This window comes from Ornithodoros turicata, unplaced genomic scaffold, assembly GCF_037126465.1.
Source record: "Ornithodoros turicata isolate Travis unplaced genomic scaffold, ASM3712646v1 ctg00000838.1, whole genome shotgun sequence".
Taxonomy (NCBI): Eukaryota; Metazoa; Arthropoda; class Arachnida; order Ixodida; family Argasidae; genus Ornithodoros; species Ornithodoros turicata.
This window is the reverse complement of record NW_026999403.1, coordinates 953,331-1,025,419: the sequence shown is the minus strand read 5'-3', so window position 1 is coordinate 1,025,419 and position 72,089 is coordinate 953,331. Positions and strand designations below refer to the sequence as shown.

Below are 72,089 nucleotides of genomic sequence, written 5' to 3'. Positions count from 1 at the left end.
GGAGCGAAATCGAAATAGTTATGAGCATCAACAAAAGGCATCCCTGTGAGATTCTTGTTCATTTCACTCTGAAGGGAGGAGGCATCAGTGCAGAAGTGATGAGAAAAGAGAACAGTGGGAGGATAAGGAGAGAAAATTTTGCCGTGCGTGCATAACATGTTCCAAAGGGAAATATGTATGTATATATACGCAGGGTGGTCTTGCTGTTAATAGAAACATGATTTTATGAGGAAGGGGTTCACTGATACACGGATGGCGTCTTCAGCTCGGCGTACATTCCAGGGGCGTGCGGCTGTTGAGGACTAGTGTAATTAGCTAAGATCTGTTAATTGGCATTTTAATTAGAGGTTTTCGGGGTAATGTGAGATCGCAGAATTCAAGCCAGTCATTATTCAAAGTCAGCCCATTTAAAAAAAAAAAAATTCCCGAAACGGGCACGTACTTTGTTATATTCATCGCCAAATTTTTCTCTGCATATGAACCGAAACCGAAATCATGTGCAGCAGATTAGCGTCTACTCCAATGAACTCCATCGGTGCAAAGCACGTGGTCATCCGACTCGTAAAGACAAACTTCCATGGAGCGAATTTCTTGTAACGAAGTTCGCGCGGCACACTGCCACGTTCCGCCACCAGTTGTTCGCCAGCACCAGCTTCATGGGACGAAAAACCAGCGGATGACGTCGGAAAGTCATTCTCTGGTGTCACTGTTGCCAGAGTACAAGGTGAAAGCTGAGTGGAATGGGTTGCTCGACAAAATGCTCTTAATGTCACAAATATTGCAACCAAATCCAGCAACTGTGTGTGCAGTATACCGAAATGCATATTCAATACTGCGAAAGGAAAACATGTTTCTTGGCAGAGAACGCCTGGCGCTCTAGCCGTGCAGTAGGCGAGCAGACGACACTTGCAGACGACAAGACAGCGCAGCTGGAGCAGATTCGTAACGGAAGAGTGCTTTGATTGGTCATCGTCGTGTTCTTCCGCAGTTGACGCTTCCGGAGTCGCGGACGCTGGACGAAAATATCTGCATGGCCGCGAACTTCAACTTTCGCATAGCTATCGCTATCGTTATATTTGTAGTTCGCGCTTGCCAAAGCCGCTGTGTTAGGCTCGTGCAAGAGCTCGTGGCGAATCATGTGCCGAAGAAGGTGCGTTATGGAATAACGACACGTTGAAGATGGGTCCCCGGCAGATCGCCGGCGGATGCTCACATTTTTGACGACTCGCGTAGGGCATCCGACGCTGAGCGAAATTCGCAGCTTTTTCGCTGAACTTTCGCTCCATGGAGGTTCCACTTAGTGCGCGCCGTCCACCCAGCGCTTGCTTCGTTTTTCAGTTCATTTCCATAGCAGATTCAAACGATTCCTGAACCACGGACAAGGACGACAAAAGCAGGGCTCCTAAACGCAGCCGTTCTCATTCTTGTCGTCGACGTTCTTCTCGTCCTCGTGTATATGCTTCGAGAATCGTATCAAAATGAGTGATCACCAGCGTGCCATGCCGGTCATGTCACATCGAGACTGGGAGGTACTCGGGTTCGAATCCCGGTGCCGTCTGTATTGTCTGGGGTTTTGTCTGGGTCTTCCTGAGACGCTTTCGGACACATATGTCGGCAGAGTTCCCTTAGAAGTCGGCCCAGGGTGCACATTCACCCAGAGCGTCAGTCGTGACGTTGCTCTGTGAGGCCGGCAACAGCGGGCCGTTTCACCACCACTACCACCACCACCACCACCACACCACCACCGAATTGCCATCTTAGTTGCATGGCAAAGCTTGCTGATGGACGTTTCAACGTATTTGACCGTTTCAGGACTTCTACAAAATAAATAAATAAAGAAAAGAAAAGAAAGCGGGCTTTGAATGATGACTGACTCAGATTCTGCTATCGCACATTACCTCGAAAACCTCTAATTACATAGTTTCGTAACGGAGTACAGTACAGATGTTGAACACCTCCTTGCCCCTGTAAGGTCCGCCGCGCGAAGACGCCGTCAGGGTAGCAGCGAGCCACTTTTTGTAAAATTATTTTTGTACTTTTTTTTAAAGAAAGCACCCTGTATATTGGCTGCATTGCACGACGGTGTGTATCTACATGCATAGTAGTCGGGAGTAGGTTCACATGTAAATTTAGCATAGTAGTATCAGCATTTAGCATGCATCTACTATGCATCTAGCATTTAGCATAGTAGGTACGCAGCATCCGTAAGGTGCTGCGTATTTAATATGCGTATTTCCACTGATGTAATGTGTTCAGGCGGAACCCCGAGGGAACGAAAATTTTGCTACTTACTGATGACTGTATGCTGGCGTCGGAGGCACACAGTACAACATCAGAGAAATCTCGATTACCTTTTTCATATTGTTAAATGATGACATGATGAATTCAGTACGAGGTACTGAACGGAAAGCAGGCAAGTGCACTGAAGTACACTGCTCACAGTCCCATGCTGTGTGATCACTCACAACCTACGCAACGACATAGCTACAGGAAAGGATAACGTGGGCACGCTAAATTCGTCGATTGCAGACTAACTTACGAACAGCCTACGCAGAGCTTGTTGCCTCACTGAGTCTGCACGGGTCCACGTCTCTAATATAAATGCGACATTGTCATTATAAGCTTCAAGGGAACACCAACACTATTTGGCTTCATGCTCAACCGCTTTTTCGCTTGGCATTTTTATTTTATGCCCATAATTTCTAATTTTAATTAATAACTATATTTATATTATTAATATTAATAATTAATTAATAATAATAATATTTAATAATATTATTAATAACTATATTATATTTATAACTATAATTTATAATTTACGCGTATAACGTAGTAGTACTAGGCAAGCACGAACCCCAGTTCCTTCCGTAGAACTACATTAAGAACGACGGAACCGGAAACAAGGAGAAAACAAACACGGCACAAACAGACACTTAACGATGAACTAGCTCGCTCTTGCCCTTTTTGCAGTGTGCGACAAAAAAAGTCTATGTACCATGAAAAGTGGCGCGAGACGGGTACGGACATTGGGAAGTACAAGAGACCCTCGTTAGAACACCATAGGATGTGAGGTGCGAACAAGGGAATACTAACGACGAACCCTCGGACACCTGGGACTTTGGTCACGTGACTTTGGATGCACCGATATAAGACAACCTCACAGCAGCGGGATAGAAGTAGACCAGTCCTGGAGTTCAAGGAAATGGCAGCTCGAGTCACGACTCTACTTTCCGGTGAGTACACTTATGTTCGGGGCTTGGTGCAAAATAAGTATAAGGTATAAAGTTCGCGGTGAAAGTAGATGGAACAGGAAACATGTTTTTATGAAAAGTGCTACAAATATCTGTGCGACACCATTGAGGTTAAAATGAACAACAACAACAACAACAAATAGGTCATGACCATGGCCTGGGGTGATTCACCGCTGGAGAACAGTCCACTACCCCATTACACGAGAAACGTGAGATGTGTGAGATATGAAAATGAAGTTATGTGCAAGTACAACACTTGCGCTCTCCTCCACTGGCTGCACTGCTCTATGTCACAAAAAAGGAAGGTGAAGAAGAAAAAAAAAACATGAAAGAAGCGCCAATGGTCATTGAGATGCAGGGGAGGACTCTACAGCGTCTGGAGCAAACCGGTAGACAAGAGGCACTCCAAGAACGTCAGAAGACCTCGACGGTGTTGCACATGACTGGGACATGCTGGGACATGCTGGGACATGCATGGGCCAAGAATTGCAGCCAGGTTGAACGTCTCTCGGCTAGCACCAGTGAGCTGAGCACAGGGTTGCCGCCTCTCCGTTTCGTAGAGCTTACATTCTATTAGGACGCGCTCAATGTTCGCGATACGACGCCATATTTGGCGCATAGGCTGCTGTCACAGTATCCGATCCGGTAATTGAACTGGGGAGTGAAGGCTACATTGAGACAAAGCCTGTTAAAACTAAAATGAAGCCAACAGAATAGCTGAGGATTTTGCGATACTTTTGTATAAGTACAAAGTAATATTTCCTCGGAACATTGAGCCGATGATGTAAATATACTGATTGTGAAGTTGCTGCAAATTAGTAGGCAGGGTACAAAAGTGTCAAGGTGTTTACGACACACTAAGCCCAACCGGTATTTTCCCCAGAAGTTGCCCTCTGGGGAGGTGCCGAGCTTCGAAGGGGGGCTTTATGTTTATTCGTACGTGTTTATGGCTTATATGCATTGGTAGCCGAGCTGTATTGGGCAATCTCAGAAATTGCAGGGGGTGCAAAAAAACCGGGGGGGGGGGACCTGGTGCAGGGTGTAGGGTGGCGAGCCCATCTAAGAGAGCGGTTCTTTCGTGGTGGACCAGGCTGGAAAATATGCTTAATGTTTGATGTTTAATGGCGCAACAACACCTAAGGTCGTAATGTCTCACAGCCCTGATAAAATCTCAGTAACATAGTCAGTTATATTTCGTTTAATATGTACATCAGTTTGCAATACGCCTCATCACATGTGTCGGTAAAAGCTGTAGTTGGGAGCAGGAACACAGTGAGTAATGCACTCACAAGAGACACCAGAAAGCTAGACACACAAGACACACTAGCACGTAGGTGCTAGTAGGGTAAAGCGAAACTTCGAGGCAACTCCAGGAGAAGGAATCCCAGGCTGGAAAAAAGTTCTTGGATTTTACCTAAGCCTGTGGAAGGTACCCTACGCAGTGTACTTTACGTAGTTAAGGCAGATATTTTGCATGCAAGAGTGGAAACGAAAAGAGTAACTGGCAGGCTCCGACGGTCGTGTTACCAAAATTTGCGCCCAGAGGTCCTAATAGTTGGAGCGCCCGCTCAGCGTGTTGAGCGGACATCCCCCAACTTATACGGGAACCACTGGGTTTCCTTTCAAGAAGGTCGTACTGGAGCGGTCATTGGATAAAAGGGGTGCTTGGGGCGCGGTCCACAGTGTGGACACACTTTTCACAACCACAATAGCTTGAAGTATACATATAATCGCACAATGCGTGCACGACCTTTCAGGGTAGATTGGATTTCCATTCATGCCCTCTACTCATTGTAAGGAGCTTTGCATCGCCGTCTCCAAAACTGTCGGGGATTAATCACTCACACGTCTAACGAATTATAGAGAGGCAGGGCGCTCGTCGAGACGAGTAACTGACACGATGCACGTGACTTATACGACACACTCTTCGCGTACATATCCGTATTCGTATCAGTCCTTCCTGAGGAGTGTCCCGTCCCTCGGTATAGTTCGTATAAGCGATTGATCCCCATGATATAGGATATACAGTCAAACTCCTTTATAGCGAACACCTTTTTAACGAAAATACCACTACAGCAAATTCTTTTGCGGTCCCGCTGGAGCCCTATAGGTCCAATAATGGACATCCTTTTTAACGAAAATACCTTTTTTCTGCGAATTTGTTTTGCTGTCCCCTGGGTTTCGTTGTAAACGAGTTTGACTGTAATAAGCTTCAGCTTGAATAAAATCGGACTCGGTGGTGGCGTCTTCTCCTTCCTGACATGTCCTGTACGTATAATGGTTCATTTACCAGCGGCGAGGCCTAGAGTCACTAAATAGGGAGCAGAGTAGCGACAATGAGCCACGCCGGCGGGCGAGTCCGCCATCTTGGGTCCGGCGTGGCTGCGTCGCCTAGCAACGGGACGCCCATCTCCCCCTTCTCCGCAAGAGAACAGCGCGCAGACGAGCCAGCTCGCAACCGAGGAAGCCGGTCTTGGATGGAGGGGACTCAACGTGGATGGCGCGTTTTTGGAAGGAGAAACCACGTGACACGATCGGCCCAATCGCGGACACCGAACGGCGGCTCCGGCGCAGAAAACGAATGCGATACTCTGCTCCCCTATTTAGTGACTCTAGTAAGGCCGACCCCAGAAGGTGGTCCTCTCGTCGGAGGTTGCCAAGGAAGTGCTGAAGAGTGGGAGGTCGTGGGTTCGAATCCTACCACCGCCTGTAGTGTTCCCTGTTTCTTTTTTTCTTTTTCGGCAGACTTTCTATAGACGAATGTCGGCACAATTCCCCCTGAAGTCGGCCCAGGACGCATAATAACCCACCTATCCCCAACTCCTTCGCCTGCTGCCCTGTTTCCATCTGTTGTCTGTGCGCCGTTCTCTGTCTGTACGTCGTTCATAGCCACTGTTGCTTCGCGGTGCTAACACGGAATTTTAAAAAAAAGTTCATTTCCGAACGCATATACCTTCTTCCCGTAAGATTCCTCAGGGACGAGCTCAAGGGTACATCCGCTTTGCTTATGCCGTTTCACTACTTGAAACAAAACGACCGTATCTCGCACAGGGGCTCTGCAATCGTGAGAAAGGAATGCGGAGAAAGTGGTGCTATAGAGACCGTTGTTAGAAGCTATATAGCATAAGCGATTGCCGGTGGCAAAATCACCGCCTCGTCCTGGTCACAGGCAACATCATTTTCGTGTCATATAACTTTGTTGCTGTCGAGCTTTGACGCTTTCCGACATTTCTCTGCAAGCACGAAACGATTAGACGAAGGTATTTCGCTGGCGTAAATTATACGATGCTTCGAACTCGACTTCCCGAGCTTATTTCTCCCGAGTCAGAGTCCATCGCGAGGGCTGAATGAGTTTTAGTCGAGGTGTCGTCATCGCATCATTGGGAGTGACCAGCGACACGACGCCGCATTTTCAAACTTACTCGCTTTACTACAAAAAATACAAAAAAAAGAAAGGACAAAACTAATTACTGGAGTCTGACGACGTCACAAAACGATGCACAGAAGCAGCAGTCGCGTCGTCTACAAACGATTAAACCTCCGATCATGGGTTCAGAATTCTTGCAGAATATAATCGACAGAAACCACATCCTACAGATTAAGACATCACCCGAAGCTACACGCGCATATAAGAACCTGTCATCTCCAGCACCGTCCGTATGGTGATGCTCATTTGTGACTGATCACGTGATGAGTTGTGTGTTTCTTAGCGATGATCTCTTGTCTGTTGCCGATTTCTCTCAGGAGAACACGCTCATAGCACTATTTGACCTAATGAACACTTTCCTCTACAGCGTGCGCAGTGATATGCTCTCTCCTCTCCGCCGAAGCGTCCCGGGCCTGCAACGCGTGCGGCCCCGAGTGTGTGAATGCCTGCGGGACAGCCATGTTCCGAGCCTGCTGCTTCAACTACAACCGCAAGAGGAGTGGTCATGGCTCAGCCGGACCCCGTTCGGCTGACTTCGACAGCAACGACGCCGAAGAATCCCACGTTGATCCCGAGATGGCGCTGCGAGACGACTCGTGGCCCGCCGCGCTACTCTGGGGCGCCTCCCTGCGGAGAACCAGCAAAAACCTCTATTAACGAGAAAAACGAGACGCAGCGAAGACCGCTTTTCTTGCTCACGCGAGACAGCGACCCGAAACCACCTGTTTTACTGCTGCAGTGCAGCAGAGACTGAACAGGGGGCGATTTGTTTTGCTAACAATAAAAGAGAGCTACGGAAAATGTGCTTCATGAGCTGCGACTCGGGGCCACACAAAAAAGGGGGCACTAGTGTTCCCGGGGGAGCAAAGCGTGCGACCCATTATTCTCCTCTTTTGCTCGAAAAACTCGGTGTAGACTGGTGCGGACGTTCACAAGTTCAGATTAGTAGCGAGTTTCAATGCCTCGTACGCTATCGCTTTTGCGTGCGTAAAGGATAGCGTTGGTGGTTCTGCGCATTCGCTAAACGTACAAAGAACTTTGCGCAGTGTCTCAGGACCACCACGTTATACCTGACGTATGCAATGACGATAGGGTACCATGCACTAAAACTCACTATTTTGACGACATCTGGACTGTGTCCAGTGGAGTTGACTGGAGACTTAATACATAACATCGAGGACTGAGTGGTAGTATATACACATGGCACCGCTACAACGACCGGAACTACAAGTGCTTCGTCATACCTGCATGTGACGTTGCAAGCGGAGTGCGTTTGTGTCATGCGACATCAGCTGAACTGTACGCTCTGCTCATGGATATGGAATATATAGCGTCGGTTCACTCGTGGACCAAGTGGGTGATTTTCTCGGATTCCCAGGCTGCTCTGCAGTCCCTTATGCCTGCAGGGACTAGCAGCGCTGTCAACCCTGCAGTTGCTTTGTATTGTCATCAAGCAGGAGAGCTACCTATGGAGGTAGTCCCCTGCAAAAAAGTGTATTGGCATCAAATGGAATGGCCCCTGCAGTTGTAACTACACGCAGAGGCAGTAGCTGCTGGACACGACAGCGTCCGTGGTAACAATATGGTACTTGTTGGTGTGGCGTACAGGATCATGGGTGCGCCTGGGGGACGTGTACGAGCATGTTCCGGACGCTAGTGCAGCAGTAAAAAGGATCAAGCAGTTTTACAACTTGTAATAACATCAGGAAGTTTCATGTCTCTTCATGGTGGATTCGCTAACTCACATTCGCGAACCAAGCACATGTTCTGAAACCCCCAGGACGTTCTGATTTTACTTACCACACATTTTATTTAAAATAGCTGAACATCTGCGTAATAGCAGCTACAGAAAGGCAGAAATGTTCAAGATGCAGCCGCATATAATGTTCCTATCGAAGTCACACAGTAGGCCTAAAAGCAATGCGTTCCTGCACCACGTATTTAAGCGATTTACAAGAAAAGGTTAGGTAAATTTCTGGAATATTTTATGAGCAATGTGGTTTGAATCAAAGTGCTCCGATATTGCAGATGTGGCGTTTCAAATATGCTAATACAATTCTGGATGCTCTTTGCTCTCGCTTTTTTTTTTTGTTACCTGTACGTGTACTTCAATGGATAGCAAATTTCGACGGCTGTAAGACAATTTGAAAGTAAAATTATGCCTCGTCCTTCGGCGTTCGAGGTTCAATTGATTCGCAGGGAAGCTAAATTTCCGCAGCGCTATATTGCTTGTTTGATTGAAGGCATGAATGAGCTTCCAGTCTCGTTTGATAAAACAGTTTTCATTCACAGTAATTCGTAGGAGTCGAAGATCTTACGGTGCTTCGTCGTCAACAGATGGTGATCATTTTGTGTACTTATTAGTGCGCAACAGCAAGTGGGATTCTACCAGTGTTGTGCCCGGTACTCAATTTAGGTAGCGAAATACCGCTACCCGCTACCCTATTCAAAAAGTAGCGCGATACTAGTGGCGCTACAAATTTACGAATGTAGCGCGATACCGCAACCGCTACCCCCCCCCCCCCCCCCCAAAAAAAAAAATGCCGCGCAATTACCCTTCCGCTACTTTTTGGCCGATGGCCTATGAATATGTGCCACGCCAACCAGATTCAGGGCTGAGCGACAGCCGCGGCTCGACTTCTTTGAGTCAGGCTTACATGATCTGAGAGCGAGTTCAGCGGACGTACTCTATAGCGTCTAATTTATTTTATTTTCTCCCTCAAAAGTAGCGGTGGCGGAGGCGGTTCCGCTACTCAAAATGGTAGCGGAAATTACTTTCCCGCTGCAAATAACAAATACAGTGCAGTCACACCTCGGCTACTGAGAAAATGTAGCGATTACAGATGGGAAACGTCAACTTTCAACATTTTATCGTGTTGTTAATAAAGGATAAGGATGATCATGAATAAGGATAAGGATCATACCTGGGTAGTAATGTCATTACTGTAATGAAATTAAAGTAATAAAATACTGTTTCTGGTAATTTGTAATTTAATGTATTACTTTTGATATTATGTGATTTGTAATATAATTTCATTACATTTTGGCAGTAATTTTTGACAATACTCTTTACTTTTTACAAACGAATCGACTCTGTGTTCTGTGTTGGCACTTGGCAAAAACAGAGTTGCCCACTGGCGAGTTAAGAGAATTCCAACGTCCACTATGAACGGTGCCGTACTCAACTGGCACAGAATAAAATATGTCTTGTTTTTGCAACGTAGTGTTGTCTGACAATGAATTTCCGCATCCTCAATATCATTACGATTAAACTCGCAGTAATGACTTTGTAATGTCATTACTCTTTTTGTAGTAATCCTAATGTAATTTCGTTACATTCCAATTGCAGTAACGAGTGATGTAATATAATTACATTTTAGAAGTAATTTACCCAGGTATGATAAAGATAAACATAAGGATGATCATGATTGAAGGTTGAAAGACATTCATTAAATGTCTTTGCGTCAGCTTTGTTGTCGTCGTTGTTGGCACGTGCCAACTCATCCCGTTCGTCTCTTAGAGAATAATCGGCTGTTACAGGTCAGTGGCAACAGCTTTCTATCACTAATTAAAGTAAGATAAACTGCACGAGTACAGAGCCCAGCGATAATCGCCACAACCGTTCGTGAAGCTTGGGACGAATTTTTTTTTTTTTTCCTGAGCGGTTACGCGGGCCGCCACTTCGGCACCCGGGCTATGCCTTTTAGTGCACAAATGTAGGAATGCAATCCTACACTCTTAAAAATGAACTTCACCGCATAGCACGTTCTTAGCCAACCATCATCTCGAATGATATCATTATCTGCCCTGATTTGATGGAAACGGGAGGCGTACGCCTTTTTTGTGACACTTATGCTGGCCATAATTGTCACAGAAAAGGCGTACGCCTCCCGTTTTCAACAAATCAGGTCAGATAACGACATCATTCGAGATGATGGTTGGCTAAGAACGTGCTATGCGGTGAAGTTCGTTTTTAAGAGTGTATGGACCATGAAAATGGTGAAACGTGTTTGTATTGTGAGATGGGTATTGTGCATTTGTAGCTCATAAGTAGTGCTCCGCTTTTTCGGTTTTAATCGAAAAACACCGAATACAGAGGAACATTCCAGGACACGACAGAGATAAATTGTTGCACGTACCTATAGCAAGTCGGCGATGCAGATCAAGAAACCGTACAGAAATACGATGGTTGTGAAGAATGTTATAAATGCGTAAATTTACTGCCAATCTGAACTTTTTTTGCGCGTGGAAAATGTCCGCCTAGTTTTTCGTTAGCCGTAAAACGTCAGCCGATAACTGTCGGGTAAACCATGTACACGCCAGGAAAGACACCGAAAAACGTGAAATTTCGTGAAAATCAATAAACACCGAAAAACATTCGCCGAATCCGCCCAAAAATAAAACTGAAAACGCGGAACCCTACTCATAAGTGAACTTCGAAATGACTGTGGTGTTGGTCTGAGCCTTCATATTAACCTGATTGACTCCTCGTTGATGTGTAGTCAGTTTCGTGACGTTCGACGTAGGTTCGTCCTTTCGCACTGCTGTGCACAACAGCCTTCGCTGTGGTTGTGTGCGGAGACTCTTCGCTACCGAATTTTGTCGTATAAATGTCGCCTCGTCACTATAGCATTCGATATTTTGTTCTACCCACACGAGATGTAGTTGGTATGGTTTTCGCGCAGTATGGACGTGGAAGTAATTGTCTTGAATGTAAAGCAGGTTACAACAACAACAACAGCAATAAATGAAGGCGAAGTGATGATGACACGGTATGTTTCACCGTGGTAGCCACAGGACCCTACACCACTTCACAGCGGTTAATATGAGAGGATGAATTATGGTGAACGCAATGGTGGTCACGGGTTATATACAGTGCTTACCAGAAAACATGCGAACGTGTTAGCTAATGCTCTGGTACAACATATGCCTCACGTAGGTTTGGTCGAGCACGTTATTACCTGCTGATATAGTAACATAAATGAACTGAATTGTGTCCTGAGAGTGCAGTTCATTCGGTACCGATCCACCGGCACTCCAAACCACTGGCAACCACAAGCGTATTCAGGTCTTCAGAAACAATGGAAATTGATTCTCTGAGGCTGCAACACAGAAGAATGGACAACACACAAAGCCTCCTTCTAAGAGTGCTTTCAAAGTCCTTTTTCTGTGTTCCAGGCTCAGAACATCAATTTCCATCATGTTCAGCAGATGGCGCTTGCGTCGCCCCGTCGTATGAATATGTGGGTGAGTGAGAAGACATGTAAGAGGGAAAGTGGAATGAGTGAGTGAGTGGTTGTGGTTTGTGCCTTCAGTTGACGCAGCCTTGGAAGTCGTTGGGGCACGTGCTCAATTGGTAGAACCCTGGACCGGTAAAATCAGAAGATGTGCTTTCGAATACTGCAGCTGGCTAACCTTTTCAGTGATTTCCTTCTTGCATTTTTCAGAAACAAATCACAGAACTACCAGACACAACCCTTCAGAATTGCGCAATTTAAGCCGTCATCGCTGTTACTCGCTGCCCTGTTAACCTTAAACGACGTTGAACGAAAACAATATCAACCAACCTCCTGATTGGCTCGCGAGACCGGCTGCCGAGGCTGCAGATCAACAGAGCCGGTTTCGTCACCCCCCCCCCCCCCCCTCCCACCACCACCACCACCAGATCAACAGAGCAGCAGAGCAACCAAAAGTTCGGATATACGGGAACAGCACGGAATTTCTGCTGCTCTAGCCCAATGCTATGGGATCACTCATGTCGCTGCAGCACTGCTGCTGCTTCTCAAATCGATACTGTGGCCTTACTGAACAAAATTAGAGTTATGCAAGACATCCCGTAGTACTTTAACGCGAAAAGAAAGCGTATAGCATTGCTGGCACATCAAGCATGAAATGCTCTGCAACAACATTCGAAGCAGACGACAAGATGGCCTCAAATAAATCACGCCCGACGCCTGCTAAACCCTCTCCCAAGCGTTCATATACCGTCACTCTACAGGGTGTTCAAAATTAAGCTTTCACAAGCGCTATACGCAAACACAGCGATGACAGGAAAACAGATAGTAACTTTACGCTACTTGTGTAAGAAACAGGCGCTGCTAATTATGTAGCACCTGTTCCTTACTCAAGGAACAAAAAAAGTAGCACCAATTTTCTTTTGTTCGCCGATTTATAAAGTGCTAGTGAAAGCTTAATTTCGAACACCCTGTATATGCTACACTGTCCATGCAGCGATTGTATGTTCAAACACTCTTGTATATATGTATTTGCTGCTACTCTGTACATTGTCACATAGACAACGAGAGAAGGCCGGAATTGCAAGCATGGATTGAACCCTACAGGGAATACGCTTTGCCGGCGGCCAGAAGCGACCGGTGTTTCTGCACAGATCGTTCCTCTGAATAATTCCGCGCGTTCTCTCTAATTGAGCGGCGTTTCATACCGGCAGTGAGGCAACGCGTGGAAGCTTAGCGAATCAAGCGGCTTATTTCTGGGCTCTAAATTATTCTCGCTTCATCGCACCTGCGTGTTGCCATGATGCATGTTCAACATAAACATACAGGATACACACACACCTCAAGTTGTGGCCGTCGTTCAGAACTCTCGACTTCTATCCTTTATATGATTTATATCACGTTTTCTAAAAAAAAGCGGAGCATATATGCAGCCTGACACAATAAGGCTGCAATCACGAGAGTAATATATCCGTGGCTTCTGTGCAATCTCAGAATTCACAGTAGCAGAAAGCAAGCGATGGCGGCGGCATTGTGGCGCTACCTGTTAGCCACTGAACCAACTGTGCGGCGAAAACTGTCAGAGGCTACACACTGTCGGGAAGCGCTGGGGTTTTTGCTGTACAAGACGCAGTTAATTTCGGACTGCACCACTCGTTCTTCCCGTGACGTCTGCGGTCCAAAAAAAAAAGAACGTGGTTGTGTCGTTGACAGCCTTCAAACCCTCCGTTTCGGACATCACGCAGCCGGAGAACGCATGGCGTCCCCCAACCGGTAGCAGACGCTCCGGCCTGCGCGCTGTTGCTCACCTCGATCATGTGATCCCAGGTCCAATGAGGAGCATCCCTAGCAGTCGCGTCACATAGTGACGCGCGTAGCGGCGCTCATCACGTGTCTATCGTGAAGGCGAAGGAGGGTCTTTCGTGCACGGGAGGTTCAGGGAGCTATTGCAGGCGTCCCAATTTAGCTACGGTTGCACTAATTGTGGGGAAACTGTTTTCGGACGCCTAACATTCCATACCGACCAAAAACAGAAACAAAGTTGTGGGCCTGTAGACAGCTCCTTTAAAGGTACTGTAAAGCAGCACCGATCAAACGTCATTTAGTGTGGCTATTCGATAGTCCAAGTCACCAGGACAAAAACTGCGCAAGTTTCATTCCAATCGACGGTGCAATTAATTAGAAAATTACAATTAAAGATTACGGGCAACACTGTACGAGGTATTCGAAATGAATCCGTACTCCTGACACATGCGGCGGCAACCACATTGCATGCATATAACACTGGGACCGACATAACAATCCACCATAAAATCCGCCCCTGCAGTCCACACAACGATCCACACCTGAGGATAAACGGATAAGCGAACTGAAATGAAATGCTGAGCCTTTGAAAAAAATGTGTCAGATGTTCAAGAAGCCAGACAGCGTCGGGACTTGTTTGTTCACAGAGGTTCACAGAGAGAGTTTGTTCGTTCGAAAGAGACCGCGAACAGAAGGAGCGCGCAAGCGCAGCAGAGAAGTAGGGAGAGCCTCCATCGAACAGCGGCCAGCGCTGGGTTACTTCGCAAAATACACTCTTAACAGGGGTTTCAGAATGCATAGGTAAACAGGAAAACTAATAATATGGTTACTAAAATAACGAAGTTGCGGTGTGATAATGTGTAATACCAATTTTCAGTGTTGCCCGCTGTACAGGGGGTTGTGTTATGCTACTCCCTTGAGGGAGTGAGGAGACACCCTTTTGAGCGTAATTGTACCCTCCAAAAGGGTGCCATATATGTGGCAAGGACAGGAGTTAAACTACACTCTTTTTTTTAAGAGTGTGGGTGACGTCACAGTATCTTCCTCCGGGCGAAAAGTTGTGCGCTTTGAATTTTGGTTTCGGTTTGGTATTGCCATCATTTACGAATTAATTACTCGCACAAAATGATATGCGAATGTTGTATTCGCTATCAAGGGAACGGTCCGTGTTCGGTATGATGCTCACCTAATTTTTTTACGAATCATTGCGAAGTCTTCCTTTAGGCGCTCGACATGACATTGCCAAGCTTCGATCTGATAACTTCCTTTATCGTACCGTTTTCGTACAGTGTTCCTTCGATTTATTAAAAGTTGCTATTCTCAAGGAATGTTACCGCGTCCACTTTATTCCACCTCTTTTTTTAATGATTCACTAGAACCAGTCTGGAAGCTAGAAATTCGCTACATTACTGTTACACACTTCGTATATCGGCTATGAAAGTTCCGGCATATGCCATTCCTGCGGTTTGAAGGAGCGCAACAAGTACTGTACTTCATCATCGGAATCCTTGTACTTAAAGGGAAACTCCGCTTCGAAAACGTGATGAGGTAACGGTGCGACGGCAATCCGTATACCGTATGACATTTCAGTGAATACAATTTCTCATCCGCAAAGTGGCGCAGTGGAACGCAGTCCAGCAACACTGGGCTTCACATCACCGGTACGGCTTTCTGTATAGGCTTTGCTCTTACCCTTGGCGAATATTTTAGAACAAAATTGAGGAAACAGATGCCTGGTCATCCATGTGGCACGGAGAAGTTACAAAGCGCGCGCCCGAAGACCAGCCGGCGGCCCACACGAGACAGCAGGTGACGTCACACATGGAACAGGAGGTAGGAAAGGAAACCTTCAGAAGTTTCGGTTTCATTTTGAGCTTCCCAACTCTTTTGGCGACTAATGAGTCTCCGAAGGCCAAACCAACTTTATTTCTCATTTCGGAGTCTGCCTTTAAAACGTTGCTTTTAAAGCTCAGCTCCGCCGATTTTCGACTGCGACAGAATGGAGCCATGCTTGGGCTGTGCGTTCGTTTCCGCACAGGGAGCATACATGTGAAAAATTTTCACCCATTTGTATTTAAATTTAAATTAAATTTCCCTGGCACGGCGGTCCTGTGGTCGGCAAACCCTGACCAATCCCGGCTTCGTCCTGGCTTAGCCGCGCTCGTGGCTTGGCTAACGCCAAATCGTCGATGCGATGGCGGAGATCTATGGGCGAAGGTGAATGTTTTGGGTGTGTTCCGTGATAATGCTGTCGTTAACAGCCTCAAAGATAGTTTTGCCGGTCTTCTTTAACAAGCCTTACAGAATGGCCTCGTTGTGCAACGACGGCCGTCGTGAGCGGACATTCTGTGCCCGCACTGTGCTTCATGCTACCAACAAGACCTAACACCTAACGTGTGACGTACTCGTCCGCATTCTCAATAGCTTTGGCAGCGCACTATGCGCGGACTTGCTGCGCGTGCAGAAAGCACCACCAAAGCTATTGAGAACGAGAACGAGTACGTGCTCGAAGAAGAAGTATTTCTTATAAGAAACATGATAAAACGGTGCGGTGGTCCCCGATAGCTCGTGACAGCTATTTCAGCACGATACAGCGGCCATGACGGAGTGTAAACACAAACTGGTTGCCAGGCAGAGCTGGCTAGGTGTGGCTATCCAATCCGCGCAGTTCCAAGTATGACGCCACAAGTGGAACCGCCGCGCGGTAGTTTTTCTCAAATTTCTCACGAAGGAGTATGGAAATTTGGAAAGCAATGTGCGTTTATGAATGAAGTTGGGACCACGGTTCTGAATATCACAACGTCATCATACTTTCGGAACAGCAGCGGAGCTGCACTTTAACACTCCCACACTATAGAGGCAATCAATGATGTATATACGTCACACACTAAGAAATAGGTTGGATGAAGAGGTACGAGTTGGATATAAGTGAGACGTATATGTTCCTTCCGATGTCCATGCCCTACGTGTCATACATAAAATGAAAGCCGTTTCTTTGATTCCCTCGTTTTGTTATATCACCGGCACATGCATACTGAAGAAACAACTCACAACAACTATATATATATATTATAACTTATCCACCTATCCTTGACGGCGACATACCACTCTGTAGAAAACGTTGTCAACTAAGTTGGACACCAAGCAGACTGCTGTCCTAGGAGCTATAAATCGTCACGATTTTGTTCTCTTAGAACTCCATCGAAATCGGTCCTCTGTAAAATACTCTGGTAAAGTGCTAAGGTACAAAATAAAAAGCAGCAAAAAGTGGGCCAAACAATGGCGCGACTTGCTATGCGATATATCATTCACACGACCGAAGTCTTCTCAAAAGTAGCGCTTACCCTATCCATTTATCAAATGCACTTCCTTTTGGTGATGGTGATGTATCGCACTACGCGCTACGAATAATTCGCAAGACACTACTCGATACAAATGGTTCATTCAAGTCTTCTTGTTGAGCTGCCTTTGCTTTCTGTTCATGACTATAGCGAACTATGACTATAGTTCGCTATACGGGAGGTTACATGCATAGCTGGGTGGCCTTATGGGTGCCCCTCACCTCATGCAGCTGAGGTGAGGGGCAGTAGCCTATGAGGCCTGTCGTAAAGGTACTCACTGATGAGGCTGTTATGAGGACAACCACCGACGCCTGTAATGAAAAACCAACGAATCGCAATCACCACTGGGACCCTGTCGCATGTGATGCCTCGCGCTGAGGCCCTGACTGATGGTGTCTTGCCTGTGTGAGAGACCTGTACTCAGTGCCGGATTTACAGTGGTGGGGACCCAAGGGGCACTGTGCTGTGGGGGCTCCCTCGTGCATTCTATGTATTATTCTATGTATTCGTGTATTACATGTTTATAAATGACATCGTTTTGTATCTAAAAGACGGCGGCCGTGTGGCACACTAGTCCGAGATTTTTTAGCAGTCAGGTTTTGTAATATTTTGAACATTTCGTAGACAAGTGAAATAAATATTCTATTCATGCGTCGATACGCGTGCACGGAGGACAGATTTTTACCAAGTTTCCGTTTCAGGGATGCGTTTCAGGCATGCAAAACAGATTTCCCTTGGACAAGACCTTTACTGGTGGGGGCCCATTCGTGGTAGGGGCCCCAGGGCAACTGCCTCGTCTGCCCTCCCCTAAATCCGGGACTGCCTGTACTATATCGTTACGGCACTCCCTGATGGGGCCTGTGCTGCCTGACAGTTTAAGTCATGTGAGGGTGAGGGACCATAAGGCCCTGAATGGTCTTCAAGGCGTCAGTTGAGGGCTGGTTAGGGCGACAGCTTGAGACAGATAGGGGGTTATGGCATGTCCAGGTGAGGACAGCGCGATTAGGGTGTTTGAAAGCAGATGTACATGAGCTCAGGTGAGGTGAATTTTAGCTGATAAGGTCAATCGAGGTGGGGGTGAGTGAAGACGAATTAAGTCGCACCGAAATGCCCAATTATGGTGACATATCGGTCATTTCTTTCGACTGGTTACACTTCGATATATTCTGCGGTGCGAAAATCTGCGGAAATAACCGGCGTATACAATAAGGTCAACTGCACATTTCTCTTTCTTTTTATGATTATCATCATCATAATAGACGATTTCAGAAATTGCATGGATGGCCCACCAGGGAGCGCAGTGTTGCGAAAGCCCCGCTGCACCTTGGGATTTAGTTTTCATGAGTCAGAGAGAAGAAGAAGAAGAGCGCAAACGGTTTCGGTTTTCTCTCTCCTTCACCTCCCGCACCTTCGAGCAACAGGCAGACGAGCACGAGTGTAAGCCATTTCCCACGACGCATTGCGCGATGCGCGTGACTTGGGCGACGGAGGGCCCCCATGCGGGGCACAAGGGAAATATCTGAAATCGCCTATTCGCCATGTCAGAACCGGTTGGGTAGAAGACCAGTCACGCTCGAATCATGGAATCAGAAACTCAGTTAATGACTCGATCAGCCCTATAAAAGTCAGTCCATATTTCGTAAAAACTAAGAGGAAAAGTTACACAGTGACCACACTATGCACTGCTGTGAGGATTGTACAGTTTAAGAAACTCGGTAAACCGGGGCTGGCGTAATTTTAAAACAAGGTATGTAGAGTTCAAATACATTGGAAGAACATATAGTCAAGGAATGTCTGCAGGAATAATGAACATAATATGGAACAGATTTAGACTAAGGGGAAAGAGCCAATGTAATATTACCACATCTGCCCTGGTGCAAAACTGCGGATCATTTCGACCGCCGGGAGTCTCTGACATGCTGCCTTAAACAATGCTCTGCTTTGAAGAATGCTTGCCTCGCCCACATTTCTACCCTGCATGCTCTACAAAAGAACTGCATGCTCTGAGACTCTCAATTTGGATTCAGAGAACAACGCCCGACTGTACTCGCCCTTCTAACCCCCCACCCCCACCAAAAAAAAATAATAATAAGGAGAAGAAAATACATTATTTTAGGATTTGAAAGCGAGCTACGTACTTATGGCGTCTTCATTGATTTCTCTAAAGCATTTGACCTAATAAATCACGCGGTTCTTCTTCAAAAACTTGGAACACTACGGTATTCGGGAAGGGAGTTGCCTCAGGAGAGAAGCCGCCGATATTTCGAACAGAGACTGTTCTTATTCTGGAACTGTTCTTCAGAGACTGTTCTTCTTCTACCAGAAGAAGAACAGTCTCTGTTCGAAATATCGGCGGCTTCTGTCCTGAGGCAGCTCCTTTCCTACATCTCTACCGGTTCGCTGGATTTCTACCCATCTACGGTATTCGGGGTATTTCGTTAATACTAATCTGCATTTATCTTCAGTATCACAAACAGTTTGTTGGCATACACAATGAGCGTTCCAGCACAATTTGTATCACAGCTGATGTGCCACAAGGTACCGTTTTTGTACCATTACTTTTTATTATATATATTAATTGCATGTTCGCGCTCTGTCAAACAACATTAAATTTATTGCTTACGCTGGTGACACAAGTCTATTTCTACAGGCCTCACGTGTATGACTAAACAAATGAATGAGTTTCTATCTCTTTTACACGGTTGGCCTACCAGAAACTACCTAAAAATCGATACCACAAAACCTACGGCAGTTGTTTTTCACTCAATAGGCAAAATGTTAACTTACTCAGAACACGCCGTTCTTCGTACCATCAGAATTGCTATTGTAGATGAGGTAAATGAAATAGGTGTTCGGGTCACCCAAACCGTGTTATGAGACAAGCATATTTACTACATCGCTAACAAAACATACCCGGTGCAATCGCCATTTTATAAAGCAATAGAAACACTTAGCCACGCAAAGCAAAACTGATGATTTATAACAGTCTTGTTTACCCACACCTCACGTACTGCCATCTCGTAAGTGGTACTATACAACATCAACAACCTTCAACAGATTGCGCCATTGGCAGAAAAAGAGTGGCTCGACACACAGAAAATGTTTCTATTCTACACTTTACGCAGTCACTCTTTCCCAAACTTAATATAATCAGGGTAGGTAATTTCTACAGCTACCGGTTAACGGCATTGCATAACACGTCTATTAAACGAAATAGCTACACCTCCCTAAAATTAGCCAAATCTAACACCCAAAACCAGTGTTCTACTCTCTACAGCATTAAAAATTTTCTATAAAATTATACTCTGAAAAATTCCACACACGATGACTAACTACTGGCTACAGTTACTGGCGTACAAGAAGAAGAAGTCAACTATACGGCGGACGTGTTCTCTGGCATCTCTTGCAATCTAATTCACATTTTATTACAACTTCTCCCATATCTCGTAAGGAGCTAGCTTTTGGGAAGACCTCTAAGGCTTCGGGTGGGTCTGTATCAGCGGGTTTCGCTGCTGAAGTCCCCCCAGGTAGGGAAGCGCTCTGTCCATGGATACTCCAGTTCCATGCTCCGACATGGACCCGAACACACCAGACGTCGCCAACATGGTCGACTTTTCCGACACCGACTCAGAAACGGCCATTGACGGGACAGGAAGGCCTCCAACACCATTCGGGACTGCCTCTGAAGACGGCGTTCAAGTGACCTGATGGCGAGGGCGATTTTATCACTCCTCGTTATCATCGACGACCAAAGAGGCCTCGCCAGAGAAGCGACGAAGGGCTCACTGCAAGCGGTGTTTACCGAACAGTACTAGTACAGCCTACAAAAGGTTTTACCATCGCGCCGCTGACGCACCTTAAGGTAACCCGCCGCACTTTCAAAGATAGCCCCTCATGACATCACTCAGGTCAGGACGAATTGGCGCAAGAATGCCGTCGCCGTGGACCTCAAAAGTGCCTCAAGTGTGCAGAAACTGATCAACATATGCTTTCTTTGCGACATGCCTGTGAAGGCCTTCTTACCTGTAGCCAAGGAAGCCGTCCACGGCATCATCCGGGATATAGACATCGACCTTAGCGATGACGTTATACTGAAGCACCTGAGTGCTCCTACCACTATCACGGGTGCCAGAAGGATGGGAAAGAACAGCAAACTCGTGAAGGTCACATTTGCTCGAGGGCCTCGTCCAGATACGCTAAATTTTGGGCTTGTCAGCATACCTGTCTATGAATTCCGAGAGAGACCTGTCCAGTGCTTAAAGTGTGGTGGCTTTGGGCATATTGCACCGGCCTGTAACAATGAACAAAAATGCGGCAAGTGCTCTGGTCCACACAGAGCTGAAGACTGCATCGGGGTTTCCATCAAGTGTGTGAATTGTGGACAGGAGCATGAAACGAAAGACAAGAACTGTCCCGTACGCCGGCGGGAAGTAAAAATTTTGAAATACCAAAATGAACATCAAGTAACTGCGAAGACGGCTAGAGTAGCGATCAGACAAGAGGGGCAAAGGGCACCAGACAGGGCGCGACCCTCAGTTGAAATATCAACCTACAGCGACTTTCCCCGCTTAAAGGACGCCGACCGACTAGACCACGCGGAGCATGCACATCGTCCGCAGCTCACCTCCAGTACAGTCGATGCTTGTCAGACCCACAGAACATACAAAGATGCGGTTGGTGTTACGGTCGGTGCCAGTCACCACGATCCCATAGGACATAGCCCAGTCCCCAAGTCCATTCCTGGGCACACAGCCTCGAAGAACCCTCAAGACGAACTTTCGGGAGATGACATGCCTAGCAGTCAATCGCCGACTACTAGACGACATGTCACAGAAGTGACGTCCCCAGACCACGCTGACGCTTCCACCGCGCTGTACGAAATGGTGCGACCTCTCTTCATTGCCCTAAAGAACTACCTCAATTCTCCAAACGTCCACCCACAGAATCGAATTGCCATTGAAATTGACCTCTCCATGGAGGAGGTACTAGAAAGGCTTCTGTAATGCACTAATACAGCTCCCTGCATGTATCAGAAGTCCGTCATGACCATGAACCCATTAAGAGATGTTCATCCGCATGCGGCTACAACTGCAAAAACTGCAACAATCTTGCAGTGGAACTGTAACAGCCTGCGTCAGAAAATAGGGGATTTCCGTAACTTCGTCTTTTGCCATAAGTTCCCTATCTTAGCTCTGAGTGAACCAAGAGTGGACCCAACATTCAGGCTGTCAGGTTATGAGGTGTACTCCTCCCAACAAGCCCACGGTCCGAGTAGGGCCCTGTTGTGTGTACGGAAGGAAATACCCTGTGCTTGCTTGGGCGCTTCCACGGATGACCATTTCGAATACGTGACGTGCCGGGTTCGACTGCGGAGCAGTTTCATTACAGTGAGCAGTGTGTATATAGCCTCGAATGTAAAAGTTACCATGGACCAACTCAGAGCTCTCCTCAGTGCTGTACCTTCACCCATAATCGTCTGTGGAGACGCGAACGCACACAGTGTAATATGGGGCAGTGAGCCCACCGATGCTCGCGGCCGACTCTTTGAAGCTGTTATGGACGAGTTCCACCTTGTTGCCCTCAACGACGGGTCACCAACGTTTTCCCGTGGCACGCGTTACCATAGCTCAAAAGACGTCACAATATGTTCCCGTGAAGTTGCCCGTGAGCTCGAGTGGTGCACCTATGCTGACTCAATGTGGAGTGATCATGTCCCAGTGCTCATCACACATCATGCATCCAGCCGTCTTAAGAAACACCGACAGGTGCGTGTCACAGATTGGAGGAAGTATAGGTCCCAATCTGCTCAACATATAGCCGGCGCAACAACCGCTGAAGAATATATTACTGCCTTGAAAAGCACAGCGGAGGGTGTTTGTAAGGTAGTCCCAGTGCCCGAAACGTATGCTCGGGCTGACGTGGAGTATGAACGGTTGCGAGCAATCCCACGACGAGCAGAAAGAAGATTCCGCCGATCTGGGAACCTATGCGACTATCGTGAAGCGTGCCGTCTCCAGCGTCTCATCCGGCGTCACTTACAAAAGTTATCCCGGCAAGAGTGGCAGTCGTTCTGCTCCACACCATTTATCCCAGCTACACGTGTGTGGCATATGATAAAGGCTCTTGGATCAACAAACAGACAACTGTATTCGTTCAGGGCACTTGCCCTGCATCGAAACTCCGATGAGAGATCCATCGCAAACGAATTCTGCAGCCTGCTTACTAGGCCATCCGAGGCGCAGTGGCGTATCTAGAGATACCTGCGCCCATGGCAACCTGTGAGTCTGCGCCCCTGTTCAGGCACATATCGATGACACAGTTGGTCATGTTTTGTAAATACTTTAATGAAATCCACAGAACTACTACACATGCAGATGGCCCACTAACGTCACATGATAGCCTTTCTGGCTTTTGCTGCTGCAAATTTGTCGATAATGTCACTGAAATCAATTTTTTCTGTTTCTTCTAGTTCAACACTTAGGACAGCAAGGTCGGAAAGCCTGTCCTGGCCCATTGATGCTTTTAAATCCGAAAGTATCAGCTTCGCTTGCTAAATGACCGCTCACAGCTGGCAATTGAAACCGCGATCGTAAGCATTATCTGGACCGCAACCCGAAGGTTCGGGAAGACATTCTCATCTCCATAGTGAACAATAAATTCAAGAAGCTCTTCGGGTATCGGTATTTTGCTTTCTGTGCGCCTCGCGAGCAACATTCTGCAGTCCAAAATTTCTTCGTACAGCTCGTTGCCGTCAAAATCGGAAGTGTAAAATTTGCCGAAATCGCCCCTACACCTTTACACCTGCCCTAGCCCGACACACGGGTTCAGGTGAACCCTCTTGTTGGTTCGCCCGATACGAACTCCTCTTTTCGTCGGGTCGATTTTCTGGCTCAGATATCTCTCTCAAAGTCCCACTGCTGCGATCGGCTTGCTACCTAAACATCTTCAAATGCGATTGTCGCGTCTCGAGTAACCTTACAGGGTACTGGGATCTCCCTTTTGTTTAGGCTGCTTTGGTCTCGGCCGTGCCAGTCGCTCACTGAGCTGGTTCGGTTTGCTCAGTGCCCCGTTCTCGTCAAATACGTCACGCGCCCAGTTTAGCTACCTCAATGGTTAACATGATGTCCTTGGGGATGCGTTTTCGTTTGGTTCGCACTAGGTTTCACACTACAACCTCTCTAATGGCGGGTGCTATAGATCATTTATGAATGTGCCAGGTTGAGTGCCCGACATTCACACAGGACCACATAATGGCGCCCCTGTTCACCTGTCGCCCATGGCACCTGTCCACACCTGCCACACCCTAGATACGCCACTGCCGAGGCGTCAAAGACTCAATCATATCGCCTGTCGGAAGAGATCGCCAAGAACACTACAATACTGACCGAAGATGCCTCTCCACGTGCATTGGGCCTGAGCTTCACTCTCGCCGAGCTTAACGCAGCGACACAATCACGAAGCAGCAAATCATCACTGTGTCCCGACGGTGTGACGTACAAACATATCCGCTGGCTGGATGTCGCAGCACAGAAGACTTTACTAGATATCTTTAACAAAAGCTGGTACGACGCTGAACTTCTGACATCGTGGAAAATAGACAGGATCATCCCGGTCTTAAAGCCAGGGAAATCACCCCGAGGCTTATCATCCTTCAGGCCAATAAGTCTATCGAGCTGTGTATGTAAAGTGCTAGAAAAGATGGTTTTAAGCCGAGTGGAGTGGTTTTTAGAGACGGAGAAGCAATTCCCAGACCGCATGTTCGGCTTTCGCAAAGGCAGGTGCACCATGGACGGGATCCTGGACCTAATTACCTTTGTAGAACACGAGCGCGCCGAGGGTCGGATTACGGTCGCAGTGTTCCTCGATATCCGAAGAGCGTATGACACGGTAAGCCACAGCCATGTTGTCCATGAACTGTGTGCTCGCCGGATCAAGGGTCGGACAATACGTTGGGTTGCGGATTTTCTTCGAGGGCGGTCTGTATACATGAAGACAGAAGATGGAGACAGCGACAGATACGACCTCCCGAGTGGAGTACCACAAGGCAGCGTTCTCAGTCCGTTGCTTTTCAATGTGGTTATGGTGGACCTTCCACAGCACCTGCACAAAAATATACACACCAGTATGTACGCCGATGACATCTGCCTATGGACATCAGGCGTACAGTTACCAGCGCTGCAAAGGCGGCTTCAAGATGCCCTCGACTGTACGCTAGCATTCTTGACATAGAGGGGAATGGACATATCTCCCGAAAAGACGGTCTTCCTACCCTTCACGCGGAAAAAGATGAACAACTTCCAATTGCAGCTCTCGACACAGCCAGTCCAGCGGGTTTCACATCATCGCTTTCTGGGAGTTGTGATCGACGCACAATTAACATGGGCCGCCCATACCAAGTATCTGAAAGGGACTATGAAACGATTTTTTCTTCGTTTCGTTCGAAAGAAGACATTTTTCTGAGTCTAGAACCGAAATTTTACTTTCGTCGCGCGAGCGGATTTCTCGGGAGCGAATTTAAACGGAGCGGCGAATGGAGGACAGCTGGCGCCGCGCCGTGACGAGCTGCCGAGCGGAGACACAACGGGTAACTTGACGCGACCACGGCCGGCTCAGCAACACGTCATCGTGACGTGTTGCCGAGCCGAGGAATCCCGCCAGGAGCATGCGCCGTAGGATCCCGCGTATGCGTTCATCGGGAGTGGAAATCTCCATGACAGCAGCTTTCGCGCGATCGGCAGATTTCGGCAGTGGCGGCGGCATTACTTGCCATTGTGCAACACCGGTGACGTAACGGGGAACCGAAGAGCGGTCCGTACAGTTACACCATCGGCAGGGAAATATGCGCGGGAGAGGAGGAACGCGGAAGAGACATTTCCAGCGCGCGCTCCTCGCAGAGTGAAGCGATTTCGTCCGGAAAAATTTGTGGCATATTAGTTTCTCTGCGGGAAGAACAGTTTACATCGAAAAAAAGTATGGGGGTTCGGGAAATTTCATAGTCCCTTGAAGGGCAGAGCCGACGCTCGGATGAACATACTACGGCATCTCAAGGGGGCCCCGGTGGGGAATGTCAACGTCGTCACTGCTCACTGTGCACAGAGCCCTCATCCAGCAAATGGCAGCGTATCACCTTCCAGTTCTGAACAACATTTTCGCTACGTCGGAGAATAAATATGCTGCAAGGCGTCTTAGCAAGGAGTTTGAAGGTCTGCCTCGGGGTACCAAGTGCCACCTCTAACACACTGACCGTAGCAGAGGCCAAAGAACCTCCATTCGAGGCACTAAGGGTGCGTGAAACGGCTCGGCATTACCTTCGCCTGTGTACTCAGCATGATCACTAGCCCCTGGTGCGGAAGCTGCTTCGCCGAAACTCTTCTTTCTTAAAAGCACTCTCTCGATATCGACGTACATTGCCAACAGCACGGCCGCAACAAGCGCACCCACACCCTCCATGGACGCTACAGACACCTCCTATCTGTACCACCGTGCCCGGGATCAACCAGGGAAAGTCAAGCCTCCCGCCTTTGGCCATGAGACAGCACTGCCTCGAATTGATGGAAAGGCACAAAGGTCGTGTAGCCATCTTCACCGACGGGTCCACGACTCTATCCGCGTCTGCTTCCGCTTTTGTAATACCAGAGCACAAGAGGGAAGGCATAGCACGATTGTCTCACAGGACCTCATCGACGACAGAGGAGCTGGTAGCAGTACAGCTAGCCATGACTTACCTTGCCAAAGCCGGCCTTGAAGCTATCTCATCGTTCTTGGAAAAAGGCCGTACGGCGTCAACAGTACGAGACCTCCTGTTAGGGTATCGCAAGTGCACAGACATCGGTCACGACGTCATTCTTCAGTGGATACCCGGCCATATTGGCATAAGTGGTAACGAGACGGCGGACGAAATGGCGAACATCGCACACCTCAATTTCTTAGCGTCAATAAATAGGGACACTCGGTTAGAACAGAATAGGAAAGACGAGGTCGCACTGTTCGCTATTCTGTTCTAACCGAGTGTCCCTATTTATTGTCGCTAAGAAATGGAGTTCTACCAACCGGCCCTACTTTTTCTGTTGATGATCGCACACCTGTCATCGACTGAATATCTTGTCACGTTTTCTAAGCAGGACATCAAATCTCTCCTAAAATCTATGACTGATGACATCCGCAGGACAAAATGGCACCAAGCCGACAGTGGTCCGTCACTGCTGCGCACGCTAGACCCGGAGCTGAATTTTACAATACCTTCAAAAACGCCCAGACACATAGAAACTCTCCTGCATCGTTTACGCCTGAATGTGCCCTATGGTCGCCAGTTTCTTCATAGAGTGTGCAAGGTGGACTCACCCCAACTGTCTACTGTGCGGGACAGCGGAAAACGCTGAACATATCATCATGCATTGTCCAAAACATGCTGCACAAAGAGGCATCTTGAGGCAGACCCTTGGTCATCTCGACAGCAGGGACTTCAGCATAGAGAAAGTCTTAGGCGTATGGGACGCTAACCACAGGGACACGGCCTTGAATGCTCTTGTCAATTTCATTGTGAAATTTGGACTAGAAACCCTATACTAGACGGAGCGTGGACATTACTGTGATCCTTGATGTGAACGGCGAGCTCGGTCCTGCGTTGTCGCGGTCGAGACGGTCACCCAGGTGAACTTTTGCGGTGCGCTCGCACCTTCTGTGGTGCAATCGTACCATTTCCTCTCTTTTTTCTTTTCTGCTTTGGGTTCTACCGTCTTTCTTTTTTGGAGGTAGCAGAATTCGCTTTCGCGAATTCAACCTCCCCTTGTTATATTTTTTTTTTACCAACCAACCAACCATCTCATTCCTCATTAACACACTTCTATACAGAACAATATTATCGCCGAATCGCTCTCGCGTCATTGATGTACGTCATTGTATGTCGAATATAGTCATATTCTAGATTACCATTCCTTGATGTTATGATCCGCCCCTGTTTGTTATTTGTCTGTTACGTTTTTCAAGCTTATTTCAAGTTTCTCCGAACAACATTCGAATCACCGCGGATAAGGTTAATGTAATAATTTCTCTTAGTATCCTGTAACTTTTTTTTGCGACCCGATTCCTAAATTGTTTGTATTCTTTTAAGACTTCACTATCATTTGTTTTATAAATCTCCGGCACAACTTATTTTTATGTCGAATACTTTTCAGCAGTTCTGTTGTCATCCGAAAGTTTCTAATTAAACGCTCCGTAGCAACGAGAATGCGCGATGTATGCAGACACAAAACTTGCTAAAGTATCCATTATTGGCTCGATTAGGATCCTTTCAAGAAAATATGAAACTCCAGTCCACCTTTCGAATATCATCTTGGAAAGCTTGCATCCTATCGCATGTTAAAAGCTGGAACGTTCTTCCTTCGTGATTCTTCTCTTTCGGAGAAGAATATTACGACTAATCGGATGAAACGCCTTGAAGAAACAAAAAAAAGATTCCCATGGATACTAGCTTAGCTTCTGTATGTAATCTCCGTCGCCAGAAAAAGCGCAAGACTTACCCTTGCGAAAGCAGAACGGATATTTTGGAGAAAGTTGCGCAGTCTCAAGAAGCCCGTCTAGACGTACCAACTGTATTTTCTCCAATACTTTGCTGGCCGACGATAACGAGGAAACAGGTCGGAAATTGGAGACATCTGACGCGGCACCTCACTTATGGACGGTTATGTCAATCCATGGTTACGTCCACGATTACGTCCATGGTCACGTCCATGGTCACGTCCATGGTCACGTCCATGGTCACGTCCATCCATGGTTACATCCATCCATGGTTACATCCATGGTTACGTCCATGGTTACGTCCACGGTTACATCCACGGTTACGTCCACGGTTACGTTCAAAATGTCGATCAGTGCACATTTCGTCAACGACGCGTTTTTTATTTGTGCGGCGAATCAACATTGTGAAACGGTATGCTCCGAAAAATGTCGCACGCGAACCGGTATCTAAAATCCACCCACAGATTCTCCCAGGGTCACGACGACCTTGTCGAGATTAAATAAATACCGGCAATGTCGCACAACAGAGGTATATCAATTAAGGCAACGTAGCAACGACTGGAGAACGGGCGTGAAAGAGGTACGACGGTCGGATTTCGATTACCTCAACTAACTCTACCACTAAGGATATTTTTTACCCACCACTGAAACCACTTACCCACTTAAACCACTCACCGAAACTTCTATGCGAAGCTCGAAGACGTAGACACACGCACCACAGAACACAACACAAAAATGTATCCCCATTTTCTGGGTTCACTTGCACCAGATGTCTTAAAGCTATAGAAGTCTTGGATCCGTCCGCGGGATCCAACGTCCAGACTCATCCAGTCACACGTCTGAAAAGGACACAAAATTCCTTAAAATCAAATACAATCCTACAAAACTAGCATATAATACACGCTAATGTTATATAATACATCACGACAATCATGAAACACGTATCACAGTTACAGTCGTTCCTGAATTTACCAATACTTGACCAGTAAACCTCATGTCCAAAAATATCAATCTATCGATCATGCGTCGATGAAGGACACCAGCACGCCATCGTCATAGCTATAAGTCTCGTTCAAGTTAATAAACAAATATTCGAAATAAACAGCAAATGATACGTATAATTAGCAATCAATAGGCAAATACACCAACGCAGAGCGATAGAAATGAGACCATCAAAACCTGAACGATCATCGTCATTCCTGGTAAACGAGGACTCGTCGACGAAAGACGAAACACCACCCTCCCATGCCCCCGAAAAATTTTAACTGACGGCATCACGACAATGAGATTTCATTTATTTTTACTGCCGAAAAGGAAATTTTGTATCTGCAATTACAAATCATAGTGGTGCAGTGGGAGCTACATACAGGCTCCTAACCACAGTACAAAGTACTCATGTTTGCAACTGAGGATCTTGGCAATCACGGCCGACATGCGACAACATTCCGCCGTGTAAATGGGACGGCAATAACTGAATGTGTAATTCTCCTCCCAAAAAAAAGAAAAAGAGAGAAAACTAAAAAAAGGAAAGAAGAAGAGTTACCACTCCCTTTAACTACATGGAGGGTTCACCTGTTTTTCCTCTGCCTTTAGATATATAATAATTGGGGGTTTACATCGCGAGACAACTGAGATCATGTGCGACGCCACAGCCCTCGGTCTGTGGATTGCGTTTTGCCCACCTGAGGGTTCCTTAACGTGCGATGAAAGCTCATCACACGGCACCCCGTATTTAATGTCCCTCGCGGAAGCCGCCAAGTTGTACCCTGCCCACCCTGCCTACGCAAGTACCCTGCCACCAAGTGCTGCTGGCGTCCTCGGCCGGGTTCGAACCCGCGATCTCGGGATCAGAAGGCGAACAAGCTACCGACTGAGCCACCGAGGCCGTTCTCTGCCTTTGGAGCCTTTGCCTTTGGGAGCATTGGATCGGGATGTACGCTAGACACGTTTGGTGCCAACTTGAGCGACTAAAGGCCTAAACGCACGGAGCGTTTTTCTGAGATTTTCAGGACGCGCGAGTGCTCGGAGTTCGAGTGATCTCGGGAAAACGTGTTTTTCCTAACGCGCGGAGGGTGTACGCCGGAATCTAACGACTACAGATATTCGCGCGCGTCTGGGCGCGTTTTCCGAGAAGTAGACAGAACGATGGCCGTCGTGCGGGAGACAAGGTTGCGTACCAGTAGCTCGCATAATTTTTTGGGACATTATCGACCACACTAAATTTACTTGTACATTTTAACGATATCTGGAATGAATGAATGAATGAATGCAGGAACCACAGGGGGGAAAGAAGAGCATCCCATAATGCCTTTCGTGTGGTCGCCTCGCGGGCGTTTCTTCGCCGCGTGTGCAAGGCCATGGTGTGTGCGCGCGGCGTTTCGACGCTGGGAAAACGCTCCCATGCGTTTCGGGCTTCACGCTTGTCGGCATCTGAGAGCTCCATAGGTTGCTTGCTTCCCTCTGTGACCGTGCCACCAGGGCAAGAAGAGGTACCCACCGTGTTACACGTGTTAAATCAAGAGTGTCGAAAGCTGCACCTTTCATCAATATTTGTGCTCCGAGCGAACATTATGATATAATGTGTTCCGAACAATGTCGCCACGGACCGTTGTCTAAAATCCACCTGCAGATGCACACACGTACGGTCACGTCCATACCTGGGTAGTAATGTCATTACTGTAATGAAATTACAGACATTCATCTACATGGAGGGTTCACCCGTTTTTCCGAAACGACATTTTTTTTAAATCTCCGTAAATCTCTTTTGTTGTTATTGGTATGTATGAGTATGTATGTATCTATGTAATATGTATCTATGTAATCCCTAGAAGGCGCAACATCATGTATTTGATTTTATTGATGTATTTGATTCCCCCCCAAAAAAATAAATATATATGGGTAATTGTGAATCATGAAATTACAGTAATGAATTACTTTTTACTGGTAATTTGTAATGTAATGCAGTACTTTTGACATTACGTAATTTGTAATGTAATTTAATTACATTTGGGCAGTAATTTCAATGACATTACTCGGTACTTTTTACAAAGGAATCGAGTCTGTATTGGCAACTGGCGAGTTAAAAGAATTCCAACGCCAACAATGAATTTCCACATCCTCAACATGGTTACGATTAAGCTCGCAGTAATGACTTCGTAATGTCATTCCTTTTTCGTAGTAAATGTAATGTAATTTCATTGCATTTCAATATTGCAGTAATGAGAAACGTAATTGAATTAAATTCTAGCTGGAGTAATAAGTAATGTAATGTGATTACATTTTATAAGTAATTTACCCAGGTATGGTCACGTCCTTCTAGGGATTAAATAGATACCAGCAATGTCGCACAACAGAGGCGTCATTTAACTTGACGTAACGACTGCAGAGAGGCTGAGGGAAAGAGGTACCACGGTCTGATTTCAAGTATCTCCACTAACGGCTATTTTTTGCACCACTTACCCAGAGTTCTATGGGCAGCTCGAAGACGTAGACACACGCACAACACAACACACAATACAAAATATCTTCCCATTTCCTAAGTGCACTCGCACCACATGTATTAAAGCTATAGAAGTCTTGCATTCGTCCGCGGGATCCAGTAGTCCACACTCAGTCAGTCACACGTCTGAAAAAGACACAAAAGATTCATTGAAATCAAATACAATCATGAAAACCTAGTAGTAACTATGTTACGTAATGCACCACGACAACCATGAAGCACGTGTTAAAGTTACTGCGGTTGTGCGGGAGCACATAAAGCAAATAAATTAAAGCAGGGCACCATGCACTCGCCATGTTCCCGAATTATCCTGTACTTGACACGTCCACAGTAAGCATTTAGTCCAAAAACATCGATCTATCGATCATGCATCCATGAAGGACACCAGCACGCCATTGTCACAGCTGTAAGTCTCGTTCCAGTTAATTAACAGATAATCAAAATATACCCCACGTGATAACGTTATAATTAGCAATCAACACACAAAAAGATAAATGCAGAACAACAGAATTGAGGACGTCAAATCCTAAACAATCATCGTCATTCCTGCCAAACGATGACTCATCGATGTAACTAGACTACGCAAGTAAAATATTTCAATTATAAGCCTGCTTTCGGTCTATTCGATAAAACATAATGAATAAAGTAAACAATTAACAAATGACAATCACTATTGCTCACCTGACGTGCCGCACAGACGGGGGATGGGCAGGAGCCATGCACAGCGTGCAAGAACAAAGAAAAAAAATAATTTTGGCGCCAATTTGTCCTCCTGGCGGTCAAGTTTGTTACGACAAACAAGAATACATTTTAATTCGCAATTATTCGTTAACATATCGTGTTTAATTTCCATACTTTAAACGAAGAGGAAAAAATTCAACATTTAGCTCAAGAATTATTTCGTATTTGAAAAGGCCAACTGCCAAAAAAAGAGAGAGAAAAAAAAAAGATAAGAAAGGGTGCCTGAATAGTAGCTCCCTCTATTTTGGAGGAGCTACTGTGCAGACACCCTATGTTTTTCTTTTTTCGTTCTTTTCGTTTTCTTCTTTTTTTTTTTTTTTTTTTTTGCGGTTGATTCTTTCAAATACGGAAATAATTCTTGACCTAAATGTAATATTTTTCCCTCTTTGTTTAAAGTATGGAAATAAAAAAAACGATGTGTTAATGAATAATAGGTAATTAAAATTATTTTTCTTTGTCGTTTGACAAACTTTACCGCCAGAGAGGGTGGTGAGGTGGACAAATTGGCGCCAAAATTCTTTTGTTTATTTTGTGGACGGTGTGACGGCTCCGTCGATCCTCCGCCTGTGCGGCATTTCAGGTGAGCCATAGTGATTGTTACCGGTTTATTGATTGATTGATTGATTATTTAAAAGAAAACCGATTTATTGTTTACGTTACGCAGTACTTTCCGTCGAAAAGGCTGAAAGAACAACTTATAATATAAATACATTATTTCAACCGGCAACCAATCAACAAGTGTATTGTTGGACACCAAGTGATAAATTCCACAGTCAGTGGCCTCTGCTTTTTCCACATACACATTTTGACCACTTTGACCACATGCACATATCATGTTAGACCAGAAAGCGGTCAGCCTCATTGCTACGTAAAAACACAATTTTCTGCACCAATGTTGCTTGAAGGGTGTAACAAGGTAAGAGATAGGTGTAAACGCGTAGAAACGCCGTTTTTGATACAGGACTTGGTGTAATAAAGAGTGCATTTTCTCATACACGTTTTTTAGCACCCTTTTTGCGGCCTTTGGTTAACTTTGTGGAATTAAAAAAATGTGCATTTGCTTAAAAACACCCTTTTTTTTACCCAGAAAGGGTGCCTTCGAATTTATTGTGCAAGCTCCGGGTTACAAACATCAGTACTTGCGCCGTGGATAGAATCCTGTCTGTGGCTCCACTGCGCCACTATGATTTGTATGATGGTGTCGGTCGATGATTTGCAGGTGTCGTTCGTCGATGCGTGATCGATATTTTTCGATAGGAGGTTTATCGGACGTGTCAAGTATGGGTTACTTCGGTAATGTGACGAGTGCCCTGGCGAGCCCTACCTCTGGTACTCACCGCTCCCGCATTAATTCCTATTATTAATTTTTATTAATTAATTAATTCCTGTTAATTCCTGCTTTATGTCCTCTCGCACAACCAGGGTAATACTAATGCGTGCTTCATGGCTGTCGTGGTCATTACATAACGTATAGTTACTGCTATTTTTTTCATGATTGTATTTGATTTTAATAATATATTTGTTTGTTTTTTTGCAGACACGTGACTGGATGAGTCATGACAACGGATATCGTGGACGAGTCCAACGCTTCTATAGCTTTCATACATGTGGTGCAAGTGCACTTAGGAAATAGGAAGCTATTTTTTGTTCTGTGTTGTGTTGTGCGCGTGTCTGCGACCTCGTGTTTCGCCTATACAAGTTCAGGTAAGTGGTCCAAGAAATATCCTAAGCCGTTGGAGATAATCGATATCAGACCGTCCCCAAGCAGCACAATGTACTGAAAGTAGAGCGCAATGGGGGTGGACGGTATGTATCTTATCAATGTTCTTTAGTTTCACGGGTCTGTTCAAGGCCTTCAACCTACCCGGCCACCCCATTGCACTCGACTTTCAGTACATTGTGCTGCTTGAGTCGTATTACCTCTTTCACGCACCCTCTCCAGTCGTTACGTCAGCTTAAGCAATGTCTCTCTCGTGCGACATTGATAGTATTTATTTAATTCCTAGAAGGACGTGACCCCGGGAGCATCTGCGTGTGGGTTCAATCGCCGCACAAATAACAAACACGTTGTTGTTTAAATGCGCAGCCATCGACACTTTGGATGCAACCGATGTATGGTGGGCCAGAAATACGGGTGTGCCAATCGGCAAGTTTTTCAGGTACCCGAAAGTGAAGAATGCTCCAGGGACGCTGAAGTCCGCGATAGGACCGCGCTCTGGCGTCACGTTCCACTACAGCTTGCCCAAGAGCGCTGCTGTGCGAATGTCAGTGCTCGGGATGCGATACGGACAAACAAGGACACGAGTCACTCGTTATCAGTTGTTTTGTTGCAGGTATCACCGCGGCTGGCACTCACTGCTTTTTTACTCGTTTGCTTTTGAACTGAGGCACCCCGACGAAACAAGAAACTCTATACAGCAATCTATTCTATCAAGCATTAACACAGTACCATATGACGACAATGGCATGTCTTGCAATGTATGACTTACGGCACGACGGACAGGTTTCATACGAAACGCCGCAAAACTGTGACAAAGATTCCCAGCAGGTGAAGAGAGGGGAATCGACGATACTTTCGAGTCGCTCGTATAGTATCACAAACTGACGAACAAAATCTGTTGTGGCCCTTAGTACACTGCGAAACCACAACAGGAACCATTCTACTGTCTACTGATCTCACTCTAATGACAATAAATGTCCGACAAACTGTCCACACATCTGTCGTGCGACAGAAACATGAAACTATATCGTCGTTCTTCCCAATAATGAAATTCCCCCATGAACCAGCCAAGTGCTGAGCATACTTATTTTCGAGCACAGGGAGCAGGTAGCTATAGAAATTCGAAATAGGAAACCATTCTGAAAACCATGCTGCAAATAACTGTGTGTCCCGGGGGACACGAAATAACGAAAGCTGGTTACTGTCTTTACGAGCAGTATTGCAGTTTGACAAGAAACATTTACATGTTATCCTCTTGTATACTTTTTTTTCCCATTGCTCAATCAACTATCTAGACATGGATAAAACCGATGGCGCATAAGCTCTCGAAGAAAGCAGAAGGAGCAATGTTAGCAATATTTTCACCAGTGGAATATTATTCCACGAGAACCTTTCATTTTACGTCTGTCGAAGCAAGAAGTAGACGAGGTAGCGTTTTTTTTTTTCCTTATTTATTTTCTTGTTCACCGAACTTGGGAATCAAAGCATGTACACGCCCACGCGCTTTACTGATAACGTGACGAACGAACATCCACAGCATGGCATGTGTTATCACATCGAGACGTTCAGGTGTGTGCCATTAGGCACACTCGTCTGTCGTTGTCACGTGACGACTTCGACGTACTGTCCCCTAATTGACAACCAAAAATGCAAGCAGAAGGAACAGTTGCTGCTGAAGAAAGTTTCGGCGTCAAAAATGTTTTATTGCTTACACGGAGACACAGGCGGAGACATCGTTTTCCTTTGTAGTTCGTGGCGAATCCGCATGGTTCGCTGCGAGAGTCGACTCGATCTATCCTTCATTTGAGGGACCCCCCCCCCCCCCCCCCTTCCTTATGCATTGGATAGGCCGATTGGCACACCCGTATTTCTAGCCCACCATAACCGATGTGTGCTCATGTCACGAACTGTTACTGTGGGTACTGTATTCGTCACACCCCTTTTGTCTTACTATGAAACACATGCTCATATGACATATGCTCTGGTCTCCCTTCAAATCCGCGTATTGATCTTTCGATCTATCGCGGTGGAGGGAGGCGAAAGGGAGCCGGTCCTTCATATTTCGAGAAGGGCCCCTTGATAACGCGGTCAGCCCCCGGGTGGGCCGTGTCTTGGAATGCGCGGCCCGTAAAACGGTCGTCGGGGCAACATCGCTTGCGGTGTTGTTTCCGGGAAGATTTTTTCTAAAGATGAAACACCCACAGCGCGTCTCTTGCACCTGCAACATATGCTACTATCATTACAACTCATGATAAATTTGTAGCTGACAATCGTACAGTTTATTTATTTATTGTTTATTGTTAATACGTTTAGGGCTCGAAGACATTGTATAACGGAGTTAGGACACATGAGTATAGATAAAGTTCATAAAAAAAGAGATACCTACAACAGCACAGCTATACAGAACGCGCTGATAAAAATAAGAATGAATACAGTGTGCGAAAATTATCAAAATATGCAGTGAAACAGGAGCAAAACAAATACGCTAACAAAAGAAATACAGTGAACCCTCGTTAATATGACCACCAGCGTTCCCGCAGATTTTGGTCATAAAGCGAATTGTCATACTAACGAGAAACGCACAGCCCGCTGCCCTCAGAGACCGCTTCGTTCCGGTCATTCTTAGGTGCACAACAGCAGCAGCAGCACAGTGTGACCTGGTCTCGTGGTCACTGCTGTTTTAAGCACTACAGTGCTCTGGCAGTCCGAAGAGCGCTATGAGTAATGCAGAGGTCAACAACATCAGGAGTCATCCCAAATCTTGGCGCCCTACTTCAACACGTGTCACCCTCTGGGCCTCTGCCTGAGGTACGTGTGTAGCCTCTCCCCGGTGCTACTTTGCGGGCCATGCGACGTGGTCATAATAACGAGAAGATAATACCTGTGTTTGACCCTACTTGTGACAAAAATCTCAGTCGTAGTCGGATAAGTGGATTGTCATACTAACGAGATGGATTTACATGGCGGCGATGTCATGTTATCGGGGGTCATATTAACGAGGGTTCACTGTACATCGGAACATGTTAGGAACTCCTATTGGTTAATAAGAAATGCCAAGTAAGTGAGCCACAGACTGTTTGAAACCAATGAGGTTCGTCAACGAGGGGCATTCACAAGGAAGGTCATCCCACTGTTTTGATGTGCGCGGGATGAATATGGTTTACGGTAGTACCTGTTATTGGAGTGGTCCATCTTGACTTTCAGACATAGGCTGGACAAAGAACGACGTACCATTAGAGGAGGCAGGGCAAGGGACAGTTTCATAGTCGTGACGCTGGATTCAGTGCTGTAGTCGTTGAGAGGAGGAAGCGGACAGCACGATTCTGGACGGCCTCGATAGAGTTAAGGTGGAATCACCCGCTCCATCTATGTTCGGCGTTCCCAATAGATGGCGCCACTAGCAGTGAGGTCACATGATCGTTTTCCTGGCCACAGATCGGAAGTGACGTCGTTCGCGCGCCGTCAAGCTCAAGCTGGGAGGCCTTGGCAAGCTTGGTGTGGATCCTAGATGGGCGCAGCATATTCAGGTTTAGGCCTGATTAGAGTGCTGTAAGCTACCGACGGAGGCGCTAGCTTGAGACTGCGTTGTATGAACCCTGATATGCGATTAGCGTTTGATATAATGCATTTGATATGGCTAGACCAAGAGATTAGTTGCTAATATAACGCCAAGATATTTGAGTGAAAGGACACAGTTGGAGATTCGAGACGCCGAGATGATATTGTGCAACGGTAGGGTTACGGCGTGTGAAAGATATAATTTTACACTTATCAGCGTTAACGAGTAGAAGCCAGATCGAGCACTAGGAGTGGACTTTATCGAGATCGCTTTGAAGAAGATCATGGTCGGAAGGAGAGGTTATTTTGCGATAAATGACGCAGTCGTCTGCGAAGAACTGCACGGAGTTTTGTGTAGTTTCCCTTTCTTTTCTTAATAACGCGTCCTGGAGTAGCCAGTCCCGAGTGGCTCGAGACTAACATCTCCAGTTTTTTTTTTTTTTTAATCAATCAATCAACTGCACGGAGGAAGATAAATCAACTGGAAGGCCGTTAATGTATATTATGCAACGTGAAGAAAAACAATGTACAAGCTTCCGGCGATGCAGAATCAAAAATAACAAAGACGGTTAAGAGCATCAACTGTTTACTATATACGTTAAAAACAAGACTTTCGTGCAGTAGGCTGAACTTCTTCAGGTTATGCAAAGTAGAGAGCCCGTAACCGAACTCTTAGGTATGCCCGATGTTACTTCTGTAAAGTTAGACGAGATATTATTCGCAACTACAAACTGAGATTAGTTCGATAAGAAGTTACGTATCCAATTTAGAACGGACGGATCCAGATTCAATGTAAGTTTAGTGTGATGTGATAATGGGGAACTCGGTCGAAAGCTTTCGCGAAGTCTATGAATGCGGCGTCCACCTGGTATCCGTTGTCCAAAGCCGATAAAATGACGTTAGTTAAGATAGCGAGCTGCGTCTCGCATGAGTAGTCTCGTCTGAAACCCTGCTGATAATGAGTAAAGAAGTTATTGTCTTCAAAGAAAGCAGTGAGACGGAAAACTATTATGAATTTGCATGGTAGGCTGGTAAGAGAGATTGGTCTATAACTATACGGGGTCATCCTTGTTATCAGGCTTAAATACTGGAATGACCTTTCCAATTTTCCAGTCAGTTGGAATATCACCAGGCGATTGTGATTGTGACAGTATTAGCGTTAAGAATTCTGCGGATACCTATTTAGTGTTCTTTAAGGATTTTTGATGGCATCAAATCCCGAGGTTGACAACAGTTTGCATCTCTCTATGCACTTGAGAACACCGTTGTAGTTGATTTCCACGTGACGCATCCGAGGGAGGTTGCACGGCGAGGTATTAATTATGCTTGGAGTACATGACTTAGTAAAAACGTCAGGATATGTGCGATAGTCTCCGGATGATTACAGTGACCGCAACTGGAGTCCTCCCTGGAGCCGATCTTGAAGGGTTGCGAGTTCGTGAACGCATATCCCGTGCGTATCCGATGGAACATTGTCTGCATTACACGGGGAAGCTCTTTCGTGGGAAGAGAGGGTCGATGATTCTGTATGATGTCCTCTATGCCATGATGACGCACTTCAACTAGCTGTTTGACGGCCATGTGCCTGTCGGTGTCGGCCGGAACTGGTAAGGACGGGCTGCAGCTGTGGTGTGCTGAGGATGCTAGCTGGTCCGCTCGTTCGTTGCCTCTGATGCCTACAGGAGATGGGGTCCATTGAAGAGTAAGCTCACCTCCGGTTAGCCTATGCTGGGCACACGACCTCCTTATACACCGGGCTAGGATGCTACCACACATGGAGTTCATCACGTTACTGAGGGCACTTCTGGAGTCCGTAAGCAAAACGGCCTTAGCTATTCCAGTGACTTGAACCGCAGCAGCTGCGTATAACAAGGCCAGGAGTTCTGCCGTCGTTGATGAGATAGGGTGACGAACTGATTTCCCTTGCCAGGCCATGTTCATTGACGGGATGTAGTACGCACTGGTAGCGCTCTCGGAACGGTGGTCAATGAAGCCATCCGTGAACACCAGAGTATGTGTGTAGTAGACATCGCTTATCAGGTTCTCAGCCGCATTCCTGGCCACCAGGGGGCTGGACTCGCTCTTCTTCCGTAAACCCGGGATGTGAAGCGTTGTTGCGGGCACGAACTCACGCCATGGCGGCGTAGGTGGACTAGCTGGGAGCCGAGGAAGAGCCCCCCTGTTGGCTAGAGAGCTGGTGGCACTAGCCAGGCGTCCTAGGGATGTGTGTGTCCTTTGCTCGAGGTCTGTGAAGAGGGAATGCTTATTGATAGACGTTGCCGCGTTATCCAGAAACTGGAGTCCTCTGAGCTCAGAGTGGACACTGACAGGCTTTTCCATAGCTTCCAGGCACGTTTGGGTGACGCTAGGAAAGGTAGGGAGACCAAGCACAGTTCTTATTCCGGCGCGATGAAGGCGTTCAAGGGCCTGCCATTACATAGGTGCAAGATCTATACGTACGGTGCCACGTAGAGAATGCGTGACAAGATGAGGGCTTTGCGCAGGGTGACCGTGCATTGCAGCCCCATGATTTACCGCTGATTCCGCGAAGCAGGTTGAGCTTTTTCTTTCCCTTGCACATAGTCTCGTTCACTTGCTTAGACCAGCGTAATGCGCTATCGATGGTGACACCAAGATATTTACATGACGCGCATCTTGGGATGGGAGTGTTATTAATGCTGAGGCTCGGGAAGTCTTTGTCCACGTACTTTCCACGGGGAATGCAAACTATGCATTTTGACTTCTCTGGCGACGCTTCCAGCCCTCTCGCACGCAGCGCTGCGTTGAGCCCGTTCAAGGCAATATCACCTGTGTCACGAACTTTCTCCATGTCCGTTCCGACGATGCGGAGACAGATGTTGTCCGCGTAGATGGTGAGATGAAGGGCGTACGGTGTATAGGGCGGATTCCTCGGTGAACCCCGGCCATGATTAGGTTGAATAACGCTGCCTTGTGAGACTCCCCGCTCAAACTTCTTTATGGAACTAATACACCCGTGGACGGAGACGTCAAAGGTTCTGTTGGATAGAAAGTCACAGAGATATCTCCCTGCAGCGCCTGCCTGAACAGCAACTAATGTGGGAGCAGTCTTCCTCGATATTGCTGTACTTTTTTTCTTTTTTAATAGCAAGCCTCTTGCGTAGCTAGCTTCTCCTTTATTTTACCTAACCATTAAACATATTCACCAGGAAGTCGTGCACGAAAATGTCGGCGAAGCAAAACTTCGTTTTCATGAAAGATGAAAGTCACTCAAACGGTTAGCCAGCTGTAAGACTCGAACCCACCATCTTCGGGATTGCTTTCACTTTCATTTTCGTTTTCATGTTCTCTATCTTGTTCAACGTTCCGATGAGTTTCTATTTCTTGCAAGATATATTTTTTTTCTAAATAAATCACACACAAAAAAGGGTAAATGGGTTTATGAGTCAGCCTGAGGTTCATATCAAAGCCCAGGAACTATCCCAGGAGCTTGACTGCGCACTAAGGAATTATTTACCAAGAAATAGCAAGCTGTCCATTCTGGCTGACTTTTCCTGCCAAAATAAATAGATCCCACCCACCCCTAGGAGGCGTGGCTCACGCTTTGGGAACAGAAGACACGGTTGCCTGTAGGGAAATCCTTTTTCTCAATCCCTGCCCGCAGCAAATGTGGCACTTTACTTTGCCTAAGTGTCTCTTCCTAAGTGTTCCGCGTGCTTCCGTTTGGCAACGCGGCAAATACGCAACGCAACACGTATCAAAACACTCATGTCGCTGATCGTTTATATCAAGGCGATATATAAAACGCGTAATGTGACAGCTTGGATGAGTAACGCCTTTCGAGACGACGGACAAGAACACGGAACAGCACTAAGGAGGATCCTTATTGAAGGCTATACGTCTGAAATTGCGGAGAGCAGGATCGTATAGGGCGAAATCAATTGCGACGAAGTCACACGCTTGGGTATCACACGAAGGCGGTACGTCGAAAATAGGCTTTCGAGTCGATATATGCAATTTGCTCGTAGATCTTCTGCGTCCTAGTGACCTTCGCTAAGAGTATTTCTCTTCTTGGATGCTTGTATGTTGAGCCGCAGATGTGACATTGGCAGTGGCCATCTTGGCTCAAAAGCCAATTCATGCCATTTCAGTCATGTCATGGCAATTTGCGATGCAGGTTGACAGTGTTGCGTAAAAGCGTAGCGTAAGTGGTCGAGCGAAGATATTCATACATCACGTTCCAACGGATGCAAAAGTTGGGCTGAAGCTAATGGAGAACGGATGCAGAAAAGTGGCAGGTATTGCCACCGATATTCGTAGCACTGAGACATCTCAAGATGAAGTGTTCAAATGTTTTGCGGAACATCCACCAAAAAGACCTCAGAGCCCCCATCCATGTGTAACTGTGTAATTTGCTACCATTCAGCACTATACAAACGACAAGATAACGACGACTACATTTATCTACAGGGTGTCCCAGAAAACGCGTCATTGAATTCTAATAAAAAAAACTACGCCGCCTAGAATCATGGATTTAACGGCATTTGTTCTTACTAGGTTTTTGTTGTCCATCCACGTTGTCCATCAACACCAATCAATTGTAGTGTTATTTGACACCTAAACATGAATCACAGCAATGATAAACTTTGGCTCAAGTCATTGCTACGATCGTGAAATACAAAGCTTGCTGCGGGATTCTTTCTGTGCGTATGCACAGAAAGATAAACGCATAAACTAAGTTGCAGACGAAAGGAAAGTTAAGTAGCAAGCGAGCTGGTGGTGACGATCGATGACTTGAAAACCCGAGACGAGGTAGGGAATTATTTCACAGCAATTATGCCGAATTATTTCACAGCAAATGAGGCTTCTTCAGTAGATAAGCATTAAAAGTGAAGATTTTGTACACATGCACGACACAATTGCTCTGCACCTCCGTTCTCATCAAACAAGTAGCTCAAGGTAAAAGTTGTAGTAGTTGATAGTAAAATTTAATAGTAGTTGATCACTACTTTTTAACTACAATCAGATAGTTTAACTATTTGTTTAAAGGGGCAATAAACAGGTATACAGAGTGGGCTTCTTTCTAATGCGGTGTGATTCGTTGCCTACGGTGAACGTTTTACAAAAATTGTTGTCGCAAAAAAGTAAATAATCGCTCCAAACCAACCAAATATTCAGTGCCCTCTTTCGCACTCATGCCCCGCCCTGCGATGCCCTGGCGACAGTAGCCACACCCCATTTTGACGTCGCGCATCACCAACCATTCAAAATGCGGAACGCCTCTACATTGATTTTGTTGTAATTAATATCGGGAAGTGAGGTCAATTCTAAACATCTTTCAACTCCAATCTTTCATCTTTCAATCCCAAGGTTGCCATATCAAACGGTACCAAAAGCTCGCAAAGTTTCATTTAATGTTCATGTTTCCAGTGCTGTATTCCTCCACTAGGTCACCGCGATGTTCCCGCAACCTGCTCCTTCGCCAGCTGCAGGTTACCTCAGTGGGGCGCGCCATTGGTTAGGAGAGCGAAATCTTCCCCACCTCCAGCGCCTGGAATGCGGTGTTGCTATACTTTGGAACATTGTGACGTCATCCGGTTCCAAGGATGAACGAGGGACGCACGCGGATTATGCTTTTTGAATGGCATTATTTCGTGGTAAAGACGCTCGCTAGAAGTAAATGAATTTCGCAATTGGATATCGTGAGCCACGTTCTTTCACGGAGCACAATAACTGGAGAACGTTTGTCAAGCTGTTTAGTGCCCCTTTAACTATATGTAGTTAACTACTGGCCATCACTGGTAAGTATTATGCCTCTACTTATCTGCTACCGTACCATTCTCTATGTAACATCTTACCGTATAAGCATGTTGTTGTCAAAAGTATCTAATGAGCACAGTATGAGTGTATCATATCTGTAATGCCCGTTTGCTGTCAGTCAGGATCGTCCAACTGTCCTGCAATTAACGCGCTATGTATGACAATGCTTCGTACATGGCATACAGCTCTTCCTCCGTGGATCATTCTACATGAGGAAGCTTAAATCCTTGCTGGATCCCATAACTTAGCACGTAGAATGCGGCCGTTGAGCTGTCTGGTACAACAGATGTGTCGCCGTACACTTCCCTTCGTTGGTGGTATCCGATGTTTAAATGTTCCAGAACAAGGTGGTGCGCGGTGACCGACGGCACGTTGCTCTTCTTTGCAATGCCTGGGATGTCTGTATGTACTGTGGGGTACAAAGGTTCCATATAGGTGGTGTATATGAGAAGCGTGCAGTGGACGACGGTGTGCCGCTTGGTACAAGGTAGACATCAGCTCCGATCGTAGACGATGGACAGTTCGACTCGATGGGCTGGAGGTAATGTGATTGACACCGGGTCAGAAATCGCGTGTAGATACAGATTGTGTGTCTGTCTCGCGGGATATGCGCCGGTGGTTCCTTCGCTTCAGCTAGGACAGAGTATGTCTGAGTGGTCTTAAGAACTCCTAGGCATACTCGGAGACTGCTCGCTTGAATCCAGCTGTCCGTATCTTAGGATCGCAAGATAGGTATTGGAAGTACTCTGACTTCTGCACTAACTTGTGCATTGGTGGCGGCACGAGGTATTCACACCTACGGCTAGGGCTTGCCATCACAGTCCCGCTTTGTGTACATTTTTGCAATATTTACTAAATCAAGATTACGATTAGATTAGAAAAAAAAACAGTGTTTGTATAAAACCCTTGCATTGCTATAAAAAGTAGAACATTCCACAGCGTTCCGGAGTAACTTGTGCCGATTTTATTGGGTATCACGTCTTCACATTTTATTTTTCAGTGAATCAATCCCAGTTCAGTACAATAACCACTATTATTCTCGTATAGAGAAAAAAAGAAACCATGCACTAGAGATCATTGTTGCAAAATCAACCATCACAGCGTAAGTGTGATATGACTACCGTATTGTTGTGTGCTTCACACACTCTAAATCTTTTCACACCTTTAAAGGTGTAACAGCGTGCATGGCGCACGCCTTTTTAGGGGTCATTTTGGTAACATCATAATGGAGCACGGTTTCGCACAAATTTTCTTTACTCGAGTGTTGTCTGTCCTCCAAAAATTTAGTCTTGCAACATCTCAACATTGTTCAACAGTATTGTAGACACTTGCGCGTGCTCGATTATCGATAGCGATGTATATATGCATTAGCTCGTACCTACGATATCCAAGACATAATGGAAGCAAGATTTGCACTGACACTTGATCTTTAGTAATGCTTTCCAAATTTTGTAAAATATCATCCTGGAAATGCAATGTTACGCAACCAGGTTGAATGTTCATAGCGCACACCTTTAAAGGTGTGAAAAAGTTTGCAGTGTGCCGTATTGTTATGTGCTTCACAAGGTAAAAAGTGCGGCCCAGCGAATACTGAGCCTACGGCTCTATGATCTAATTAACAATCCTGACAAGGATAACGGGCTTTGTGTGGCCAGAAAGGTACATCTGCTGGGAGCAATTAACGGGCGCGATGGACTCCCCATGCTGCCGTGCTTCAATGGCCGTTACGAATAACAGCAGTGGCTGGACAGCTTTCTAAGTAAGAACGGAGAAAGCACTTTGAATCTCGCCGCGATTTGCGTTAATTTTTCGCGGTTCTTCCAACACCTGCCGCTTGTCCTTCCGCTTCCCATCGTATAGAGACGAACCTCGTCATCGATCCGGTAGAACGAGGAGGAATGTACTGGGCAATTTTTCTCTCGTTTAACCGAGGCTGCGCTATAAGGAAAAAAGAAGAAGAAAAGAAATCAATGCTGATCAATACTTAATACAATACATATGTAAAATCATAACAGTTTTCAAAGTTACGGTTTGATTTCAGACCACGAAGAAGCTCTGGAGGAAGCTCTGGGTGCATGCCCTGTTATAGCTATTATTTCACGAATGTTTTTTTTTTTTTTGTGCGTTGAGCTGATTGGATGGAGGAGAAGCGTTTCTTAGTCCACCACTTAATAAGCGAAGAAGCATCGTAGGTCACATCTGATTGCGAAGTAATTAATATGAGTTAAGAAACAACTGGGATACCTTATAGCCGTAGAACAGGGTCAACGAATTTTCTTCGTCGTGGTCGTCGTCATGCTCTCGTTCGCAGCAAAACTGATACGTTACCTCGATGATGACGGTGATTGTGTTGTGGTGAGTGAGTATGTGTGTGTGTGGTCATGCTACCGAGGCCGGTTCGCGCGATGGTGCACCGATCGTGGTTAAGGGAGTGGTGAAATGCCCCTTCATAATTTATCTTTACTTTTTTTAAAAATCTGGGACGTTTAGCGCAAAAGCTCTAGAGAAGACGTGACAAGCGGAGCTTATGTGCAGTGTCGCGCGATGCCCCCGATCTGTACATCCTCTAGAACAGTGTTTCCCAAACTTTTGGCGGTGACGGACCCCCGGAAGCGATGACAACCAATTCACGGACCCCCCCCCCCACACACACACACACCGTCACAGCCAGTGCATAACCAGCAACCTCGTCAGCTACTGCGTGCTTTCGATACAGCTTCAGAAACGATTCCGGGCTGGTTTCTTCTTGTTGTTTGTATGTGCATGACGCGGACAAACGTGCATTGCAGGACTTTTCTATCAAAAATTAGAAGCTAGCCGTTGAAGCATGCTTGTAGCAATTTTTTGGAAGTTCTGGGTGTTTGGAAATCGGGCAGCATGTACGAGCGCGTGTTTGTGGGGACGAAAATCCTCACTGATATGTGAGAGACGGTCGCGGACCCCCACGGACACTCTTGCGGACCTCCAGGGGTCCGCGGACCACACTTTGGGAAACACTGCTCTAGAAGCCTTCATAGACGAATCCCCGGAGCAGTAACAGACGAATTTTCTGTGGCCAATATGGGCTTTTTCTACCGTTTTCTGCGCAGGCCCTCTGCCGCTACGCGAGGAGATCGGTATCAACTTTCTCCAGCCGTTTTTGTACATTGAATTTTGCAGTAACAATGCTAGGTGGCTCCCGATAGGTCACACATCATCGTCACATGTGACGATGATGTCACTGCGGGGACCCGGGGACGCGAGCAACTTGGTGACGTCATACAGTCATACATGTCTTCGCGAAGCACGTTAAATACCGGAATAAAGGTAAAATCCGGGCCGGTTGGTAATGCATTCTAAAAACGATAAAGACAACCCCCAGTGCAAGGGGACAAAGAAAGGGACAGAGAACGAGACAGATACAGCACTGCCTTTGGTTTTCCCCTTGTACTGTTTTTTTTTTTTTTTTTTTCGTTTTTAGAACGTGTGGAAACCCGAGTTTCCACAACCTCGTGGCGTCAGCCCGTCCGCCGTACTCGGCGGGAAAACACAGCAACACAATGTGAGAAAACAAGAATCAAGTTTAGTTACCCGCTTTAGTAGACAGGCCACCCTGACGTTCGAAGAAATGTATATATGTTACCAATGATCTATGAAATCTTTGCATTGTATAGTATGCCTGAGGATTCTATAGAATGCCTGGCTGCTTTCGGTAAAGAACGTATAGGGCCCTATCAACAATACCAATTGTTCTCTTCAAAGGGGACATAAGGCCCCTTGCAATCAACAGCAGTAACGCTCCCGCTACAACAATTCAATGAGTAGTGCTCCCGCCCAAGCCCAAGGCCTTTTGTTCTTCTCAAAATTTGTCTCGGGTACGCCCGCTCTTTACGACGAAACAACTTGCGTTACATTGGTTAGCGCCCCAGCGCCATCTATCAGTAAGCGACGCTACTACCATGGTCCCCACAAACGTTAAATACTGAGATTTCGGCTGACGCTATACAGAACTCTCGAATGAGGAAAACCAACCCATGGACCGGCCACCTTGGCGTTGCTCATGGCCATAGTTGTCTCGCGACGTAAAGCCACGAATTATCAGTTACCGTCCCACAAAGTCTCTTATTTGCATCCCTGGATCCGAATTTGTACGCGAAGCCCTGGGAAATGTTCGTTACCCTGCCTGATGACTAGCGAGACACACCTTTATTACCGTTCTGTTCAAACAGGCGCGCTTACAATAAAAGCTTCATGTTGTAGTTGTTGCCTGATGAAAAAACGTTCGCGTGAGCAACTCCCTGATGAGACAGACGATGATGGCTTGTAATCTCTTGAGCCAATATATTTGCGAAGCAGGTTAGCATATAAATCTGTAGTATTTCCGTAGAAGCTCTCTTGGTGCAACCTGAACAGCCACAGGTACAAAAGAGCTCCTCCAGAACAAATATTGACGTACGCACACTTAGCGCACAATGACGAATAACAATAACGACAACGGGAGTGGCCTTGCCTTAAAAACCCTCTCTTACTTTATTTCCCCCAAGCGCCGCCAGAGTGGCGCTGTTCCAGCGCTGCGGTACAGTGAAGAATGCTTCAAGCTTTTTTAAGCATTGTACATAAGGTATAAATATATGAACACACATCCTCTTTCAGAATAAAGTCCTCCGTCAAAATCCTTGTATCGTTTTGGGCGATACATTTTTGCTTGTTTCTTCTTTATTCCATATAGTGCAGTGCCGCCCTGTCGTTCGAAGAAATGTATATATGTTACCAATGAAGTATGAAATCTTTGCATTGTATAGTATGCCTGAGGATTCTATAGAATGCCTGGCTGCTTTCGGCAAAGAACGTGTAGGTCCCGATCAACAATACCAATTGTTCTCTCTAAAGGGGACATAAGGAGGTACATTCCCGATATGGTGATGCCCCTGTCCCATTTATAATGGTGTTCAGATATCCCCACGAAGGACTCTTATGAGGAGTTGATCCCGGTTAATTCATCCTTTAACTTACCCAATCAGCTGCCTCTCAACCTTTCGTCCGGTATACACAGACCTCGTCTTGGTGTGGGCTTCAGACCGCTTTTCAAACACGGACTTGGTTGCTCCGACACTAACAAGCTATGCCCCAGGTGTGCCGTGCTGGCAGTTATCAAGCACGTGATCTTAGACTGTATCTTGTTCAGGAATCAGCACGTAACCGCATGAAGCGCATCACTGCCGCTCTTCATTCACAATTGGCAACAGTCCTCGGAACGTGGACAAGAATACTGCAGCACCGCCGCGCCCTGCAGGTTTTCCTGGATTTACTGCAAGACACCGCCTCCTGGGTGTCCTTTAGTGCACTTCCCCACATTCTGTGCCTCTCGTGTGTCTTATCTGATTTGCGGGTGCCTTTACGTATCACCGAAGATGGCTGATGGATGACTACCTATACCACCTCTCATCATTCGTCACCACATTATGTATATCCTCTGTATCACATACAGTACCGTCGATGCTGAGTAGTAGTAGGGCCATAACACACGTGCCGAATTTCCCCATTCATCATCATCGTCATTGTCATCATCATCGTCATCATCATCACCGTCATCATCGCCGTCATCGTCGTCGTCGTCGTCGTCGTCATCGTCGTTGTTGTTGCTTTCCGCCTTTTCTTATGTTTCTTTTTGCCTTTTTCAGACCTGTGTCTGGAGAAGCCTCGACGTTGGAAGCCGACTCCAGACTCGAACTAAGACTTGCACAGCATTATTCTGTGCGGTCTCAGTGCACTTAGGATATGGGAAGATACTTATATGCTGTGTTGTGTGGTGCGTGCGTCTATACGTCATCCAGCCGCGCAGAGAAGTTCGGGTAAGTGGTCCACAAAAATGTTCCCAGCCGGAGGTTTGGTGGAGGTCTCGTCCCGTCGTACCTCTCATCCGCGCACCTTCTCCCGTCTTTACATCAGCGTCTTTATATCAGCGTAAGTGACGTTTCTCTTGTGCGACGTCACTGTTACGTAATCCTTGTGAAGACGTGACGCGGGAAGATGCGACACTGGAATAATGTGGGAAAAGGTTCTATATGTCGGTTCGTTCAACATTGTCTCGAAGCGTCTAGGCCACTGGAACTAATGCTTAAAGGGTCCCTGATGAGAAGTTGGGCGATTTTTCATTTTCAAGCAAAAAAAGAAAAAGCGCATGGTGGCTCCAAGCCACACGCAAAACGTTTCGACTCTGCCGCGAAGAGCAGTATTCCACGTGAGGAAGTGAAAAGTTGTCCCCCCCCCCCCCCCCTGAAGTCGTCTAATAGGCACCGATTTATAGGCTGCACATAGCAGGCATGCGATGGCTGGGACGTCAAATGGGCGTAGATGCTCATTGGGGGAAACAACAACAACAACATAGATGAATGAATGATGATGATGATGTGGGATGGCTCCCTGCGTTGAGGGCAGGACCCTACCCCATTCCAAAAAGGTTCACATGAAAAGATGACGAGGGAAGGAAATCCCTACAGTTCATGAAGGAGGCCGGTGGTCCTCAGAAAAGAAAGAAAAGCGCCAAATGCACGGCACTGATGTCCAGGGTTACTCCATGGGCCGAGAACTTTGCATTGCGGGAAAGCTCGCAATGGAATTTCTCGAAATCCACGATTGCACACGGATTGCACACGAAATTCATGGTGTTTTCCAAATTGATGTCGAAGCAATGTACGGCGGAGTCAACGTGCCTGGAGCTCTTCAGCGGGCTTTCTGCGACCTATGGTTCGCTCGCTCGTTCGTTCGCTCGCTCGAACCATGGCTGGGAATACTAAGCCGAGATCTACTCGCTGAACCACCGGGCAGGGCCCGACTCTATTCGATGAGTCACCGGGTCGGATCCGAGCCATTTTTCGATGCTCCCGGGTCGGGACCGGAAAAGTCGGCCTCTGCAGGGGTGCAACCACCGTCAGCCCGTGCAAACACCACCACATTCCAACTGCTCACTCACCAGGTAAGTGAGCAGTTGGAATAGGTAGAGGTAAACCTCAGGTACAGGAAAACCGCATACTTCCACGGCTGTGCTGCAGCAGGAATTCAAAGATTTAACGAAAACTTTGAAAACGTTTCCTGAGCTGATGACTGGGGCAGCCACAACGGCTCACCGTTTAAACAGTCATGTCCATATTCAGCGCGGAGGTTTATGCGATCATAATGCCACTCAACTACATTTTAGAACATTGCATCGTGTCATCAGTCATCTGTACAGATTCCCTCAGCTCTTTGCAGGCAATATGTTCACTCCAAAAAACTAAAAATTTTGTCGTCCAGCGAGCGCGATGCCTAACTAAAACAATGTGTAGATCACGCTGTGTAGATCTACGCGAATGAGTAGATTGTGCTGCTGTAGCTGCCGTTTCAGTTGACATAACATTCTTTGATGTTCCTGTTCAAGACCTCAGATTATCCCTGATGAATGCCGCAAAGTTTTAATGGCAGCAATTCTGGAGCACAAAAGAGCAGAATAAGCTGCACTTGGTGAAACCTAACACAGGCTTGTAATACAGGAAGTCGCTCACACAGTCCCGAAAACAGGTTACACGACGTCTTAAGGTGCAGGATAAGAGTTGGACACACATACCTGACACACGGATTTCTGTTTAGTGGGGAGGACCCACCTGAGTGCGTGTGCTGCGGGGAGCACCTTTCTGTCCATCACATTATCATCACCTGTCCATTGCATGAAATTTATCGTCAGCGTCATTTCACTTAATTTTATCGGTGCTTTTTACCTCTCCATCCAGCTCTTTTGTGGAGTGATGAGGCTACTGTTGCTTTTACTAGAGTATGTAATTCTTTAAAGGACATGTTGGCTACCTTAGTGAACATGAATTTACAATGTTTGTTTGTTTGTTTGTAAAAATTTCATAAAATTTACTATGTGTTATTTTCTGATCGATTCATGTTTTTTTAAGCCACCACACGCAGAAGTTGTACCCGTTCTGCGGGCCTTTGACGTACATACAATAAATAAATAAATAAATAAACATAAGTATTTCAAGCTTTAACTAGGTTTATCATATTATATCTTGTTGTTTGCCGCAGTACAGCCCAATAGCTTTGGAACCAATAAAACTTAAATCACAATCATCATCATCATCATCAGTTAGCCCAGCGGACATTAAACAATAATTGCACATAGAAGAGAGCTTTGGTAAACATCATTAATTCTACGCTGATGGCATAAAGGGACATCCCGAGTCGCTTGAGACTGCGTTGGAAGCATGTTCAAGATGTATATGAAATCAATATTACTCTAGATCACATTCAAGGGCACGAAGTAAGATGATCAGCGATATATAGGACTCCCTAAACTCACTTCTAGCCATAGTATCTAACGAAAAAAAAAAGTCTAATCACCTAACGGGATATATCCAGAATATGATATCCTCCAACAACACAAGGCGGTCCTATCCCCAACAACACAGAATGTCCTCTGGATGTACCAATAATGTCCTGACGAGTTCATACGTCCGATGGACATCTATCGGATATCCATCGGACGTACGAATCCGAGTCGTACATCCAGAGGACATTCGGTGTTGTCAGGGATATGATATCTGATGTATGTCCAAAACGTCCGATGTATGTTCTGTGGATAATGCGTTTTGTCCGGGAGCTGTACGCTGACAGGTCCAAGGGAGAGACACAAGGAGTACGCAGGGACGTCCGACGGACATCCACAGGGACGATGAGCAGTTGTCGCGCTCTCTCACCACGCGCCCTCTGGCCCGCTCCGCACGCAGCTACAGCTTGTCCTTTCCATAGCTGCGCACGCGCTTGTCGCTCTCTCCTTCCCTCCACTGTGACTCGGATAGGAGGGGAGGGGGAGTTTGTGCCACATACACGCCGATCTCCCAAAAAAACCTTCCCGGTAACAACTGCCGCCGTAAAACGGGTACGTAGTGTATAGCACTCGTTCAACGTGTGGTAAGGCGTATGTGGGGCAAACCGACAGATGCCTCAATGTACGATTGTGTTAACAGGTTCTTTCTGTTAGGAATACGACGCCCTCTTGAAACTTGGTAATACAGTTAGGCACTGTGGATGCTCTCCGAATTACCACAGCACAGAGATCAGGGCTCGCGTTTAAGGAATACGAGAAATTCAAGAAGCGTATCCAATTAAAGAACTCTGGACGGATGCACGTGCAAACAGTCCGTCTGCGATACATTATCTTGAAGGGCATGGGCATACACAGGGTGGTAATACGGCCGTGTAATGAAATGAGGAGAAGGGGAGGAAAATTTTGCTTCCTGTAATTCAATTGGTTCAAGTATCAATTGTTTGACAACATGTGTGTATAGACGTCGGAGTCTGTTAATAAATTCATGAGTGGCTGCCTTCTATGGCTGCCTGTGCTTCACTGTTTCGGAGAACAGATTCACAATACCCGTACTGTTTAAAGCTCTGCGAAGTAAAACACAATTGAAAATACTATCTGCTGTACTAACAAAAACAACAGGCAGAGGATACTTAATAAGGCGTTTTATTTGTGAGCTTAACTGGATAGAACTGTCACACGACACTTGAGGCGTAAGACCCGTAACGTCCCGGTCGCGTGACGTCAGACAAAAGACCTGAGAGACCTTCCACCCGGTGTATGAGACTTGAGAGGCCTGTCATCTGAGGCTTCAAACACTCTTCGTCTCTGAGTCTGTACCTCTGTACGTGGTACCTCTGAACGTGGTACCTCTGAACGTGGTACCTCTGAACGTGGTACCTCTGAACGTGGTACCTCTGAACGTGGTACCTCTGAACGTGGTACCTCTGAGTCCGTACCATCGAGAAAGCGATTACCCGACTGTTGGGACCTGATGAACCCACCAAGTAAGTCTTGATACTTGCGGAGCGTGTGGTTCCAGACTTCAGTGCCGGGAGAGAGACGACCTATGTGTTCCGCACACTGTGGCACTATACGAGGGTCTTTGTATTTGCAATAATTGCTGCAGCATTCTTCATCTTCTACGCACTGCATGTAACAACAATAACATAGACGTTACATTACAGAAGGAAGTGCCGAATATTGATTATTCTATATTGCCACGCTATTATTCTTGAACACCCAAGGGTGTTCGGAACACCAAAGGGTGCCCATTGCTGGTGTTCAAGATAGCCAGTTGGGGAGGTTGAGTGCAAAGTCTGTGACAGCGTAATACCACAACGACTTCATAGCGGATAACCCCAGAACTAGTTTCCTTATTCCTCCTTGTCTCGTTAGGTAAATCTGGCTAATCCTCTGCTGTCTCTCGGACAGGCTTTGTGAAATCCTTTATTATTATTTGATAGAAGTTCCACTTGGTTTGCCTGAAGATGTGCAGCGCGGTCTTAAGTTTTGCACGGTGAAGTTGAAATGGTTCTGCGCAATTATTGCAATATCACTCGACGTCACCCTAATCACATAAGCTAACAATGTCTAAACACGCAGTCTGCCCTTCCTCTCAGCCTTTCCTACGCAAAAGCACCATGTGTGTCGTCTGCGTATCGTTAGCAAGTTGCAGACGACAGCTTGCAGTCGGGCAACAGTTAACCAACAGCTAAAGTAATGCATATTTACTGAGCGTAAAACGAACATTAAAGGCTTTCCCATAATTCACGCACAAGGTGCTGCAAGGGTTCACAAAAATAATATAATTACTGGACAAATTTCAGCGTCATTGTTGTCAGTAGACACGCAAGAACGTTCCCGCTAAATTCAGCTTCAGTTGAGTCCCATCGTGTGTGCACCACGGATTCAAACTAAACTGCAAGGGAAGGTGAATGTTATTCCACGTCGAACCCAACTGAAGCGGAGCCGCGAAAAGGACACAAGAGGAGAAGTGAAACGGAACTAACTCATTGAGTTGCTACACTAGCGACGCGAAGCCCCCCCTCCACCCCCCGCCCCCCCCACCCCCCCAAAAAAGGAAGAAAGAACTGACTTTTTTTAAATAAGTTTTTTTTTCGGTTTTTTCCTCGCCTCTGGAAAAATTGCCCAAAATTTCCAGGTGACAAAATCCGAAAATGTAAAATTTCGTGCTTTCGATGCGTTCCAACCCGCCAACAGTGCCTTAGGTGCCCCTAATCCACCAACAACCACAAACTTGGAGCTCCGTCTGGCTGCTCCAACCGATCGCCATCGCGTTCACGTAATGTCGGAGTTCCGGTCGTAGTGGACGGTTTGTTTTAATTACCTATCGCTGAGTAGACAGCAGTCTCACGGGATGCTCTGCTCTGCATTTATGCTTAGAGGGTGAACACTACTAAAGCTTCTAGCTCATTGTATGCTGTGGCTTGGCCGGCAATGCTTCGACTCAGCAGTAACCGCGTTTGTTTCCATCTCTTCCAATTTTTTCGAAAAAAAAACCCGAAGGAAACAGTTTTTCTGTTTTTTTCGAGCGATTAAAAATTTCCGGAAATTTTGCATCTCTGTGCTACGCTAGTATCACGAGATATTGTACAGCGGTCGTGAAACAGAGGAAGTTGTTTCATGGTTAAATGTTAACGCTTACGTCACTGTTGGAGAGAGCGAGAGAGAAAGAGAGAGAGAGAATTTGTCGGGTCTTGCTGGTAACGTGCGTGGTTTGTTGGTTCGAGCCATGCCGGTGGATATGCCATCGAAGAACTCTTCTAGACGCGTCGTCATTTGTGCGGGTCCTTAAATACTCCGGTATGCAGTGTGCTGAGATTGATTGTAGGGCATGTTAAGGACGCTTCAAATGAGATAAATTAATCAATCGACCGATGACTGTGGCGTCGCTCGCGATATATAGTTGTCTCGCATCGGAGCGCATTTTTTGCAAGGTTGGTTGAGGATGGACGGGCGCATGAGAAATACGTCGTTGTTTCACGTTCTTCGGAATAGAAACATGTACACGCTTCGACGTCGAAAGACAGCAAGCAAAAGAAAAGAAAAGAGAAAAGAAGAAAGAAAGAAAAAAACTGTTTGTTACCCATTACCGGCAGCTAACAGAGATAACATTGGAGGCAGCGCAAATATTGAAAGGTCTACCCGAGAAACGTCATCATGACGTTGGTAGACAGACTGAAACCAAAACAGATCGGAAGGGGTTTTTGTTCGTTGCCTCCTATTGAAAGAAAAGTAGGACCGAAGGTCGCGTCCCTTTCAGAGACCATCGTGATCCCCTCAAGACCGTGGCTTTCGGGCGCGACCTTGTTTGCCACTTGCTTTGAACGTAGTTCAACTCTACCAAATTCGTGGCGCTGTCGAACACAATGACGTCAGTTGTTTACAAACAGGTAGAGGTCTATACAATGTTGAGCTTACCGAAAACATGACTGGCAAACAAGTAGGTTCCGTTGGTCGGCGGCCCATGGCGATTGGCATCAACGTAGCCAGAACCAGCACTGAGTGCCAGGTCAGGAACATGATCTAATACATTTAAGAGGAAAGTCAGTCTAATCTTACCGCCGGCAGATACCTTACCCATAGCGGGTACGCGTGACACGAGAATAAACAGAAAGGCACTATTGTACCCAAACTCTACTTGGAAGCATACCCTTGTACGGAGCATACCAAATTATGTGGTCCTGAGTGCAAGTGAACTAACTGGGACGTTTCGTTTAAAATAGACATTTAAAAAACTCGTTAAAGACACTGATGAACAGTATTCGAAAAAGCCTTCTGAAGACAAGCGCAAGCATCCAATGCGCACAGTCACACTAGTAGTGGTACGACAGTTTCCCGAACGACTCCACTGGAAAAAAATCATTCATCCAGTTGGGGTCATGCGAAAATGTGGCAATAGTACAGGGTGTGTGCAGAAAAACATGACCCGGATTTTTACATGTAACTCGTTGTCTACTTAGCCGAGGAACCTCTGGTGGCGCACGACGGCGTATTTATGCGTGCGAAAGCTACAAAAAAATCCTGGAAGCCATACTCAGTGTAAAAAAATTAACTGAGCGCGAAAACATGGGCTTCCATGCATTAGAATAGGGCGGTCATGACAGTGCATGGTAGCGCATTTCGGTCTCATGAGAGTTATGTCCAGGCACCGCTAGGGGTACTGCCGATGAGCATCCATGTGGGACATCGTTTCGATTTATGCACCGATAGCTCCCCTAGCGGTACTTGAACACAACTCTCCTACGTGCACCACGTTGCCCTTTCACATACACCCTATTGTCCACCATGTTGCCCTATTCTGATGCACGGAAGCCGACGTTTTCGTTGTTCCGTTTATTTTTTAAGCTGGGTATGGCTTCCACAATTTTTCTACAGATTTCGCACGCATAAATGCGCCGTCGTGCGCCACCGGAAGTTCCTCGGCTAAGTAGACAACGAGTTACATGTAAAAATGCGGGTCATGTTTTTCTGCACACACCCTGTACGTCGAACAAATATGTCGTCACAGTAACGTCTCAGCGCGTTCGTCGCTCCTTACGGGAATTCCAAACCGTCCCATATCCCAGTGGTTTCTAATGCAGATAATAAAACTGCTCAAGTCGGCGAGAGGAGGAAATGCACTACATGTGACAACAAAAAGAAGTAGCCGTCCATAGACGAATCGCCCTGGGGCGGCAAGATACAAGTAGAAGAAGCCTCCGAGGAACTTACTAGAAAATCTTTTAGAGGTCCTTTCGAGAGAGCCTCCTAGGAAAGTGGCTGCTCACGTTCTTATTGAGCACGAGCTTCGCTGACTGTCGTTAACGCGAAGCGTCGTAGAATCAATGCAGATGCGAGGTCGCTTCTTCTTCTTCTTCTTCTTCGTCTTTCTCCGCAGTGGCGCATAGCACGGGGCAATTGGCCACGGATCGTGACATGAGGGCGCTTCGCTGCGTCAGTTTTGCCCACATACGTGAGGCCGACAACGGCAAGCCCTATCACCACCACCACCACCACCACCTGCGTCAGTTCTTCTTCTTCGTCCCACAGATAATGGCCATTAGCCACAAGAGAGATCGGCCAGGGCTATGAGGATGTCTAAATGTACTATGTCTTGACGGTGACAATTTGGGTGGAGAATGTGATGGTTGAAGTGGTGGAGGTGGTGAAGTTCGCTTGTTTTGGCTCCATGGCACAAGGGCAAGCATTGTGCATGTCGTGGTTATTTGCATAATTCACATGTAGAGTCATTGTAGATGTATACGGCTGTGTGTTTGACCGTAGCTTTCCCTTCCACGTAAGTAAGAGCTCGCGGAGTTGGATACCCTACACTGAAAGTGTGGCACAAAGTGATGCTTGCGGCAACCCAAAGCAACCAGATGCCATTGTAACCTTCGGCCACCCTTTTCAGACTTTTGCTGCTTTTGACTCGCCTCGTGCGAGGGAGCCACCGGCCACGACCTATTCTATACTAGAGACCTGGACAGCTGGCGCTCCCCTATGGGAGAGACGGGTCATGGGTTAGTTACGTTAGTGACCGCTGCAAGCGCCACATAGCATTATTGGGGAGAGGGAATCACCCTTGCCACAGTCTTTAGTCTGCTAGGGATACACAGGCTGTTGCTAAGCCCGTTGCTAAGCACGCGCTATTCTCTCTCTTATGCTGCTTCGTCGTTGTCAACACAGCCTATCATACATCGCCGCGGTTTCGACAAGTCACGTGGTAACAAATAGTGCGAGCTAGCGCCAAATCCCATAGCCAAGCGGCGATTGCCAGAACTACTACCCCGGTGCTGGGAGCATTGCGGACGTCCAGGTCTCTAGTATAGTAGTAGTAGGTCGTGCCACCGGCATTTCTTCAGTCAGTTCTTTGGGCTGTGGTTCCCTCCTCCTTCTTCTTCTTTTACATACCTGACGAAGATGGATCAGTGTGACGCCATTTCTATTTCATGTGCGTTTCATGTGAACTTTGGTTTTGCATTTCCATTACATCAACGATTACGAAGAGGGTTCGTTTTGTTCACTAAGTGCCAAAAATGAAGGGAAGACAGCAATACGAAAGAAAAAAACTCATACTCGCCAGAAATCGTTGTGTAGCAACGTACACTGGGATTATATTGTATAATTATCTGCTTTCGTTGAGAATTAAGGCCACGTGAGAGCAGAACCTTTAGCTTATTTTTGTTCTTTCGTAAATTGCGCGTATAGTTATCAATGACATGTCCCTTGTGGGTCGCCGTGCAAAAATTTTCGATGGAAACATCGCAGTCGTCGAAATAGCCAGACAGCGGCGGTACTCGAACCACAGAACAGTTGATTTCCATCGTGCTCTCCAAAATATTTCAATACGATTGTCAGCCTAATTAGTTAGAATTTAACTTAAATGCCGGTGCTCTCCCTGGCGTAATGTCACTCTACGTGGTTTCCGGTTTTTGTCCTGGACAAACAATTGAGTCGCGAGTCCGCGACGAAACTTACGGTTCTATTTACCTGACAACAGTCCTCGATCACTTCTACATCGATCGCACATCCTCAAGACGTCCACCAAAGTTCGGAACGTCGAACTTATGTCACAGAAAATTCAAAACCAAATGTGAACTTACCGTTTGTTTTTGCTCTCTTTCTCTCTCTCTCTCTTTCTCTCTCTCTTTCGAAAACTAGGAATTTCTTGTGGATTAAATTTTGTACGTGGAATCTACGCATCGACTTTCGTTTTAATCTCTCGTATCGAAATTGGTCTACATCTCTAGGCTGCTCCTTCAAAGTTCCCGACTAAGTTCTTAATATTGTAAAAAAAAAATACAAAAAAATGTCAGAAACTGTCAAAATTCAAGATTGTTTAGAAATACGTCGTCTCTTTTTCATCTGCTTAGCGCTCCGTAGCCCAGCGGCAAAGTAGCGGGGAAGTCCAGCTCCTGGGAGTTGATAGTAACCTAGCGCGAAAGAGATGGGACAGAAAAAAACATGCAGTCAGAGCTTGTAATCTTTCTGCAGATCGGCTCTGGATATTATGCTAATCAACTTTCTTGCTCGCAACAATGCCGGCATTGTCTCATTTGCAGAGTAATAGACCCCAACGAGTAAGAACCGAATGTATCGTTCCAGCAAATGTTCAGAGTCTACGGGCTATTTTTCCCTTATTTCCTTCGAACTACACGACACAATTTCACAGCATCGGCCTATGGCGAAGACATTTTCACGTTCAGAAAAAGCTAAAAAAAGAAGAGAATGGTCATGTGACACATTAATGGCACTGGACCCCAAACGTGTGGTCCCATAATACCAATGGGATCGGGAACAGTGCGCTGTCACCTTAGCAAACGCATTAGATAATATACTATTTTATGAACACTTCATTTGCAGGTTTCGAATCCATCGTCTGTCACCTTAGGCGCAGTACGTTTTATTAGGATTGTCCCTCGGTGCGCATGTCCCACTGCAGCAATCGTCGTGTTCCTTGCACTGCAAACGGAACGATTATAATCATTAGACAATTGATGAGGAAGGACAAGCATGGCACCTATTGTTTCAAAAAATAGCCACAAGCGATAGCCATAGCCATAGCCATAGTCACGGTCGAATATCGCCCAGGGTGTGTTCGTTTATCGGACACTTGGTCGGGGCTAACGCTGCGGCGCGGCTCTGGTGACGTTGTCAGCCTGTCGCCAACCCAGTCTTGCGACCGACGTCACAACATGTGACCCATGTCGCTATACAGCAGGTTTTGCAGTGAAGCGAAATCCCGGAGAGAAGCACCGTGAGGCATGATGACACATGATGCACTGGAGCTAACCATGGTGTAGTGTTGGACTCAGGGTTGCGGAGTTGGTACTCCGGGGTTGGAATGATTCCGGAATCATTCCAGATTTATCAGAGCCCGGAATGGACTTGGAATGGAATGGCGGCAACTGTCCTAGGAATGGAATGGAATTAGGCTTTTTTTTCGCAGGCGGAATGGAATTGGAATGGACTGGTCTTGGTGCCACACGGTCAAGGGCGAAATAACCTTGCCTTGTAAGCACGGTTACCGGTCCCTTTTCTTTTATTGATGGAATTAAAGGAATGGAATGAGGTTGCCAAGCCATTCCAGGAGTGAGAATTGGCCATACCTTTTCATTCCGAGGAATTGAAAGGAATGGAATTATCACAAATCTCCATTCCTTGGGAATTGGAATAGAATGGGTGATACCATTCCGCAACCCTGGTATACTGGTACGAGATTCGGGAAGCCATGTGATATGTCAGTTTATTGATTGGCACCTGGAGAGAGCCATAAAACAATAACTCATCATCACCACCAGTCCTTGGTGGAACTAGGCATCGTAACACACTTGGCGATGGAATTGCAGAGTGGTCCGCAGGCGGTCTTCCCTTCATTAACATGTGTGTCACTTCCTTGACGACATGCATGGTGCACTTCGACAGGATTTATCACGTTCCAAGTTCTAAAGTTTTAGGAGACCCCCTACGCTGAGTTATGGTCAGCGTTGATGCTATATTCTGAAAGACCGAATATGCAAGGAAGTGTATCTGATTGCACCAGTCCAGGACGATGCTGACTATTATTAAAAGCTTGAGCATAACGCGTGGAGGTTGCGCGACTGCGTCTATGTTGTGGTACGCGTACCAGTGAAATCATAAGCCGTCATAGGTGGGTAGAAGAAGTATAAGCTATGATGTAAGATATTTGAACTTACCGAAAGACCGTATTGGTAGCATGTGTACGGATGAGCCCCCCATTGTGGGAACGTATGCAAGGCCACGGCTACTGGTGTCAATACAGCCAGGAACAACATTATGTGCCAGGTCAGGAGCATCTTCTGTGTCCGTTCTGGGATGAGATGAATACTATCAGCATTGTTTGTACGAAGGTGGAACCTCAGTTGGGCAAAAACAAATAAAAAATAAACGCACAACAACAAAGTAAACACAGAGACTAACGCTTTTGTATAAGCTTGTGTTCACTTCGTTTTTGTGTGTGTCGTCCCAGTTCTCCTCAGACTGAACGAAATATTACCCGTTTCACGTTCACGAGGGTTCACTCTTTACCAGCTCGCTTGCCTTCTAGTGCATTCTTAATCGAATAAAGGATCGGTGCTGTCTAAGCTTTGAGACAGCCATGTGCATTGCTATACACCGTACTAAAAATGATGTGCGACAGCTTTCCTAACTCGATATTTTGGAATGACAAGAGGTAACCCCGCGGCTAGGAACTATATTGAGAAGGAACACAAACAACAGCCCTTTGTGTTTTCTTGTGTTCTTTGTGTCACCTGCGTGATATTGTTTTCTCACCATTCTTTTAATGTCAACATTTTGATTGGTTGATTTGTTGGTGCTGTTAACTATTGGGCCGTTACAGGAGAGGGGTAAGTGGAACAACAAGCATACCTTGAGAGACACGTGGTACACAACCACGTTCACTTCCAATAGACGAGTTCAGAAAATCCCAGAGTGCTTATGGCGTCGCTTTGAACTGTGGGAGTTTACTAATACGAAAGACATGTGTGATTTCCAAACTGTTTCGATTTCTCCCCTGCCGGTCCATTGTCCACGACGTGTCAAGGTCAGCGAAATGTGAAAGATTATTCTTCGGTCCCCAGCTCAGCAAGCGCCCATGATGCAATGCGTGCGCAAAGAGCACTGGGATTTTGCTGAACTCGTCTATTTGGGAGAACTACGTTTCTATCTATCGCCACCTTGAAATCATGCATGTAACTTTCTACGAAAAGTGCTGCAAGAGGAAGTGAACACAAGGACAACTGCTAGATATTTTAAGGTATCTACGCATGGCTGGTATATACCCGCAATTGCCGGTTGCGAGATTTTCAAAGAGGTACCCTTTGAGCTAGTTGAACTCTGTTTAGCTGAATGTATTTGAACTTCACACTCAGCAGTAACTGATGCGAAAAACTGATGCGGGTAATTTTTCTTCTAGTAGCTAAAGCTCTTGACCAAGATTTCGGCGTAGAGCGCTTACATTATTCATTCACTTACTTTTTTTTTTTTTTCTTAAGGTATGTGAGTTTCCCACACCGCAACTTTTTTCACGTGAGCGTCGAAAGAATGGTCACCATTAAGCGTTAACCCTGAGTCCCTGACTTCGCCTACAGACACATTTTTATGTATACTGAAGACGAATGGACATTGTGAGAGAACGCGAAGGGAGACACTGGTAAACACACAGCAGGCACGGACGGCGCTGGACGCTCGGCGTCTGTGTCTCTCTTGTGTTTCCCGGGTCTGTCTTCGCGTATCACAAAATGTTCAGCCCTAACCAACACGCTCTATATCGCCTAGGGAAAATGAAATGATTTCTTTTCGAGAGTAATTGTGGCACGAATAGTTTCGGTTTCAATAGGTTTGATACCCGTCTTGTGCATCAGTCAGGAATCGTATCCTGGTACGCATCAATTGCGAATCCCGGGTTAGCTGATCATCTGAACCTACAATGTTGCTATACGAGAATCGTCTGCAAGTTCGCCTCATCGTACCCAACCCTTTCCCGGGTACTAGACTAACCTGCCCTGAGCGAACCTCACTGAGGTAACCGCACCAAACCCCATCTAATCCAACGCTTCTCTACATTTCACGAGACAGTGGTCTTCATTCCCGATGGGCTTGGAAATGTCCCCTCTTTGCTGTAGCAGAGGTACTTTATAAAAACCTTCTAGCAATTCTTATACAGGGTGTGTGCAGAAAAACATGACCCGCATTTTTACATGTAACTCGTTGTCTACTTAGCCGAGGAACTTCCGCTGGCGCACGACGGCGTATTTATGCGTGCGAAAGCTACAAAAAAATCCTGGAAGCCATACTCAGTGTAAAAAATTAAACAGAGCGCGAAAACATGGGCTTCCATGCATTAGAATAGGGCGGTCACGACAGTGCATGGTAGTGCATTTCGGTCTCAGGAGAGTTATGTGCAGGCACCGCTAGGGGTACTGCCGATGAGCATCCATTTGGGACATTGTTTCGATTTATGCACCGATAGCTCCCCTAGCGGTACTTGAAAACAACTCTCCTACGTGCACCACGTTGCCCTTTCACGTACACCCTGTTGTCCACCATGTTGCCCTATTCTGATGCACGGAAGCCGACGTTTCCGTTATTCCGTTTATTTCTTTAAGCTGAGTATGGCTTCCACAATTTTTCTGCAGATTTCGCACGCATAAATGCACCATCGTGCGCCACCGGAAGTTCGTTAGTTAGGTAGACAACAAGCTATGTGCCTAAATGCGGGTCATGTTTTTCTGCACACACCCTGTAGTTCTCGATCGGGTGTGTCTCTCACATTCACTTCCACGCGTTGTTTCACTTTTAACCACGCTCACTAATTTTTCAAAACCATATGTCCGTCTACGGAGTTACACCCAAATTCTTTATCCGCTGCTGTGTGACGACCCTTGCGCGTAAGCGAGAGATGCATTTTGCTTGCCTGAGAGCTGAAGAGGGATACCTTCGCATAAGACAAACAGCACAGTCCACCTTAAACGCTTCCTCTTCGTCTAATTGCTTCGTCTTCGCTTGCAAACGCACCGTCCAGTTAGCGCCGCGCCACCCGTTGTCTCACTAGACACGCTTTCAAAAAGAAACAAGGCTATGGCAGTTTAATCAGTGTGCACTAATAGGTCTATGTTTGTAAACAAATGACGTCATAGTGTTCGACAGCGCCACCTACGAACTACGCTCGATGCTAGGGGGCGAACATGGTCACACCCGAAAGCCACGGTCTTGAGGGGATTACGACGGTCCCTGAGATGGACACGACCTTTGGTTCCACTTTTCTTTCAATAGGAGGTAGCGAGCGAGTGTCCATTCGTGCCCTCCCCTTCGGATTTGTTTCGGTTTCAGTCTGTCTACCAACGTCATGATGACGTTTCTAGGAGAGGCCTATTTTGAATGGCATGTTGGCACCACACGAGGATTTCTAATTTGCTGCCCCCACTGGTAGAACAGAAAGGAAATACACTTTTAAATAGCGCCTTTCTTTCTTTTTCTCTCTTTTTCTTTTTGTGCAGTACTAACCCCGTAGCGTGAAGGTAGTGCGAAATTATATCATGCACGCTGAACAAAGAAACTGCAGTTCGGTATGAGGAGCACATGGACTAGGATGGTGGTGGTGGCGCTGAAAGGGTTCGTCGTTGTCGGCCTCACAGAGGTGGGCAACGTCACGACTGACGCCCTCGGGGAATGTACGTCCTGGGCCGACTTCTAAGGGAACTGTGCCGACATATGTCTGAAAGCGCGTGAGGGAAACTCAGGAAAAGCCCCAGACAGCACAGCCGGCGCCGGGATTCGAACCCGGCTACCTCCCAGTCTCGACGTTTCATTCCCAGCACGCTAACCACTGAGCCACGCGAGCTGGTACACATGGGCTAGCCACTGCTAGAGTCGCCATATTAGGTGCAGAGTAATGACACCAGTAAGCGCGCCCGCAACTTTATATCCGGATCGGTAGCGCCGCCAAGCGACGGACCGTGATTTCCCTCTCCCGCTCAAGCCCTGATCGGCTAAACGCTGTAACATATACGCTATTGGCGCCGAGAAGTTTGGGTGACGCCCCCTGGTGTTCACTGAACGAACCGTGTCGTGGGGATGTCCACGGGCAGTATTGCGCATATTGCATTGCGTATCAAGGCATTGCACGTGTAAGAGGCTGTCCAGCGTTGATATTTCCTGGTGATTCATGACGAAAACGACATATGTGTTCCAAGTAAGTCGCATTTTCGTTCCAATATGACAGTTTTTACTGTAAGTAACAGAAACGAAACCGAAACGGGGATCCCCACCAAGAGGCGGCACAGTGGCGCCCCTAGTGAGGGTCTCGCCGCCACACACCGCTCGTAACACATCCAATTGTTTGTGTATTGCGTAGAAAAACTTGCAAGGTATCTACACATCTTTTTCGTTTTTGTTTTTGTGTTTCATGTGTGAAATTCACGATATAGGCAAGTGCCGAATTTTATTTTTAATGCAGGTAGCGTTTGCCTTGAGTATAAGGAGCCCTCGGGGAAGATGGATGAACGCACAGGAAGACTCATCAACCAGTAAAGACAGGGTTTAATGTGCATCACAAAAATATATAACGTGCAGAGGAACGAGGGTATATGCCTTCGTGAGAGGGAGGTGGATAGGAAGGCCTCACAGGACGAAGGAGCTCAGTGAGCCTGTCCGATACAACAAGGCTAAGCTCAAACTCAAGGAAAATGCTACCTGCATCGAGTTCTCACCAGCTCGCTTGGCTTATACTTCTGTGTTCAGTCTTTTTTTTCTTTCGTCGTTTGTTACTTTATCCTTTATTTCCCGATTATTTTCTTTTATTTATTTTATTCTTCTTTCATTTCTTTTTCTCTTCTTTTTTTTCGGAATAACAAGCCGACGTCCCGTTTGGCTGATATTTTCTCCCTTTTGTTTAATTATCCCCATTTGTTTTTAAGATTTGCTTTGTCTAAATATAAGCATGCTGCAGTCGTAGAGCAGCATTTGGTCTCAATATTGTCTAATCTATCTTCTAACTGTGATTATAAACTGCATATTGCGCGTTACCTGACTGCACATATGAACAACATTATAAGGCTGCATGCCTCACCATATATTATCAATCCTGTTGAGTTATGAGGAATATAGCAGTAAGGTTTACTTTTATCTTCTTTATCTTCGTTCGGCAACCACTCTGTCAGGACAGCATTCCACTTCCTGTATAGAATGCGACCGTCTGCTCTCTTTGTTTGGAACTGCCTATCGTTTTGCATCGAATTCGCGAAGTGTTTCTACATTTGTTTGGATGTATGGGAAACTTGCAGACTTGTGCCCGTTACTCGAAAAAAGTAATTGATTACCGTTACCGTTACTTCTACGCAAAAAGTAATTGATTACCGTTACCAATTACTCGACTCCAAATGTAATTGAGTAACGAGTAAAAAAGTAACGCGTTACTCCGGTCGTTACTCTGCATTCACGCAAATTATACCTGTCTTTGTGTGCCCCAGAAAAAAAGAGAAAGGAAAGAAAGAAAGGTTCAATAGCGGAACAGCTGAAATAACACGAAAAACAAAAACGCTTAGGACAGGTAGATCTACTGTACGTCTGTACTGTAGATCAGGTACGTCTACTGTATTTATCGCCCGGAAAGACGTTAACCCGATTGTGGAAGAACATTGCCTGGAACCTCCCTATGACTCACTAAACCTCTAAACCTTCAGGTACCACCATACTGGTGTAGGAAAAGATTAGGGAGAGAGACCCTGAAATTCCAGAACGTTAGTACAATGACCTGTACTTGCTATACTAGAACGATCCAACAAAGGCTGACGGCACGAGGTGCTTGACTTGGGGCAGACATCTGAAAAATAAGTTAATCTCTGCAGGATAAGTAATCAATTACTGAGTAATCGATTACTCCAAAAAGTAATTGATTACTCGAAAAATTACTAAAAAAAGTAATTGATTACAAGTAACGCAATTACTAGTAACGCGTTACCCACAAGTCTGGACTCAAACTTGTAACGGTTGAAAGTTGCCACATAGTATGTGTTAGGTCTAATGCATCACGCATCACGTGCCGGGGGATCATGTTACGTCACGATGTCCTGTCGGTTTGCTATGCGCTTTTTTCACGAGGAGAGGATCTTTGAAAGGTGTTTGGAACAGAGGCCTTGCTCTGTAGGTCACCTGCGGTCATCGTTCTATCGCTGGAGCTCATTTTATTCGTCGCGGAACACTGCGCAGCGAAAAATGGAAAATAAAATAAAAATTGGGGTCACCTCAGGGTGCTGCTTTAAGGATGTTAACGGCACGGGAACAAACTTTCAGGCTCTCAGTGACATTATTCTAGCATATCTGGGTCATTCCTGTGGAAATCAGTGGCTCATAACAGTACATGTTCGGTTCTTTGAAGAGTAAAAAGAATGCACACAATAAAAAAGTGAATTTACTAGCACTTTGCTACACACCGTTTTCCAGCCAGCCTCACACCCAGCGCTTTTGCAGCCAGCACAAGCCAGACAGGAGGCAAATGATACCAGGGAGGATGCATACGACCCGTGTGATTTCCTTTTCTGCTGCTTGCGCTCCCGGCTAGACGGCGTTGCTATTTCAATATGGCCACCATTAATTTTTTCATGTGTTACGCAATACATCTCGCACATCAAGTAATATATCATGAACTCGATGTCAGTATTCCTCTCCCATTGCATGTTGGCTGTACAGTAGCCTCCCATTAATTAAACTAAATTCGAAACATGGCAGAAGGGCTTGAGATTTGGGGGATTTCTTTATTTCTTTCAGCTTCTAATTCAGACCTATACGGTGCGACTGTGTTTCTGCATTGCTCCTGCTGTCAGCCGATAGAACGCAACAATTACAATTATATTCTGACGATGAAGTGGTGAGGTTTTCGTCTCTAGGAGTGCAACGCTACCCCATAGCTAGGGGGTCTAATATGAGTGATGACGATGATGAGAGATGATGACGGTGATGATACTTTAGAACAGTCGCCCAAAAAATTAACAAAAAAAATTGAAAAAACGAACTGCATGACGTAGGGCTGCCCTGGAGCGAGCCGCAGCGTACCAGGGGCGGAGCATGCACGGGTGCCAAGGGTGGCAAGCTGTGATTGTGTACGCCGCTCGTTGAAATAAGTACGACAGCGGAGGAGTATGTGCTCTTATGTTAGCAAGTACACCACGCTCGTTGCAGACAGGGCGAGCCCCAAAGTCTAGCTGGTAGATGCTGATGTTTCGTCCAAATTGTCATTGTCAGTATCATGGACGAAATCATCTTCAATGTTTTGTGTTGCACGATTGGGAGACACAGACGCAACCCATAGCCTGGAGCTCTTCATTCCGTTGTGGGCCAATGATTCCTGCTGGAGTCATAACAGATATACAGTTTTGTGCTGATGCTTTATTATTTGTATGTGTGTGCAATGATATAATGATAGACTAGAGGAGTTCCACTAATTTTTATTTCTCACTGAAGTCAACCACTCCTGTGCTACCCTAAGGGCATGATGCTGACGTGGACAGTCAAAGAGCGCAAGCTCAGCTCACCATACTGTCTCTGAGAACATCACGTCTCCGCAATGCATTTTAAAGTATTTTCATTTTTGTGCCTGCCAAGGCTGAATACAAAATTTTCGGTTTCATTCTTGCGGTTATATATCGCAAGAAGGGTATTATGATTCATTCTGATAATGGATCCAGCCTAACCACAGATACGTATTACTATGGTGACAGTATCCAGTCGCTAGTGAAATGCTGCAATAAGCTCAGCAGTGGATCATAGAATTATTGGACGATTTTTTTTTTTTAATCCAATTCTATCATTACTTTCGACTGTCTCGACGCGAGCCTGCATTTTCGCGTTGAACATCTTACTGATAACAGTACCATTTAAGGTAGCAATGCTGTCGTGTGCTCTGGGATAGCATATAGGCAACAATGTTGTTCCTACGTGATTGATCTTCGAGGTCAACAAGCTTTTTCTGTTGGGTTTGAACAAACGCTGACAACCTTTCAATAGTGGACTCGACTGTTCCATTTTAATTGCAATAACTTGTATGAGATGCGGCCTCATGAATGTAAGTGTGCCCTCATGTCGTTTTCGTTTCGCAGTATTCGCTCAATCTTGTCTTCCAGCAGTTTTTTTAACAGGTCCGGGGTTGTAATCAACATCGCCACAAAGTAAAAATAATAGAGATTACCAGCAGCATGCAAGTGCACTGATAAGTTGGGGGCTTATTCATGAGACGCGTCAATACTCCAGAAGCTCTGCACACAAGCTCATGTTTATTAAAGATTCATTATTCAGTGCGCTTCATTCCTTGTGTTCGGTGTGTTCTTCGTACCACCCGCCTGGGCTGTGTATTTATAAATTTTTTGCCTTCGTCGACCAAATGCCACCTCTTGGAGGTCCAGGAGTAATTAATTCAAATGCATTAGTCTTAAGACTCTTTGTTCCGACATCAGACAAAATATGACCGCTGTCTCTGACTTTGGAATGCCAAAAAGTTGGTCTCCATCTTTGTGATCAGAATGATTTCTTTCCGAAATCCTTCCGTAACGCTCATTTCTGAAAATTTCGTTTAGAAAGAGCCCGAAATGCGTTGTTCAGCTCCTTCTTCGATACTTCTTCACATATATTTACAACGTATCTAGGAATATTTAAGGACAACTAACTTTTGCGAGTTCATTTCCACCACTATTTACATTACTCAAAGCCACACTAAACCACATTGTAAAGTCGTTCATTGGGAATTACCCCAACAAACTTAATAACATTGAGTAAATATAATACAGAAGCCGACACTGAAGATTTGTGTTGAAGTTTAATTTGTACAAGCTTTCGCGTGGAGGTCCACGCGAAAGCTTGTACAAATTAAACTTAAACAAAATCTTCAGTGTCGGCTTCTGTATTTTGTTTATGTGATCTACAGGACTTGACTCCCCTCTTCGTATACTCTTCTAACATTGAGTAACCAATGCAGCAACCACATCTCACTGGGCACGCGGAAATTTTCTGAATAATCCGAGCCATTTCAACGTGCCTGCACTGAGCGACGCAAATAAAGCAGACGGGAAGCCTGTGACGGACATTCGTGGCTAAAATACCGACACTGAGGGAAAACAGACAAACACAACGGGAGTCTCTCTGTCTCTCTTTATTCTCAGGGTTTTTCTGTATGGATGACACTAGGGAGAATTTTAAACAAAATTTTAGCTGCGCAGCATGTTTTGGAGAAAAGTTTTAGTCCAACTTTTGCGCAATGGCTCATTTTTTTTAAAGAAAAATGCTCTTTTAAAGGTACTGTAAAGCAGCACCGATCAAATGTCATTTAGTGTGGCTATTCGATAGTCCAAGCCACCAGGACGAAAACTGTGCAAGTTTCATTCCAATCGACGGTGCAGTTAATTAGAAAATTGCAATTAAAGATTACGGACAACACTGTACTAGGTATTCGAAATGAATCCGTACTTCTGGCACATACGGCGGCAACCACATTGCATGCGTATAACACTGGGCCCGACATAACAATCCACCACAATCCACCATAAAATCCGCCCCTGCAATCCACACAACGATCCACATCTGAATATAAACGGATAAGCGAGATCAGGTTACAACCTGAGGCTGTTATTACATGACCCACTGATGTATGTTTTTGCTTATTTTTGACCAGCGCATAACATGTATTGTACAGTGCTTCTTTGTACCTTTTCTTATACTTGTATTTCGTTTGTTTTCTCCTTCTATATTTTTACACTGTTGCAGCTGCCACAACAGCATCCATACGGGATAATGCCCCAGTCAAGCGGCTACTTTGCCGCTTTTTGGCATATCCCTACATTGTATTTACATTTAAATTGATAATAAAGGAAGGAAGGAAAAGGAAGGAAGGAAAAAAAAAAGAAATGAAATGCTGAGCCGTTGAAAAAAATGTGTTAGACCTTCAAGAAGCCAGACAGCGTCAGGACTGGTTTGTTCACAGAGGTTCACAGAGAGAGTTTCTTCGTTCGAAAGAGGCCGCGAACAAAGGGAGCGCGCAGGCGCAGCAGAGAAGTAGGGAGAGCCCCCATCGAACAGCGGCCAGCACTGGGTTACTTCGCAAAAACAGAGGTTAACAGGTTAAAATGTTAACAGGGGTTTCAGAATGCATAGGTAAACAGGAAAACTAATAATATGGTTACTAAAATAACGAAGTTCCGATGTCATAGTGTGTAATACCAATTTTCAGTGTTGCCCGCTGTACAGGGGGTTGTTTGACACCAGACGTCGCACCGCTCCACTACGCCGCATCTTTCATGGCAAATTAAAAATATTTATAGTGCGTTGTCGGTCGTATGGTTCCGCATATGGTATTTAGAAGCAACAAAGTCTCTAGTCACATCACCGGCATATCATGCTTGTCTACTGCTTTACAGTACCTTTAATACATGAATGCTTTAGATGATTTGGCAAGTTTAACAAGTTTAGTAAACTTCGACCGTCTGAGACTCGCAGTAAGACCACAAATTCAATATATTTCCCGAAGATTTCCAATGTGACAATGATTTCCAATGTGATTTCCAATTTGGAGTAGCCAGTTCTGACTGGGTCGGGACTAACCTCTCCATATTTTTCTTTCTTTTCCAATCCAATCCAATCCAATCCAATGTGACATTGGAAGCCACCTAGAACTTACTGAAACTTCTTTAAAGTTACAGTCAAACTCCGTTACAACGAAGCTCAGGGGACAGCCAAAAAAATTCGCAGTAAAGGTATTTTCGTTAAAAAGGTGTTCGCTATAAAGGAGTTTGACTGTATTCCCTATAGGAAAGACCTAGGAGAGAGAAAGAACTCACCACACAAAAAACTTCACTTCTTACGA

General features: G+C 46.0%; 1 protein-coding gene and 1 long non-coding RNA gene across 2 annotated transcripts; both read right to left on the bottom strand.

The window, feature by feature from the left end:
• Positions 1 to 39,411: 39,411 nt before the first annotated feature.
• LOC135375194 (uncharacterized) lies at positions 39,412 to 40,431 on the bottom strand. The gene has a single exon (XM_064607911.1). It carries the CDS (start codon positions 40,429 to 40,431, stop codon positions 39,412 to 39,414), a length of 1,020 nt encoding a protein of 339 aa, XP_064463981.1.
• Positions 40,432 to 53,364: 12,933 nt separating this feature from the next.
• On the bottom strand, positions 53,365 to 56,242 carry LOC135375170 (uncharacterized). Its single transcript, XR_010417176.1, has 2 exons — positions 56,159 to 56,242; positions 53,365 to 53,863 (listed from the first exon to the last, which is right to left on the bottom strand). It is a non-coding gene; the product is annotated as an uncharacterized LOC135375170 (long non-coding RNA).
• Positions 56,243 to 72,089: the final 15,847 nt, after the last annotated feature.

Bases quoted from the DNA above. Each gene is read 5' to 3' on its own strand.
- LOC135375194 (XM_064607911.1), bottom strand. From the start codon at position 40,431: ATGGAAAAGCCTGTCAGTGTCCACTCTGAGCTCAGAGGACTCCAGTTT.